Source organism: Polypterus senegalus, chromosome 17, assembly GCF_016835505.1.
Source record: "Polypterus senegalus isolate Bchr_013 chromosome 17, ASM1683550v1, whole genome shotgun sequence".
NCBI classification, from domain to species: Eukaryota; Metazoa; Chordata; class Cladistia; order Polypteriformes; family Polypteridae; genus Polypterus; species Polypterus senegalus.
In genome coordinates, this window is record NC_053170.1 from 91,508,764 (window position 1) to 91,559,866 (window position 51,103).

The 51,103-nt window shown below is 46.0% G+C and overlaps 1 protein-coding gene across 1 annotated transcript; it reads left to right on the forward strand.

The window, feature by feature from the left end:
• The first annotated feature begins 19,589 nt into the window (after positions 1-19,589).
• foxj1a (forkhead box J1a) lies at positions 19,590-33,976 on the forward strand. The gene is made up of 3 exons (XM_039740425.1): positions 19,590-19,891; positions 22,653-23,219; positions 31,902-33,976. Exons 2-3 carry the CDS (start codon positions 22,719-22,721, stop codon positions 32,715-32,717), a joined length of 1,317 nt encoding a protein of 438 aa, XP_039596359.1. The 5' UTR covers positions 19,590-19,891; positions 22,653-22,718; the 3' UTR covers positions 32,718-33,976.
• The last annotated feature ends 17,127 nt before the right edge of the window (positions 33,977-51,103 follow it).

Genomic DNA, 51,103 nt, shown 5'->3' on the forward strand with positions numbered 1-51,103 from the left:
TACGGAAGGACTTGATGAAGATGGTCACGTAGAGTTCTCCCTTTTAATCCATCCATCATTGTTGCAGCATCATGAAGCTTTGAGTAGGTGGAGGTGGCGCAGGCCACCACCACAAAGAAACCGGAAAAAGAAACAGAAGAGAGAGTAGGGGTCAGTACGGATTTTAGAGCCACCATGAATAGTTATTATGAAGAATTGAACATACAGAGTATCAAGATTAAGATAGAGTGAAGTTATGAGAAGGCCATGTTAAAGTAATGTGTTTTCAGCAGTGTTTTAAACTGCTCCACCGTATCAGCCTGGCGAATTCCTATTGGCAGGCTATTCCAGATTTTAGGTGCATAACAGCAGAAGGCCGCCTCACCACTTCTTTTAAGTTTTGTTCTTGGAATTCTAAGGAGACACTCATTTGAGGATCTAAGGTTACGATTTGGAATATAAGGTGTCAGACATTCCGATATATAAGATGGGGCGAGATTATTTAAGGCTTTATAAACCATAAGCAGAATTTTAAAGTCAATCCTGAATGACACAGGTAACCAGTGTAGTGACATCAAAACTGGAGAAATGTGCTCAGATTTTCTTATCCTAGTTAGGATTCTAGCAGCTGCATTCTGCACTCGTAAACGATTTATGTCTTTTTTGGGTGGTCCTGAGAGGAGTGCGTTACAGTAATCTAGTCGACTGAAAACAAACGCGTGAACTAAATTTCTCAGCATCCTTCAATGATATGAGGTCTAACTTTTGCTATGTTTCTTAGGTGAAAAAATGCTGTCCTAGTGGTCTGATGAATATGCGATTTGAAATTCAGGTTACAGTCAACAGTTACCCCTAAGCTTTTTACCTCCGAAACACAAGTGTTTCTTTGTTCTCTGCAAACCTTCCTAATAATATTTAGGAAAAAAAATATATAATGTATGGTGGGCTACCTAACAGAACACTAATAGATGAAGAAAGGCTGAACTTAGCCCCAGTGATTGCCTGCAGGAAGGAGTCCTTTTACAATCAGGACCATCGCTGGTGTTTCACTCATCTGTGACTTTCCATTCCTGGTTATTTTCATTACGGATCCCAATCAATAAAAGGTTCTTCCTGGAACCTTCATGTCGACGAGTCTTTTGGGAACCAAAAATGGTTTCCTGGTGGCCTCACCCTGGAGTGCTGGCTCTGAGGCGAATGATGTCCATGCGCCGGTATCCGGAAGGTTGCCGGTTCGTATCTCTGTTACTAAAAAAAAAAAAGGGAAACCTACTGCGATTAACCTGCAATTACTCCAGGGGTGCTGTGCAATGGCCGACCCTCCCCGCAATGACCCCCAAGGGGTATGCGAAAACTAACAAACTACCAATATACGAAATCGCATAAGGCGAAATAAAGATGCGGGTGCCGTCCTACTGAGGGTCAAAGTCAAATTCAGCCTTCCGAGTGTCTCCTGCAGTTCATGCCCACCATTGAGAAGAGCACACTTACATGATGGCCCCCTCCTGCCAGGTGGCGCTTAAACATTAAACTTTAGTGACCGATTGCTTGGCTTGAGTATTTTTGGATTGTTAATTATTACAACTGGGAAACACTGAGAGAGAAAGTCAGTGGGTGGGGGGAATCTCATGGAGACCCCCGCACTTGTCATTTCTTGAATGCATTCGGGTAGTCAATGGCCGTGCTGTGAATCAGCGTTGCACCGGAGTGCCGTTGTAAGTGTCCTCCTCCTCCTCCCCTCGAAGATTTCTCGTTTGGTTTCTCGTTTACGTCGCTGCCTTTCCAAACGCAAATGCCTAGTTCTACTCTGACGTCATTAACAAGACACAATCGTCACTGCAATTATTCGATTGTACCAGTAATGGCGCAGTGCACGATAACGTGCAGTGAATACACTTGACCTGCGCATTCCTAGTCTTCATCCTCTTTCTTTCTCTGTACGTTTAGCATTCGTTTGCTCAGAGGTTGATGCGCTTGCTCCTTCCTGATCAGCTCTTCTTTTCTCCACCCTAGTGGCCTGCTTTTCTTCTTCTTTCGTTGGCATCCTTTCACGTTAAAACTGATTAAGTCAATGTTTGTGTTGCAGTTACTTACAATAGTATGTTTTCCTTAAGATGGCACTTAAGTCTTCAATGTGCCTCAAGAATGATTTAAGATATGAAGTGGTAGTGGAAGTGATGGCGAAAGTGGTAGGGAGTGAGAACGGCGGCAGTACGCATGCACCGCACGGCCACCCTGCTGGCCACTGCCGGGAGTTGATTCTACAATAAAATAAAAATAAAAAGTGGAATAACCTTGAAGGTCAATCATCACCCCAAAAGCGGATAGTAGACGTCACGTAGTATATGTGTACCGGAGGCGTGACCACGGGGTGGGCACTTCCCCCCCAGAGACAAGCCGCACTGCCCCCCCAGAGACAAGCCGTGCCAACTCTGCGAAATTCTCTGTCTGTTCAGTGAAAACTCTGATGAAGAATAACATTTGATTTTCGAAACTGAGTTGCTTTCCGATTAGACAGACACCGTGCTGTTCACAGTTCACTTCGCCGCACATTTTGCAGCACGTTTTGAACCTGTTGACCGCATTCTTTAATTAAAACAGCGTGTACGTGCCATTCTTCTTTTATTTTCTGGTTGGTAACACCAAAGGCTATGCATAGGTGGCTTTTTAAAAAGCAGACATCTTCAACCTCTGTCCCTCCGCAAGCTGCTGGCTCCACGGTTGAGCCCAACACCGCTGCTACCAACATGGAGCACAGCGCACCCACGTGTCGGGAACCGAAACTCCAAAAGATGTCGATAAGCCTACACAATCCTCCAGCTCTGTGCCCGTGTCGGGTACTCCAAACCTCTGCCTTCAACAAAATATACAGTCCGGTCTGCCTGACTTAAATATGGACAGCCCATCCCAGCCCATTTTAATTAATTATCCCAAGCGCGCATTCAGAAAGACACTCAGATGTTTTAGTGCAAGCAGGCATCAGTCTTGACCATGGCTTGAATATTCTGTTGTCCGTGATGCCAGCTTTTGCTTTGCCTGCCGCAAATCTAGTGTTTCCAGTTCGGACTGCGAGGACATATTCACCAAACAGGCTACACTAATTGGAAAAAAGCTCTAGAAAAAGACGGTGGCGGCTTCCACAAACACGCGTCTAGTATCCCGCACGTCAGAGCCATGTCTGCATGGCAAGAGTATCGGCGCCGCGCCGGGCAGAGACGGGTGAAAGCATAATTCAACTTCTGGGTCCAACCCAAGATAGAAAAGAACAGATATTATGTGAAAAGAATTGGGGAGGCCGTTCAGTTCCTTGCAGTCAATGAACTGGCTCACAAAGGTGGGGAGGACGGACTTTTCCTTAAGTTCTTTGATTACACAATCAAAAAAGATGCCAAAACTTGCAGAAATTGTAAAATACATCCCAGACAACGCAAAATACACATCCAATGTAATTCAAAATGAAATAACTGAGACTCTTGCCAAAATGGTGGTAAAAGATATCAGGACCAAATATGAAAAAGCTGACTCTCCTGGACTTTGCATTAAAAGTGATGGTACCAGGGATCGCTGTGACACTGAGAATTTGTCTGTAGTGATTAGATTCGTCCAAGATCTCCATCCCTGAAGAACACCTGATTGGCTTAATTGAACTGAATCAGCCTGATGCTGAATATATTTGTAACCAAATTCTGTCCCATCTCTCTGGTTACAGCCCAGACAATTTAGTGTGTCAGTGTTTTGATGTCATGTCTGGGGCAAGGCGTGGTGTCCAGGCTTTGTCACAAGTACACTCCATATGTACACTACTACGACCACCATCTCCATGTAGCAGTGATACAGGCAATGGAATCAGAACCTCTGGCTAAGAAGTTCTTTGACTGGTCAAATTCATTGAGCACATTTGGTCACAGACATTATGTTTCACACACATACAATACACCGACACTGAAAAGACTTCTAGAAATACGATGGACCAGTCATTATGACGTCACAAAGTCCTTTGTCAACAATGAGGAAGCTATAAGGGGGCTTCTCTTAGAGGTAGCAGAGGCTGGCACTGCCCCTTTTGACATTTGCATAGAGGCATGTGGTCTTCTGACCCAATTAAAAAGCAGAATTTCTTCAATACAGGAGAATTCCTATTTCATGTGCTTGGTGTGCTGAAACCAGCCAATGCAATTCTACAGGCACAAGCAGTGGATTTGTGCACGGCTGGGGAGGTGGTGACAGCTTCACTGGCCACACTGAAGGAGATGAGAAGCCACTCATTCTGGGAGGAGCATTTCTCTCAGTGTGAAAGTAGGCCTACCAATTCGCTCAAAAGGAAACGAAAAGTTAACTCACAGCTTGATGATAGTATTGTCATGTCTACGCTTGGGCATTGTGACTCTGATGAACAAATTGCTCCTACTCAGACTTTTAAAAGGGCTATGTTCAGCATTCTTGATAGAGCTATCTGTCAGAGAAGTGTTGAATTATTGAGGGCCACATCGCTTCTCCTGCCAAAATCAGAATTATTTCTTGATCATTCTCTCCTGAAACCACTTCAGGCACTTGCAGGCACAGAGCAAAACAGCATGAGCTTGCAAAATGAAATGGCTGTGGCAAAAGCAACGTTGATCAATAAACTGCCAGCTGATGCTAATCTCTGTGAGGCATGCAAATGCATTCTGCAGTACAAAGAGGCCTTCCCTATGTTGCATTCGCTACGTGTCACAGCACTCATCATTGGTGTGTCTTCAGCTGCATGCGAAAGCTCTTCCTTTATTTTGAACCGCATTCTCACTCCACTCCGACGAACAATGCTGCATTCAAGGAAGAGAAATTTTTCTGGCACATGAGAAAAACATCACAGAACATCTAGACATGAATGAATTTATTTGCCAAGAGTAACCGCAGACTGGTCCTGTAGATAATATCCAGGTTAAACACCGGAAACTGATATCCTAAAGCCTCCCTAATGGCTACAAGGAGCCACGTTTCTGTTCTTGCTCTCATAAGTTGTATACATTTGACTTTATTGATATTTACCTTGTAGATGTAGTTCACAAAAATAATAATACAACTTCCATTGCCTCTGTTAATTTTATTGAACAATAGGTTATGATTTATGCCGCAATTTTTGCTTTTATACAGTGGTGTGAAAAACTATTTGCCCCCTTCCTGATTTCTTATTCTTTTGCATGTTTGTCACACAAAATGTTTCTGATCATCAAACACATTTAACCATTAGTCAAATATAACACAAGTAAACACAAAATGCAGTTTTTAAATGATGGTTTTTATTATTTAGGGAGAAAAAAATCCAAACCTACATGGCCCTGTGTGAAAAAGTAATTGCCCCCTGAACCTAATAACTGGTTGGGCCACCCTTAGCAGCAATAACTGCAATCAAGCGTTTGCGATAACTTGCAATGAGTCTTTTACGGCGCTCTGGAGGAATTTTGGCCCACTCATCTTTGCAGAATTGTTGTAATTCAGCTTTATTTGAGGGTTTTCTAGCATGAACCGCCTTTTTAAGGTCATGCCATAGCATCTCAATTGGATTCAGGTCAGGACTTTGACTAGGCCACTCCAAAGTCTTCATTTTGTTTTCTTCAGCCATTCAGAGGTGGATTTGCTGGTGTGTTTTGGGTCATTGTCCTGTTGCAGCACCAAGATCGCTTCAGCTTGAGTTGACGAACAGATGGCGGACATTCTCCTTCAGGATTTTTGGTAGAGAGTAGAATTCATGGTTCCATCTATCACAGCAAGCCTTCCAGGTCCTGAAGCAGCAAAACAACCCCAGACCATCACACTACCACCACCATATTTTACTGTTGGTATGATGTTCTTTTTCTGAAATGCTGTGTTCCTTTACGCCAGATGTAACGGGACATTTGCCTTCAAAAGTTCAACTTTTGTCTCATCAGTCCACAAGGTATTTTCCCAAAGTCTTGACAATCATTGAGATGTTTCTTAGCAAAATTGAGACGAGCCCTAATGTTCTTTTTGCTTAACAGTGGTTTGCGTCTTGGAAATCTGCCATGCAGGCCGTTTTGCCCAGTCTCTTTCTTATGGTGGAGTCGTGAACACTGACCTTAATTGAGGCAAGTGAGGCCTGCAGTTCTTTAGACGTTGTCCTGGGGTCTTTTGTGACCTCTCGGATGAGTCGTCTCTGCGCTCTTGGGGTAATTTTGGTCGGCCGGCCACTCCTGGGAAGGTTCACCACTGTTCCATGTTTTTGCCATTTGTGGATAATGGCTCTCACTGTGGTTCGCTGGAGTCCCAAAGCTTTAGAAATGGCTTTATAACCTTTACCAGACTGATAGATCTCAATTACTTCTGTTCTCATTTGTTCCTGAATTTCTTTGGATCTTGGCATGATGTCTAGCTTTTGAGGTGCTTTTGGTCTACTTCTCTGTGTCAGGCAGCTCCTATTTAAGTGATTTCTTGATTGAAACAGGTGTGGCAGTAATCAGGCCTGGGGGTGGCTACGGAAATTGAACTCAGGTGTGATACACCACAGTTAGGTTATTTTTAACAAGGGGCAATTACTTTTCACACAGGGCCATGTAGGTTTGGATTTTTTTTTCTCCCTAAATAATAAAAACCATCATTTAAAAACTGCATTTTGTGTTTACTTGTGTTATATTTGACTAATGGTTAAATGTGTTTGATGATCAGAAACATTTTGTGTGACAAACATGCAAAAGAATAAGAAATCAGGAAGGGGGCAAATAGTTTTTCACACCACTGTATGTTATATAAAGCTATGTTGTTATTATTATTTAACCCCCCTACAAAAATGGGGATGGATGGATATTTTTTGCCCCCCGCCCCAGACAAGCCAAATGCCCACCCACACACACATGATGTTCTGGTCACACCTCTGATGTGTACCAAATGTCAGGTCATTAGTTCAAACGGTTTGCCAGCTACTGGTGATTTAAAATCCTGAGCAGACAAACGGACAGCCACGGTAGCGCATTATATATAAAGAATATTCATTTAGCAGACGCCTCAAGCAAAATTAAAATACGCAGAAGAAAGTGAGCAGAGAACAAGATCAGGAAAAAAAACAGCAAGATGGAGTCGCCCTGCACACACATCAGCGTCCCAAACTCCACGAGTAGCACGGCAGCCGCCGCTCCGAAGTATTTAATGAAGGGGTGCGCTTTCAAAATAGGAGGAAATCGGGTGCAACTTGAGAAACCAAAGGGAGGTCAGTCCACACAGCGTGGGAGCAACAATGTGCAGTCAGGGCACGTCTGGCAAGAAGAGGGGTGGTCGGCAGACGGGCAGAGGCAGAACGGAGACTTCTGGGAAAGGAGATGTGGCGAGAGCGAAGACTGGAGATACCGGAGAACCGCAGATCAAGAGGGGTTTGCAGCAGCGGGAGGGAAATAAAGGGGCTGCCGAGGGCTGATAGCACGGGGGGGATTGGGCGTGGGTGGATGTTAGTGGGAGATGGAGGTGCAGTTGTTAAGCCGAGAGAGAACAAGGAGAGGAGAGCAGTGACTTGCGGTGAGGTTCATGGCTGGTGACTCCATCAGAGTCAGATTTACAAATATCTGAACCCCAAAGAGTAGCTTCTTCACTATTCATTTGGCAGCCTGCACACTGACTACTGGTGATGTTTCATATCTCCTCATCACACAGCTAAAGTTCATATTTGTCTAAGAAAGAACGCTACATTTACAGCGGACTGAGCGCCTTTGCTCCTCACCCTCCATGTGCTCTAAATTTGCCGTTGCAATTCCACAATTCACACTCATTGAATACAAACGGAAGTACAGGGTGGTGGACAAAAAACAGATTTCAATTTTGACCTTAATTGAAACACTGTATACTATACTTTTATTTCTAATGCTTTAATCAATTTTAATACAGACTGTTAAATGGAAGGATAACAAGAAAAGCAAAAGAATATTTTATTTAAGTTCAAAGTTTAGTTCTTAAAAATTGGATTGTTTTTTTTTTTTTTTCCAATTTTCTATAAAAGTGAAACCCGTAATTGGTCTTATCTTTATTTGTAAATGAAATCCATGCGCATATTCTTCACGAAAAATCACTTTCTTGTAAAAGTCCTCCATATTTTCCTTTAGCTTTAAAAATCTTAATCTTTCATTTTGGCAGTCATTTGGAATAAAAAATAAAAATAAACGGACAGGACCGCTGCAGTGCACTTGACTTTCTGATATCGGCGCAGAAGAGCAGCAGCGACGAGCACCTGTTGGGCTCACATGCGCCCCCTTCAGGGCGCCACGGTACTGTCGGCCTCACCTTGTGCCTTTTCACGGCGGTTTTATGTCCGATCAGCGAGACTAGATATGTCACACACATTCGTTAAAGAGATTAGCCAGACTGTGCAAAGTCAGCGTGCATAATAAACGTAACTGCAAACATTATATTGGCGACATACAGAGAGACAGCAACAGGCAGCGCCAACTGCAGGCATCAACCCCGTCAGCGTGTGAGGGAGAGCGCAGTCCGAGTTGAGGAGAGTCTCGTCGCTGCTGCACCTCGCGTTTCTCCCCTGTATTTGAACAGGAAATGCGCCAATTCAGGTATTATGACTATAAAAATGATCAAAATTATTGGAATCATACAGAAAACAAATTTATAGACACATTTATTTTATGTTATCATCCAACCCGCTATCTTAACACAGGGGTCTGCTGGAGCCATTCCTAGCTGACATAGGGTACCGGTCCTGGGCAGGGTGCCAGCCCACTGCAGGGCACACACTAGGATCGCCAATACACCTAACCTGCATGTCTTTGGACTGTGGGAGGAAACCTATGCAGACACGGGGAGAACATGCAAACTCCACGCAGGAAAGCAAACCCGGGTCTCCAAACTGCGAGGCAGCAGCACTACCCACTGCGCCACCGTGCCGCCCTATGTTATCATTATTACTATTATTATTATTACTGCCTCCCAGCCTGCACGACCCTGAAGGAGAGGAGATGCTACGTCCTGTGAAGGTGAACAAGGAAGAGACAACAGGATTGGGTAACTGAAGAAATAAAATGCAATGAATGAAGGTGATGGTGAAAGGAAGGAGGATCAGGAGAGCAGTGAGGCCAACCTGACTACCGAGGATCCAGTATGAGGTGGCGAGTGAGCGTTCATCCATGACGAGATGGTAGCGAGAGGGAAAGCGAGAGGAAGATCTGAGCGTCATCAACACATGGGGCTGGCAGGAGAAGCCATGAGATGAGATGACGATGCTGAAGGAGCGAATGACGAAGGAAAGACACACCAGCGGAGAAAACAAGGAGTTCGAGCAGGAGACGCAAAGCTAAAGCAGAAACCAAACGGCCTGCACGCGCACGCGCACTGCTTTCCTCGGTCAGTGGACGGACTCCTTTACGAAAATGTGCGCATGCAAAGAATCCAGCGATGTTCAAATGCGCCCCGCCGGGGGTCGTGGGGCAGGGCAGGCCTGGACGGTGGGCTCACACACACACACACACACACACACACACAATACCCGTCTCGAGTCGAACTCGGCCGTTGTCCTCACAGCTCGCCTTGTCACGTGTGCTGCCCCCGTTTCTTATCACCCCAGACGATGATGAGCCGAACGGGGGGTTTGCTTTTATTTGATCAACCATTGGGGTCACTTTGGATGGGGGTAAGGAATGATGAAAATGTTTTTTCCACGTAAATGAAGCTGATTTGAGGACCCGGGCACTTCTTACTCTGCCAACTGAGTCGGGGCACGGCTGTTACGATGGCCTCTGTCGCCGAGTGTCGCTGCTTCGCTGTCACTTCACTGGGCTCGTACTTTAGTGAGGGTGGTCTCGATTATTTCAGGTCTGTAAGAACTTTTCTTGATTCTGCGTAAAGCAAGGAGAGGAGACCCCCCATTGACTTGTACTTTGGATACCTGGGGTGAGTTTGTGCCCATCTTTAGTAGCCTTCTTGTGGGCAAATTCCTTTTCCTTGCGTCGCTTTCCACAAAGTCATCTCTGATTTCCCTCAAATTGGCCCCCCAAGCGGGTGTGCGATTGAGTCCTGCCAGCCTGACGTTATGGATGTGACCCTAAGGTGCCACTGTCGCAGAGTCTGGACTTTACAAAATAGCCCACCTCATCAAGGCTGGCACTAGCTGAGAGGGGCTCTAGTCTGCCACACAGCATTGCCCAGCTGCCCGAGTGACAGGACACAAGGCGGGGGTGGGGGGCAGTGTCAGGGCGAGCAGAGGGATGCCCACCCGGACCTACGCTCTCCACTTCACTTCATCCCGACCTCTCCAGGCTCCTCTCAAGCTCCGTGTCGCGCCTCAGTGAATTTCCGATTAGCCATTAAATCAGACTCTGGATTCCTGAAAGTGACGTCAGCCAGCGCTGCGGCCTGTCACCGTGTTAATCACGTCTCCATTGTGCTCTGGGACAGACAATGCGCATTGTGTGCTGGCTCAGGCCTTCTTTCCAGTGTCCTTGCCAACATTCGGCATTTTTGTGGAATCCTAAGCGCCCGTGTTTGCTCTTCTGGCGTCTTCCTGGCCAGCTGAGAGAATCTGCAGCTTTGACTTCCTAAGTTCTCGTTCCTCAGGAGGATGGAGATCAGCCTGAGCAGATGAACAGCCTTGACGGCCCGGGGGTGGAGAACACGCTGGCTGCACACGGCGGGCACCACTAACAAGCTACGTGATGGCCTTGTAGTCCATGATGGCACACGACTCGACGCACCGACAACGGCCTAACATAAGGCAACCGAAAACAACGTGGAGGACACGCCAACTGTGCCATCAACAAGCGGGTAAACATCACAGCACACAACACCACACACGGTCATGTAACACAGCACAGCGGACATAACAGAACGGGACAGAATATGCCAACTGGACATAATGGACACCCCTGCAAGCGTCTGAACCAAATAACAACCTTGTAATCGGTGACATCAACACCGCATGACACGGCATACCATCACGTGACCTGGCATAACGCAGTCGACGGGAAAATCAATGTGACGCCACCAGGTAGGGAGAACATGCCAACTGTACGTGATGGGCACCCTGGCATGTGGGTAAGTCACATAAGAACTTTCTAATCCGTAACACAGCATGACACATGAGACGACACAGCATGGCATGACTTAACAAACACAACGTGGCACAACATGACATGGCACTACTACTCCACCACCACCACCTGATCAAAGCACCGTGATGTCCCTCCATTGATGGATTAAAGGCCAGAAGTCCACATGAACGTCATCATCAAGTTCCTCCATGAGAACCCTGAGTACCACGAGGACTGATTGAGGTCACTGATGTTGGCTACAATGACTAGAGGGGGCTGGGTGGTCTCGTGGCCTGGACCCCCTGCAGATTTTAGTTTTTTCTCCAGCCGTCTGGAATTTTTTTTTTTTTGCTTTCCTGTCCACCCTGGCCATTGGACCTTACTCTTATTCTATGTTAATTAATGTTGACTTATTTTATTTTCTTATTGTGTCTTTTATTTTTCTATTCTTTATTATGGCCATCGGACTTTACTGCACTTTTATTCTGTTAATTAGTGTTCCCTAATTTGAATCCTTATTTATTTTGTCTTTTTTCTCTTTCTTCATCGTGTAAAGCACTTTGAACTCCACTGTTTGTATGAAAATGTGCGACAGAAATAAGTGTTGTTGTTGTTACATAATGACACCCAGTATGACGTGACACAGTATGACGTGACACAGTATGATGTGACACGATGACACACAACATGACATGACATTACACTACATAATGACACAGTATGACGTGACACAGTATGACATGACACAGTATGACGTGACACAGTATGACGTGACACAGTATGATGTGACACGATGACACACAACATGACATGACATTACACTACATAATGACACACAGTATGACGTGACACAGTATGACGTGACACGATGACAAACAACATGACATGACATTACACTACATAATGACACACTGTATGACATGACACAGTATGACGTGACACGATGACACACAACATGACATGACATTACACTACATAATGACACACTGTATGACGTGACACGATGACACACAACATGACATGACATTACACTACATAATGACGTGACACAGTATGACGTGACACAGTATGACGTGACACGATGACACACAACATGACATGACATTACACTACATAATGACACACAGTATGACGTGACACAGTATGACGTGACACGATGACACACAACATGACATGACATTACACTACATAATGACACACAGTGACATGATGACACGATGACACACAACATGACATGGCATTACACTACATAATGACACACTGTATGACGTGACACAGTATATGACGTGACAACATGACATGACATTACACTACATAATGACAACCAGTATGACGTGACACAGTATGACGTGACACGATGACACACAACATGACATGACATTACACTACATAATGACACACAGTATGACGTGACACAGTATGACGTGACACGATGACAAACAACATGACATGACATTACACTACATAATGACACACACGTACGATGACACACAACATGACATGACATTACACTACATAATGACACTGTATGATGACACACAACATGACATGACATGACATTACACTACATAATGACAACCAGTATGACGTGACACAGTATGACGTGACACGATGACACACAACATGACATGGCATTACACTACATAATGACACACTGTATGACGTGACACAGTATGACGTGACACAGTATGACGTGACACAGTATGACGTGACACGATGACACACAACATGACATGACATTACACTACATAATGACACACAGTATGACGTGACACGATGACACACAACATGACATGACATTACACTACATAATGACAACCAGTATGACGTGACACAGTATGACGTGACACGATGACACACAACATGACATGGCATTACACTACATAATGACACAGTATGACGTGACACAGTATGACGTGACACGATGACACACAACATGACATGCCATGGCTCGACATGACATTACACAACATGATATAACCTGATTAACTATTGAGGGTCGGAGGGCCCAAGCCTATCCTAGCAGCGCAGAGTACAAGGCAGGAAACGGACCAGGATGGCATGCCAGTCCACTGCAGGGCACACACTCATTATTAACCCTAACTGGCACGTCTTTGAGGGTGCAGGAGGAAACGGGAGGGCACACCTCGTAACTCCATACGGGCACACCGGGTGTGTGGGTGCCAAACACTAACCGCTGTGTTCACTCCTTCTAATTCTTCATTAATCGGCCAGTTTAAACTTTTTTGTGTGTAATTAAACAGGCCGACCATAAAGGGGGTGGTTTTAGCCCCCCTACCCATCTCATCACATCCTTTTGGCTTCCTTCCCTATTTTGGGACAAATTCAAATCACCAATCTGAATAGGCATCGCTGCCGCCTCTTGCCCACAGTGTGCCACCTTTGCTGCTCTATGCCAGGGGTCCTCAGTCGCGGTCCTGGAGGGCCGCAGTGGCTTCAGGTTTTTGCTCCAACCCACTTGCTTAGTAAGAAGCTCTTATGGCTCAAGTGACTCTTCTACTTCAACTTCATTTTCTCACTCGTTAAGATTTCGAACCCTTATTGTTTATTTTAGTCCTAAACGGCTGTAGTTTTGGTTTTTATTTGCTCCAAATTAGCAATGAGATGCCACTGACAAAAGAGAGCAGCATTTCTCCATTTAGCTTGTTTCCATTTACACCCGTGTGTATTTATCGTGCACTATTGGGTTTAATTAAATACTTGGAAGGAAAGTGAAGAGAAAAAAGTGAAGGACTGAGAATTACTCCTCCATTTTAGCCTTCAGATCATTTGGATGATATCCTTAGAAAGGGGAAGAAAATCGAGGATATGAGAATGAGCTGACATAGCAGAGTTAAAGCCTAGCAAGCCATGAAATTAAATTATTGGTAAGAATTGCTTTCTAATTAAGCAACCGGGTTAGGACAAAAACCTGCAGCCACTGCGGCCCTCCAGGACTGTGACTGAGGACCCCCGCTCTATGCCATCATTTCTGCAATCGCCTCCCTAGTGCGCCACTGCCGGGGTTCAGTACGGCGCCTCCCAGTGTAAGCGGCAGGCCAAGGCAGTTGGCTTGTAGATTTCAGCTGAGTGATACCACAAGAGAGCTGGCAGCACGCCCGACCCCAGGGAGGCCCACACAAAGCAACGCCAGTCAAACCCGCTTCATCTGTCTGTAGCCGGTGTTTAGGCCTTAGCTCCGTGCTGCCATTATGCACCCTTTTAAGAGAATCAAAGCAGGACGATTACATTTGTCCTTCTTATTATGAAGACAACAGCACTCTTGCAGTAAAGCACAGTTCGGCTGAAGGGACAATCAGTGGAGTAAAGTTGGGCCACCAAACCGAATTCTCGACTCCAAACACGACCTTACCATCGCACTGCACAGTGCAGACGCAGAAGAGCAGAGAGAGTAGTGGACGATGGGCATCGGGGGGTCAAACAACTGGAGCCCACACCGGCGGGCTGACACACAACCCACTCAACGTAGATGGCCGGCCACACAGACAAGGTGCTCTTTTGAGGAAGACGTCAAGGTGACACGTGGAGGACAATCAGACTGCACAGGCATAATGACCTTAACAACAGGGCGGCCCCTCCGTCCAGACAGTACCTGTGTGGTGGGCGATGGCGCTCCCTGTGTCCGTGGTGGGCTGCTGTGCATCCAAAAGTTGACTGGCAATGCCAAATGGGCCTGCTGTGGGATTGGTGGGCACCTCATTCTTGGAGGGCTTCTGTTTTGGGCCTGGGACACTGAACTGGAGGAAGCACGTACAAAACTGAATGAAAGGATTCGATTTATCTATGTAGGGATATTCTGGACAAAGTCAAATAAATAAACGCATTGAGAAACGTGACAACAAATAAATAAAAACACAACGGTATGTGACCATAGCTAATTAACATGTGTCAGGAAGTGTTTTTTTGGTGCCTTCTTTCTTTATGTATTAATTAATGAATTCATTCTTCCTTTACTCACTTCAGTGACACCACACGCATCTTGAAATGACAGCTGTCACGGTGGAGGGGGCGGGCTCAGGCGAGTGCTGCGATTTGATTGGTGGATCATCAGCAGAGTGCTCACAAATCTTTGGCCATCGAGTGCCACACTTCCCGGCCAAAAGCACCCGTCACTTGACAGTAGCCGCTTCCTGGCACTCGTGCCCACTGTGGTCACAATTCTGAGCGGGTACTTTGCTTGCCTTGGAAATCCTGTGGCTCACTAGGGGTGGGCAATGATGAGATGGTGAACGCCCCCACCTCTACCGACAGGTCACCAGTCCAAACCCCACACTCATTAGAGCCCACCCTCTCACTCAACGTGATGGGTGAATAGTTTTTGCATGATAATGTGGTGGCACTGCTGCCAATCAACAAGGACACCAGGGCTCACATCCTTTGCATGTTCTCTTTGTGTCTGGACATGCAGGTTAGGTGGATTGGCCCTTCGTCTGTGTGTGTGTGTGTTCACCCTGCGGTGGTCTGCCGCCCTGCCCAGGTGTTCTTCCTGCCTACACCCGATGCTTGCTGAGGATTTAAGAAAATGGATGGATTATACTGGGTGGCATGGCGGTGTAGTGTGTAGCGCCACTGCTCTTCAGACCCCAGTCTACTGCCACTGTCCTCCATGTGGAGTTCTAATATTCTCCAAGTCCAACAGAAGTTTCTTTTCTTCTTGTTATTGTTAGCAGGACCATCATCATCATCATCACAATATTAGCATCACTGTGAGAACCTCCATACATCACATATAAAATGTTCAGATTTGTGCAGGGTTTGAACCCAGAAAGGCAACCACTGTACCACTCTAACCATCATCATCGTCATCCTCATCTTTGGCCATCATGGTGCCCTACCCAAGGTCGGTTGCTACTCTTCATGTGATGCTGCCTGGCGAGACCCCAGCTGTTGTTGGCTGAAAATTGCATTAGGCAGGATTGAGAATGCTGAGGCATATTAGATCCTCCTCCTCATCATTATCATCTTCCTCTTATGCCGCATTGCTTGTTAAACAAAATTCTATAAGAATACATTAAATGACCCCCATTTTAATAGAAGTAACATATAATGTGACGCGAAAAGACAATTGCCCCTCGGGGATTAATAAAAGTGTGCCAAATAGAAAGTGTCTTAAACAGATAAAGACGTTGGCATGTCGGTGGGCAATCAAGCCGTGGGCCAAGATCAAGTAATGGCTTCAGTGTGAGGGAATGTCCATCCATTTTAATAACCGAGGGGCAGCTGGAGTCCACCCCAGTAAGCATCAGGTGCAAGGCAGGAACAAAATGTGGACAGGGTGCCAGGGCATCACAGGGTGAACACACACACATTAATTAAGAAATGCCAATTCGCCCATCCTACAGGCAGAATCCCTCCCAGACACAATGAGAACATGCAAACTCCCTGCATCATCATCATCATCCTCATCATCATCACAATACGAGTGGCCTTGTTCTGAGGCATCAGCACTACCACTCTGCCACCCAAGTGAAGGAAGATGTTAGGAATAACTGTGGCATCGCCAACGATTCCCAAAGCTGCACTATAACACTGAATGCTCGTTACAGTATTGTAAGTAATGCCCGGTGTTCCCTGTGTGGAGTTGGCATGTTCTCTCCTTGTGCTTTTCCACCACGTGGCCCGTGTGTGTCTCTGTGAGTGTTGGCGCCATTATCCTGCTGTTGCCCCCACCTTGTGCCAGATGTTTGCCTGGAGAGGCTCCAGCTGCCCCACAACCCTGCCCTGGATTAACTGCTTCAGGAAATGGATGGATGGCAACATTGCAGTGCCCTGGATTCACTGGTACAGCGCTCTACTCTTCTGCCCGCTCTTTATGCTGGTAGCTCAACTGAAATTACGATCATTTCCTGTCAGCGTAGCCCATCTCTGCTGTGGGACTCGTTCTCAGCGTTCAGCTTCCTCAGGGCTCTAATCAACTTGCCCAGCGTGGGTACAGGCATTAATGTGCCCTGTGAGTGACTGGAATCCCACCCCAAAGCTTTGTCGTCTCTGGATATGCCAGATTTTGAACTTGAGACTCGGCAGGCATTTGTTTTTTTGGGGCGGGGGGGATTCTCGTGGATACGTCTGCCCACACGTGCAGGATGAGAGTGCCAAGCTCACAGATGAGCACAGATGACACAATCCTCGACTCTCAAGAATGTACATGGCCACATAAATTGGGCACCTCGCAGTGAAGTCTGTCTGTGTCTGTTTTTTTATCCTGGTCTCTTGAACCGGTTTAACATGGCACTTTAGAAACTGGACTTCTGTGACCTCATCTACATCAGAAGTGATGTGCTGTCTGTCCAGACGGTGGGCACAGTACTGACCCCCAACACACCCCCTCATCTACGATATCTCCACAAGTCTCCTCCATTGCCTGGCTTTGCGTCTGTACGCCTTCTCATTGAACACCCGACACCGCCATGTTCAATGGGATTTATGACTGGTGAGTATGGTGGGAGTATAGCGTGAAAAAAATCACAGAAGGTCAAAGAATCGATTCTGAAAATAAGAGAAGTCAAGTGGAAAGTTGTTAACCCTGATGATGACAAACCCGGACAGCGCCGGCCCGTCCCCGAGGTCATCAGGAGACAGTTATGCTGTGTAGAGTGTCAAGGAGTACAACGACGTGGGCAGGAGTGTATGGACCAAGAGTGGCATGGTGACGCAAGACCCCAATTTGCCCATTGGCAGCCTGCACTGTTCTGGGAGCGGCTCAGGTTTGCCCAGGGCTGTCTTAAGGGCATCATAGGCCCCACTAGGTAAAGTAGTGCACTGAGCCCCCTGTTTAGATAGCAAAACAGAAACATTGCAGTGCCCCCTATGCTCCTGATGCCAGTGGCCATTGTGCCCATACGTCAGCGTTTCCCAACCTTTAAGTATTTTCATAACAGTTTTAATTGCATCCCCCCTAACGTTTTTTTTTTTAAAGGAGCCCACTAATACCAATTTGTTCTTTTTTAATTAATGATAAATCATAGATGCATATTTTATTATACCTACTTAAATTTTATCGACATTCATCTAACTCTATATTTATTTTTTTAGTATCAGAATGTAGTTTAAGTTCATTTGTTTTGGTTTCAATCGATGTATTTTTCATATTTTTGTTTCTTGTTTTCTTTTTTCACATCTTCGTGCCCCCCTTTTTGTTACTTCGCGCCCCCTAGGGGGGCCCACTCCACAGATTGAGAACCACTGCCATACGTTAAGATGGCCCTGGGTTTGCCCGGCCTTCATCATACTCAGAGTATGGGTGACCACATGATCAACCAGCGTGGTCCAGATTTCATCCATGATGGTGCCCTTTAGGTCTTCTTTCATGTCCTGGCACTCGCCTTCCTCTTATCCTAACACAGTTTACTTCACAAGACTTCAATCGAGTGTTGACGTACCCCAGTAATTCAAAGCTTCAAGGGGGTCTCCCAAAAACTCTTGAATCTCCTGACCCTTGATGGCTCTGCTTCAAGCAACTGCCCTTGACAGTCAGGCGTAGTGTTTGCCAAATTAAAAAAAAAAAAACGGTTTTGGGGATCATGTGTCCGATGGAGAGGACTGGATGTAGGGTTTGTGAAATGGCCAAGCTGAAGATGAGCTTCGTGTCCTGCAGGCCTGGTTAGAAGAGCGAGTGAAGAGCCTCCAGTTGCGCCATCTGTGTGTTCAACGATCAGAAAACGACTGAGAAGGAGGCTGACGCGACCAAGCACTTTGGACTTTTGCAGCCTTCGAATGGCAGACCGGTATTTTATAGCGCCTTTTATTGTATTTAGTTATTTTTGGGGCTCTGTTAAACTTTTTTTTTATTTTCGTTTTGCACAGCAAGAACATTAAGGTCACGTCCCAGGCGGCTCTGGCCTTCTAACACGCGGCCGGACTCCCTTCCATATCGCCACGGTTATAGCGCCTTCTAACCCAAGGGCACTTTCCGTGTTTCCTGTTTCATCGGTCTCATTGGATCGAGTTCACAACCGACACGGACATTTTAATTTTTTTTAGCAAACCTCCTCGTGTCAGAGAACGCGAAATCACGATAGTCTCAGTTATGGAGGAGCAGCAGCAGCAACATATCGCGGGAGTGGCGAAGTGGCAGAGCCGCCGGCTCCCAGTAAGGCGCTGCCGCCTCCTTTCCCGGTAAGGATTTCCCGTTTCGGAACTGGCCGAGATAAGCCGCTGTCCCGCGGCGCAACACCCTCGATGCTTGGAAACAAACGAGTTGGTGTCCGGGGGGCATTGATGGCCGCTTGTAAGACGGTTGCTCAAAGGTACCCTAATAAGTAACACAGGGTGGGACCCCGAGCTGGGCAGATCAGGTGACAGATGACTGGTCCGTGCTCAGCGTGTGCGCGTCTTTGGTGGCGGTGGGGGTGGCTTGCGTGTGATCGGTTTCACGTTCTCATGTCCCCTGTTATTCTTCACCCTGGGTGAGTTTCCTGCTAGTTTGCATGAAAACGAGAATGAGTGTCCAGTCTATCAACACCCACCGATCCCCCCCCCACCCGATCGGACGAGAGAAGCGCTGGAGTCTCTCCATAGTTACGTGCTGACCAATAGCAGAGCTGGAAGCTGTTTATACGGAGGAGTGCCGTTGCTATAGTGCTGGGGCAAGCCTCGCAGTGCAGGTATTAAACCCCCCAGAGAGAATTGTTTAAGGATTCCAAGGGCAATTGCGAGACACTTCGCTGCGAGATGTTCGAGAGCAGAGGCGGTTAAGTCTTATTTAAGCCCGTCCACCAGTATCCGTCAGGGGGAAAAAAAGCCAACAGTTCTCTGATATTCCAGAAAAAGTTGAATACGAATTGGAAACGGTTTTAAAAAAGAGTGGGGACATGTTCAATTGAAGTTAGAAAGTCCTCGACTCTGCCAGGATCATCTGCTGCACCTGCGCTGGAAAGGTAACTGGACGAGCTCCGGTCAACGCCGCCGTGTGTCTTTGCTTTCGCTCCATACGAGGATGTCGTTTGCGGTCTGATCAGCCCTCGAAGATCACTTTAAAAACACTTTATAAGAAAAGGGGCTTTAAACCAAGTCGGTCCACGAAGGAAACAGTCAATCAGACCTGCGCAGGTGGATCTGCCATTGAGTCCCGTCAGACGTGTTCTTGAAAAATAATCCGTTACAGGCCGGGGCCGGGGCCGCGTCCAACGTGGCGGGCCTTTTACCGTTTTTATTGATTAATTGTTGACTTATTTTTGCCTTTTAACTCGAAGAAATTGAAACTGGCGACTATCGGAATTTCAGAATGTCATTTGTTGTAAACGTTTCGCTGCTAAGACGCGCCAGCGGACAGACAGAAACTTAAAGAGTTGCTGTGGTGAGCAGTGGTGACGGAAATAAAATCAGGTCAAATAAATAAATACCTGCGCGCGCACACACACACACACACACACACACACACACACACACACACACACACACACACTGACACACGCACACGCGTGATCTCGGCTCATCTAGCAGCTCTTGCATTCTCACAGAGCGGTTAGTTCTGCAGTCACTAATTCACTTTGTGCCCATTAGCTGGCTGTGTGTAATTTCCGCGTTCTCCCTGTGCTCGTTTCGTGGTGTACTTGGACTTCTTCCCACATTCCCAAGTTGTTCAGGTAAGGTTGTGATCGACTCCGCAGCAGACCGCCTGACTTTATATCCTGGTTTGGTTCCTGCTTTGCGATCGAAAAAGCGACTTTAGCTAACGTTAACTCAGTGTCACATTTTTAAAACAGTCATCGATTTGCTAACTTCCTTGCTCAGAAGCCGAGTGACACCGCGGTTAGAGCTGCTGCTGCTTCAGGAATCGAATACTTTTTGTGGTTATCCGTGCGGTGCCTGCGCGTTCTCCCTTTTTGGCTGTCAGTTTTCCTCCCTCATCCCCAGAGACGCGCAGGTTCGGTTGATTTCTCATTTCTAATTAGCTCGGAGGTGAGGGTTTGAGATGGAGGGCAGAGAAGGAGCCCTGTGCAAGGGACCCATGGGTTGCTGCCGCCGAACCTCGACGGGATTATATAACAATTAACGGTATATTAAGAATCGTAGACCATATTGACAGAATCAACCTTTATTTTACATAACCATTTTCATAAATTCTTGACGTACATCTCGCTAGATTAATAATTCTAACCGGGGATCCTTGGCGACATGAAAACCTATCTGCCTATTACTGTGCCCTTTCACATGCATCTCCACAACTATTTTATATAATTAATGTCATCTATCTATCTATCTATCTATCTATCTATCTATCTATCTATCTATCTATCTATCTATCTATCTATCTATCTATACAGTGACTTTAATATCCATATCATATATAGTCTTTCATATCTCCCTATACACAGTAAAATCACTGGTGCTAAATGAACACTTTAAAATGTACGCGGGAGTCCACAGCACTGGCCAATTGACGGTGTGTACCGACACTCCGTCTGCCGAAATTGCTTACTCCATTTCAGAGAGCCTAACAGTATTTGCTTAACTGCTGGTCGAGACATCTAAAGAACAACAGCTCAAAAGTCAAAAGGCACCAGCATGGCTCAAAGGCAAATGCATCACATATATAATAAAACAATGATATGGAAAGTCCACTTATGAAAAGATACCAACACGGAATTTAAAATCACTTTTAATTACATGCAATGTCGCAAAAACAAATAACAAATAACAACAGCAGCAACAACTACTACTACTACTACTACTACTACTACTACTACTACTACTACTACTATTAGGCTTCATAATTTCTTGTACCTTAACGAACTGCAGTCCCGTCCAGGGCAGGTCATTTCCAGATTGCTCTATGGTAACCTGCGCCTGTGTAGCTGAATACAAATATAACTAAATACAAGCTGTGATATCCAAAGAATTTGACTTTTTTTTTTTATTATTATTATTATTATTATTATTACAATCATTTTGTAAACCCGCTTTATCCTGATTAACGAAACGAGCGACTATTCCAAAAAGCACAGGACAAGAGGCAGGAACAATCCCCGGACAGGACGCCAGTTATTATTACTATTAATATTTTTATAATCATTAATATAATGACATTTAAAATTGACTTCATCATTTCTTGTGCATTACAACGAGCTGTAGTCTCGCCCAGCTAGGGCAGGTTATTGGCACCCTGCATCCGTGGAGCTGAACGGATTGTGATTTTGATGCCACGCTGACGATTGTCTGACAAACCCGAAATGAGGGACTTTCCAGTTAGTCGCCTTTCAGATGTGCCCCGAGAAGGCCGCCGAACTTTGTTCATCAGGTGCACCGACAGAGTCGCAGCGAGCGCCTCTGCCTTGATTGTCCACCTCGCTGCGGTTTCATAAAATTGGCAGCAGGACGGAGGCTACGGGTCTTTAAAGTCGCCAGCGGTGCGTGACCTGATGTGTGACCAGATTGCTGGACTGGGCGGCGGGGGCTTTTTGTTTTATATTCTAAAGAGCCGACAGTCCCGGGGAGCGCTGGATTGATGGGGTCCACTTTTTCCATTTTCGCTAATTTGCAGGTCTCACGATCATTGGTGCTGCCGGCTCTTTCACTGAAACTTTTCGCCGATGGTGGGGTTTACTAGTGGGTCTGTTTTAATCACCCCGTATAGTTTCTTTCAAACTATATGTACACGTGAGCCCTTCACGTATTTATCCCTTTATTTTTATTTAGGTCTCTTGAACATCCGTTGAGGGAGGAGAGGTTGGAGCAGTGGGAGTTGACCTCGCTACCCTAGAGATGGCAGACGTTTGGCAATTAGACTACCCAGAAATGGAGCCGGTCGTAGATGAAAACAGCTCCAGCAGCTCAGCCAATCTGGATGACAGCCTGACGAGCCTCCAGTGGTTACAGGAATTCTCCATCATCAATGCAAACAGCAATCAGAATGCCATGTCTGCTTCTGCTCATTCGTACCACGACCTGTACGGGCACCAACAATTTATTGGCTCTGATGCCCCTGCTTCCCCTCTTGCTGCAGACCCGGCATCCATGGGCATGCCTCACACCCCTGGAAGACCTACCTCTGCGTCCATCTGCAGGGCTGAGCATCCTTTTTGCCAGCCCCTCGAAGAAATAGACTACCGGAACAATCCTCGGGTCAAACCACCCTACTCCTATGCCACCCTGATCTGCATGGCCATGCAAGCCAGCAAGAAGACTAAAATCACATTGTCGGCCATTTACAAGTGGATCACGGACAACTTCTGCTACTTCAGGCATGCGGACCCAACCTGGCAGGTGAGTTCGGGCAAAAAAGTTCGAGTGATTCCATGGCCACAGGGGGTGGAACAGCAATCCAAGTGGGCTCTTCTGCTATTAGAATAAATCCATGGACACTTCCTAGCACTTCTGCTTGTACTCTGTATGCCTTTTACCCATTCATGAAGATGGCTAGATATGAAAAGCACAATATGCCATAAACAGATTGATATGAAAGGGGCTATAGGACTTTTCATTTTACTCTGGCGATAGAGTTAGCTAGCTAGTTAGCTGATAGATCTGAAAGGCACTACATGATAGATAGGTATAGGTTGGAACTATGTGAAAGTCACTACATAGATTGAAGGTGCAAATGCATTGCAGTAGAGCTGCTATAAGAGATGCCAAAGGCACTATAGAACAGACAGATAGATATGAAAGGCACTATATGATAGATAATTCCTTTGGTATCTATCTATACCAATGTGAAAGACACTGTATAACACAGAAGATGCAAATGCACTAGGTATGAGGCACTATAGGGACACCAAAGGCACTATAGAACAGGCAGATAGATATGAAAGGCGCTATATGACAGATAGAAAGTGCAAATACACTACGGTAGAGGTACTATAGAGTTGCCAGAGGCACCATATAACGGATAGATAGATAGGAAAGGCGCTACATGATTTTTATTTTACTTTTTCAGATGTTTTTCAACTTGACTCTGTGCAATTGCACAGTCCAATCGCCAGTGTTAAATTAGTGTTTATATGGCCCCACTGTATTAAGAGTAGGCCCATATAAGCCCTTGAAATGTTAACTGAACACGGGAGATGTTGCTTCGCGTGCTGTTTAAAATAAAATAAACCGGAATGTGCAAAGAACTGAAAAATGGCTTGAGAAATGAAGTGAAGAGCGCTGTACACATAAGCTGAAGAGAATTGCGCTTTGCGCTTGCAGTCGGTGAAGAGCGCAACGGCAAATAAATGAAATACATCACAAGATTGTTTATTTATATAGGCCTTATACACCATAAAGCATGGCATTCTGGTCAGAGAGATCGTGCAGCTGAAAGGCCGAGCGTCAGGATCGCACAATAGAAACACGCGAACGTTTGCTTTATTTTATGTCGGCACATCAGAGTTGCTGCAGTTATGAGCTCCGACTCCTCTCTCTAAGCACACCGACTTGTCCGATTTGTCTTCTCTGTGACCCGCCACAGCCCCCTTGTCCTGCTCCAAACGGATCTTTGTGTCTTTCTCGTTGTCCTGCCTACGTCTCAAAACGCAGTGACAAAGGAACCCCTGCCTTTTTTAATCGGAATGCCAGAGGTTATCTTCACAAATAACATTAGACTAATTACTGGTATTAACAATGCTTTATTGTTCCTCGCGTTTGTCCCAAGAGTGCAATCAAGGCTGCCCAAAGTGCTATTTGTCACCATAGCTACTTCAAGTCGCCTAGGAGCCTCCGCGCGGCATTTGACGAGTAGCCACCAGTCCTTATTGGTCGCAGGTGTTTTGCGTTTACACGGATGCGCAGTAAATAAAAGAGCTGGTGGGCTTCATTCCCAAAGAGTTGTCGATAAAACTGTCCAAGGGATGGTGGGGGGTGACACAGATGTGGATTTTATTTACTTCGTTACTTATTCCGGGGGTTCGATTGCGATCGCAGTTTCGAGCCGTGACGACAAACAGTCAGGTTCCACGATCAGGCCACACACTGCGTGTAATATATTATGTCTCCTCCCCCCATTAATAGATCGTTTGGTTTACTGTTACTTTTGTGATTTTTTTGGGGGGAACTCTATCACAATATCCCCATGCATCCCATAGTATTTCAGGAGTCTCTTTCACCATTTTCGTCCACTGCAAGGCACGGGCGCCTAAGTTTCTACTCTCTAAAATGTTTAGAGCTCAATGGCGTATAAAGTGTCTTTCAAGGAAGTAAAAGAGCTCGCGAATTGCAGCAATCCGAAATAGAAACACCAACAGCAAAGCCTGTCGGAAATAAAGTTTGGGCAGATGGATGGATGGGTAGATAGATAGATAGATAGATAGATAAAAAGGCACTATATAATAGATAGATAGACGTGAAAGGCACTATATAATATATAGATGGAGAGGCAGTCATAATACGTACGTGATTTCCGAGGAGAAATTCACCAATCAACAGATATTGAAGAAAAGCAAAATGATGGACTGAAATATACTCAAGATGAGTATTTATTAGGCGCTCTGTGCAGAAGGAGCTCATAATAATCTGAAACCCGTTTAATCTGATTGGTGCTCCCGGGCCAAATCCGAACTAGGCGTCAGTCCATCTCAGCATATTTTCATTGGTATTATTATTTGGCTGATGTCTGTATTTGAGATCCAACTGGCTACATTTTCTTTTCTTGGTTTTCCAATCGGAGCACAGGCAGGTGAAGTGACTTGCTCGTGGTCACACAGTGTCAGCAGTGGGATTTGCACGCACAACCTCAGGGTTTGAAATCCAAAGTCTTAACCTTTTTGCCACATTATCTTCTTCTTATTGTTATCGTACAGTTTGTGTAAAGTTATCTAATGACATTTAAAATGGGGATGGAAGAGGAAATAAAAAATAAAAAAAACACCCAGGTACCCACAGGCCATGCCACTTATGACAATTCTTAGTCACAGCCTTCTTGATTAATCGTAGTGAGTGGGCAGCTGTCAGCAGTGGGCTGGCTCTTCTCTTGTGTCAAGGCCAGTCATGTGGTCTGACACCCCGACTTTGGGTTGGGCTCCGTGTGCATGACAGTTGACAACCGATGAGCACTCGGCCAGAAGTTCAATGCTTTGAGTGTAGGGATGAGGAATAACAGATGTAGGTGTTTTAGACCTCAAAGAGCAAAGAGAAGCTCATCTATTTGATGTCGTGTGTTTTTTATGTACCAAGACAGAATGAACCGATTAAAAAAAAAAAAGAAAAATTAGTGGGCAAAGATTGCAGCTGAACTCACCGTACTTAACCCTTCACACAGTATGCAACCAGCTGTCAGAAAAAGTGTCAAGCACAACTGTTCTAGAAGATTGGTACCAGTCATTAAATGTGACATGCCCAGTGAGCGCCAGTCATTGAAACTGACATGGTCTGGGGACGAGATCAGCAACTTTGGCCAAAAAATCTGAAAGATTCTACATAGTCAGTGACATTTATATAGAGGTTTACAGAAGCAGTAGAGGAGCCTACTATGTGCCAGTCGCTATTAGGTGGTGAAGGGGTGATTGAGATAGATAGCCAATTAGAGATTAGGGGGACAGAATGGGTGACGGCATGGTGGGCAATCAGGGTACACCCAACTCTTTTCAAAGGATGCCCAGGGATCTATTATGACCCCAGAGAGTCAGGATCTCAGTTGAATAACTCATCTGAAGGATGGCACCAATTTTTGCAGGACAGTGTCCCTGTATTGGGGGTCCAGTCACAGACCACCGTGTGAGCAGACCCTGGTGGCTTCACCTACACCTCTTCCAGCAGAAACCCAATCCTTTCTAGCTGGTCTCTCATCCAAGTACTGGCCGGGCTCAAGCATGCGTAACTTCAGCCGGATGTCCTGTTCTAAAGTGCAGGTGTTATGGCATCAGGTATGGATCCCTAGACGTTTAGCACTGTACTTTTATGTCAAGTCGAACGCTCTGTCCAGGGATTGTTCCTGCCTTGCCCCCTATCCTTGTAGGGATAGGCTTTGGCTTCTCTGTGACCTTGCTCAGGATAAAATGGGTTTAAAAAATGGATGGACGGCTATGAAAAAAAGAAAAAATAATAAACAGACACACATGTTGTGACCACAAGAATGGAGTTCATGCCACCATGAAATCTGCTAATGTGCTGTTACATCTTTACTTTTGCAAGCCGTAGCTACTTTTTAATGCCAAACCATCCACCAGTCTAATGCCCAAACCCACTTAATATAGAGCAAGGTTGCCTCTCCGAGTAAGCACAGGGTGTAGGGAAGGCACAATCCCTAGAGCGGACCACTGCAGCACCGCTACCGGCAATGAAAGAATTTAAGATCTTTTGTGAAACGATATCAGAAACTGAATATCCATTCCATTTTTATGCTTCAACGGGAAGCACACCGTCAAGTGTAAAACAGACCCAGAATATTTAGGAGAATGTAACACTTTCCGCACGGCACTGTTCATGCTCAGACTATATGATGCACTAGCGAGACGGCACCTGGAGTACTCTGTGCACTTGTGGTCGCCTCACTACAGGACAGACATAACAGCACCTGAGGCTGTGCAGAGGAGAGCAGCCAGGTGCATCCTGGGACTTGAGGACCTGTTGTACTGTTAGTTGGGAGCCTGCGCGGATAGCGCGTGGCCATAAAATATCCAGTGGGGTGCCGAGGTGTCACCCGCTGCACTCGGGTCCCAAGCCATGTGATTCATCGTGCGGTTGGTGCGGCGACAGAGAGTTAAACCTGTTTAGTCTTGAGTGGAAGAGACTGTGGGAGGGGGTCCTAATCTGGGTCTTCAGTCTTCTCCATGGCACTGATCAAGCCGATACACCAGAAGTCATGTAAATCCCAGACTCTGGGACACCAGTGGAGATTGAAGGGAAAAGCATTTAGGACTGAAGGCAGGACACAATGGAACAAACCTTCCCTTGCAATCCTGGCTTGACAACCTTGAAGAAATATCTGGATGAGATATGTGGACAGCTCAGCCATTATCTAAACAAACTGGCCTGATGGACTGCCCGTTCTCGTCCCGTTTGTCAAATGTCTCACGTCTCTACGACATCTCTTTGTCAGTTAGGGTCTCCGAAACATTCACTGCCCCTGGCGCATGCACTGCTTATTGATATCCCACCATGCTGACAGAGCAAGAGTGGAGCACCAGGACGGCTTCGGATGAGTGGGCCAGTGTGTGGGAGGAAGGACAAAAATCAGAAGACGCTTTGCACTCCTTGCCCCCCCTCCCAACCTTCAGAGCTACAGCTTAACCTTTACAGCGCCTTCCATTAATGATTACTCTTAATGATTCAGCACTAGATGTGTGGTGGGCTGGGGGCAGCCTCCTGCCTTCTGGTTCTCATGTTCTTTGATTTGGAGAGCCTGTGGGAAGGCTGATCTTCTGTAAATAGTTGGCAGCCCGCCACTGTTGCCAGGGGTCGGCTGCTGTGCCGTTCCGCTGAATCTTCACCAAACATCTTCAGTCCTTCCACCACTAACAAGAGTGGCGCTGGGCTTCCTTTTATTCTCAGCACTCTTTCAGGTTCACTTTTTGCTGCCCCAAGCAGGAAAAAAAATATTGAAACCCGCACCATATTCCTTTCTCTCGAGCTAAGTTTCCAGCTGCTAGTGTACACAGAGATTTGGCAGCCCTAATTGGTATTTAGATGCCCCCTCTGTTTATCCTACAGCTTACTAAAACAAAGCCCTGTGAGCCTGCACCCTGAATGTCTGTTTTCCAAGGATGTCGCATTAAAGGGATGATCTATAACAGCGCTTCAAACTGAATAGGGAAGAAAACATACAAAAAGCTTAAAAGAAAGAGGGAGGAGCACAGGGAAATGAGCAACCATTGTGATTTAAGCAATTCGGTTGCATTTCCATTGACTGAGTACATTCGGTCGGCTGCTACAATTAATGTGGCCAGTGTGTGGCATCTTTTAAGAGCTGCCCAGTTAAGCCAACCATCCGGTGCAACTAGGGCTCAACTACAGGCTCTGCCTGTGCCTTTATGTGTGGGTTTATGATTACTTTGGTTATGAAAAGCTGATTGGCATCCCTTTTTTTAAAAATCTGAAGCACTACTTACCCACACTTACTTTAGTGAAGCTAAGCATGTTTGGGCGCAGCCACTACTCGGATGGGAGACCATCTTGAAAAAGGATTCTGCTGCTTCTAGAAGATGTGTTTCGGAAGGTTTGCCCGAGGCGTTTAATCCGTGCTCTGTGTGTGGATCCCAGTGCCCTAGTGCTCTCGCGGAGACCCTGTGCTGTAAAAACTGGCACTGTCTTTGGGATGAGATGTAAAACTGAGGCCCTGACACTCTGTGCCCATTAAAGAGCCCTGGGCATCATTCATAATGAGCAGGGTGCACCCAGCTTGCCCTACATGACCTCATCCATTCTAGCCCCCTAATCATCCCCTGTCCCTTATTAGCTAACTGTCTCTCTCACCCCAAAACCGTCTTAACAGCTGGTGTGTGGTGACCTGGTACTGGTGCAAGAATGGCTGCCATCGCTTCATCCAGGTGGCTGCTACACCCTAATGGTGGCTGAAGTGCCTCCCTTACTGTGTAATCTATGTAAAGCACTATATAAATCTAATGATCTGCTTTGGCATTTTAAAACCCACTAAGTCCAATTCAGGGTGGCAGGGTTCCCGGGCAGGACACCAGTTCATCATAGGGCCCCCCACCACACTTACACTTGAGGCTAATTTGAAATTGCCAATGAACTTAACAGGCATGTCTGCAGGGATGGCAGCGGAGAAACCACGCAGACACGAGGAGAACATGGAGACTCCATGTCAAAATATGGGGGGAAAAGATGAGCCTACACTCTTAAATGTACTGGTTCTTTAATGGCACTTTACTGGGCTGTGTGGTCCCTTGTTGACCCATTCCATTCTAGGAAGGCTTCTTTGCATATGAATTCGGTTCTCTGAGCCCTGAATAGGTTTCTAAAACGCCACACAAATTCACAAATATATTACCTTCTGTTCACAATTGTTTATGGATCCAAAGGCTCTTTCTGGTACCTTCAAGTGAATGGTTCTTTTGGGAGCCGAATATGGCTCCCCTGTGGCATGGCTCTGAAGACCCACATGGGCACCTTTAATTTTTAAGGCTGTGCGAAGCATAAGGACGAGGTGAGGTGACAGTCCTTTGCTTATCATCACTATTATTATTACCACTTGAGTAACACATCTAACAGAAGGACGGCTGCCGCACAATGCAAAGCAGTCCAACTGTGGACGAGGCGACAGCCCGTTGCTGATTATCATTATCAATGTTTTATAATACAATTGGAGTAAAGCATCTAACAAAATGTATGGCGCTATACAGTGACTAAAAGTAAAGCAAAACAAAGCTTAGGAGGACTGAGTGCTCTGATCGGCTTCAGCTTCCCCATGGTGCTGCTCGGGATAAGCAGATTGGAAAATGGATGGATGGACTGAATGCCCAAGGAATTTGGACCATACTAGAGGGATTGGCAGCTCTGAACTGGCCTGTTTGGCACAGAGTCTGGGTTATTCCCCCTCTAAAGCCGGAGGGGATGCTAAACTGGACGGCTGCCGTTGCTGATCTCGTCGCCCCGAAGGCTAGAAATCAGTTGGGATGTCAGCCTGACTCCCTGACGAGTTTACAGCATGGTTTTACACTCCCAGAGTATCGCGAGCTCGCCGCATTCTGACAAACGGTACCACGCTAACAGTCACGGCGAGCTCAGTTTCAATTCGGTTTATTTTTGCATAGAGCCTTTTTAAGGAGTTTCTTTTTCAATTCCCTTGTGGCACGTATATCATGAGACATCAGTCAGCTGAGCTTCTCTTCTGTTTGTGAGATCTAAACGCACCCGGATTTCTTATTCCTCAAACCAGCACGCCACCCACCAGTCATCCCAGCACCATGATCAGCTATCAGTAATACAGAAAGTAAAGTGTATGGCAGCCGTGCTAACTACTCTGCCCCGCTGATGCCCCTCAAATTTAGCCTTTCTAAATTGAAGTACAGACTTTCAGGATGACTAAGATGTCACAGTGAGGTTTTTTAACAGTGGCTGGAGTGCCAGCCCTGCCAACAACCCCTGAACTTACTGTTATATGTAGGTTATATTGGAGAGATTAGGGTCCAGGAAGCAACTGTCCTCTGAATCAGAACAATGACAATGACATACAAGCCCCGATTTTATCAGACATTTGTAGGAGCAGAGCAAAGCGGTATGCATCCTTTCTTTATAGCACCTTTCACCATGACATTGGCAGGCATGCTGGGTCACTGTGACCTCATGCCAACCTGTCCAGCTCATTTACCAGTGTGGTCTCACTGCCTAAAGCTGCTGGAGGGCTAAGTGGATTCTCTTATCAAGGGGGCTTTAAGATGTAGTCGAGATACTCGCTTGACTTGCATGCTGTTGAATGGCTGGAGCCCTGCTGAGACTGGTTTGGCCACCTTCATTTTCTGCTTCCATTTGAAATCATGAGACCTGGTGGTGGTCCAGCCTGAGTCGAGTTGGTGGGCAGTCCATCATGGCTCATTTCTTACACTGGTGTGTTTGGCTGGCTCTGGCACCATTAGTACCCTGAGAGGGAGTTCACGGGGGTGACAAGGGTGCTGTTTGAACAGAGTGCAGGAGTTTCTGGAAGCCCACGACACATCACTCACTTGCTTGGAGGGCTTCTGCCGTCTAAACAAAGATGGCAGTCAACCCAAGGCTTATTTGCCTGGATGGGCAGTCAACAGCTTACTAATGGTGCCTCTCTAGTCTGGAAGTCTAAGTTGAGTGCCAACAGGTGCCCAACTGCTAAGCAGGGTTCTTCATGCCCCTGATCTGCAATCCAACATTTGCTTGGGCATGGCAGCAGTGCCATTTGAATAGGGAGCAGGAAAGTCACCTGGAATCACTTCTTTGGTAGTTCTGAGCTCTTGGTTTGACCCTGGGCATGTGTACCAAGCAGTGATTGCTGTGATTTTACACACCTCATAACTCCCATGTCTCTGTCTTGTGTTTCAGAACTCCATCCGGCACAACCTGTCACTGAACAAGTGCTTTATCAAGGTGCCCAGAGAGAAAGATGAGCCTGGCAAAGGTGGCTTCTGGAAGATTGATCCTCAGTATGCAGATCGCCTTCTGAATGGCGCCTTTAAAAAGAGAAAGATGCCTCCTGTTCAGATCAACCCAGCCTTCCAGGACCGCATTCGGCCCATGCCCACCTTGGCTGCCCCTCTTCCCAGCTCTGACCCAGCCGGCCAATTTCACATCAGTCTGGAGTCTCAGCAACTGCTCAAAGAGTTTGAGGAGGTCACTGCCGACCAGAACTGGGATCCTTGTGAATCCGGGAAGGCTGGGCACAAACGGAAGCAGCCGCTGCCCAAAAGAATGGTCTTCAAAGCTCCACGGCGTTCCAGCTCTCCGATGTTTATGGCTGAGGAGCAAAAAGAGCTGGGCTCTCTGAAGGGAGACTTCGACTGGGATGCCATCCTGCACAGCGCCCTGAGTGGCGAATTAGATGACAACCTGGACAACGTGCCTCCGCTCAGTCCCATCACACCAGATATGGACCTAACCATCCGCGGGAGACACATTGATCGGCCCCAGCAGTGGAGCCCCCTGCACAATGATGAGCATGTTTTGTCCGAAACACTCCAGGATAATGTAGACTTTGACGAGGAGACCTTCCTGGCCACCGCTTTCCTCCAGCACCCCTGGGAGTCAAATAAAAATGACATTCTCTCGTTCTCAGCCATCAACCTGGAGCAGCTCTTTGACCTCAATGACCCCTTCTCAAACGAACTTAGCGACTGTAGCAGGATAGACTCGCTTCTGTGAAGCCCTGGTCCCCAGCCTACAGACACTTGTGTGCATACTGAAGATGGGCATGCCGCCCTGACACCACGGGCCATATCGGGAACGGACAGCGCAGGAGCGGGCACCACATCGCCCATGTCTAGACATCTGCTGCTGGCACCATTTGCACAGGATCTGTGTGTGTTCACTCTCTGCAAGAAAGTCTTCCTATGACATTCATGGAGGGTTGGGAGGGGGGTATTGGGTGTGGGGGGACATACATGAGCTGTTATTCTGTGCTTGTGAGGTTTAGGTCAGTGTAAACAGAAAGGAACTGAACTTTGATCCTCATGTGGTGCCCCAGCTTTGTGACACGTCAATAAGAAAGAAAAAAAAAATGATAAAAATGTGTTTCTTCAAGGGACTCGAGACAAAGCCACCATTAAGTTTAACATGGAGAACATGGCGCCCCCTGATGGCAGCTTTAGGAAGTGAACTAATGTAATGATCAATCCATGTCTTATCCACTAAATGTGTGACTTGTGTGAGCAACTTGAGCTTTTTTTTTTTTTTATTATTTTTATCATAGGGGATATAAGGATTAGATAACTCTATTTAAATATATCCATCTGTATAGAGTCCTTTATATAACATAAATAAAGAGCATTTGGACAGTTGATGTCATGTCGTGTTTTGTGTTTTAACTATAAAACCCCAACATCACAGTCATCTGGTCACTTGCCTTTTCATTTGTGTCACTGTTCCCCAAACATACAATTTGCAGGCAGGTTAACATGCCTGTGAAGCCCCATGTCACCGTCACTACTTGACTAGCAGCCCAGAGCTGGACACTGTGAGTGTGCTGGTGACCACGCCCACATAGGTGGAGGGCGTGGCAAACAGTGATAACAAGCATCTTCAAATTGCCTGCATAGAAGAAACTTTTCTGTTTTTTCTGGCCATGGCCTTGCGTGGCTCATCAATATTCCTTCCATTCACAAACCCTGTCACTAGCAGAGTTACACATTAAACTAATAAGTAAAGTAAAATGAAAGCTGTAACAAAAGAATACAGAAAAGAGCAGTGCATTGGGTATTGTTGGAGCTTCACAACTTTTAGCACCTGCATGGGGTCAATACCAGGGATTATTATATGCTTAACTACTGTATATTAAAAACCATTTTAATGTTTTTATGTTTGTTCATCAACCAATCAAAATGGCTGAACCATTGCCATTGTTAGAAAAATATTTTAATTATTGTTTCTTGTGGGCTTTTACTTTATCAACATATCAATTTACCACTCTTTATAACCCTATAATTTAAATCTGTCAATAACTTTTTGATTCTGACTTTAGTTTTAATTCTTCTTAATCATTTGCTCTTTTTTGATTGTCATATTGCCTGCTGCCATTTTGTCACCCCATCATTAGGGTAGTGCCTGTCCTGTGTGGCTATGGGTGTATCTGCGGGGATCGTGACCTGTTGGGAACATTCACTCCCTCATTTTTTATGAATTCTTACACCTTTTTTTTGCCTTGTGCAATTTTTAAAAATTAAAATCGTTTTTGGCAGTTGAAATTTTCAACTTTGTTTTTTGTCTTTCAATGTGACTTGGTGTACGTTTGACTTGATCACCCAGTTACACCCAGTTACAATGCCCTTTCTCCTGGTTGCTCTTTTGTTATTCTGCTATAGCTTGCTACATACAACGTTTTGTAGCAGGATATCATCTAAAACCACAGGTATATTTCATGTTTTTCCTCTTAGGTTAATCTGGATAACAATTCCATTGTCTCATCGTGGGTTGCGTGTTGGAAGTTCCAAAAGTCAGTTTCTCCCCGTTTATTTCAAACTACGCAACTTTGGCTACTTCATCATAAATGAGTGTGTGCTTTACCAGAACATAACGACTGAGAGGCAACCATTCGATCCATTCCGATTATTTTACTTAGCTAGTATCCGGGTTTTCCCAATAATTCATTTACATTTTTAAGTCTTCAGAATGTTACAACTTTATGATTATTAATCCTTATGAATCCATTTTTCGTAATAATTCTCTGTTTTCGATGCACTTCTCCATAGCGTCAACCCGCTTTACTGAATTTAGAATCACACAGGTCCAGAGGGAAGACCGCTAGGCGCTAAGCACACATTCATCTGATTATTATTAGAACACTTTTAAAACTCGTCTAATCTTATGGAGGATCGCAAGGAGCACTGGATGTGGATGCAAGACAGGAAACAGCCTGTTAAATCCTTCGCAGGACACGCCCACATTCAGGAATAATCTACAACATTCTCCTGGTTTAATTTGAGCTCGTCAACCGGCTCACAGTTGGGGTGGTCCAATCTCTAAACGAACATCTCAAATGTAATGACTGTAAACTATAGCCCGTGTCAATAACTGTGCCCATTTATTAAAAGTGATGTTTGGAAAATCCCTTTACGTTAGAAAAGCTATCTTATTTTGCGATCTTGTGTATTATGATTGTAGTTGCAAACAGCTTCCTAAAGTTGTGAGTCACCAGCTCTAAATATTGAGCCATTCTATTCTATTATTATTATTATTATCCATACATCCATCCATTATCCAACCCGCTCTATCCTAATTACAAGGTCACGGGGGTCTTCTGGAGCCAATCCCAGACAACACAGGGCGCAAGACAGGAAACAAACCCCGGGCAGGGCGCCAGCCCACCGCAGATTATTATTATTATTGTTTGATGTCCCGTCCAGAGTGGATTCCTTTCTTGCCGAGCCGAGATGCTCCCCAGCCCAGCGCCTCAGAATGCTTTATACTCAACAGCACCTTAAAGAAACGGGCAATTATTAATACATCTCGCCATGGTCATACAGAAACGAACTGTTAAGAGTATTTGAAAGGAGAGTCCCGGCAAAGAGTCCATCTCCGAATATAAGCTCCCCCTCAGAACGACTGACCGCGGGACAAGGAGCGCACGTCAGCGCTCCACCTCGTAAGGTGCTTAAATAAGGACGACTTTTACACATCCTGTGGCTCCAGGTGGCTCGGAAGCTTGGAAAAAAAAGCCCCACAGCCTGGCGGAGGAGACGAAGCGGCCACCAGGGTCCTCATTAGCAGTAATGCGTTGTCGGCGATGGCGCTCTGTTTGCACGCTTTGAACAAACGACGCTATGATAACACGCGTGTGATGTTTGCTCGTCGTCCTCATTGGTTTAACGCTCAGCTTGCATTCGTTATCCGTGATAAACCCCTCACGGTTGGCTGTTGCATTATCAGATCTAATAAATTCAAGGCAAGACGCTGTTCTTATCACACCGAATGATAAAAGGGGGAGTGCAGACTTCTCTTTAAACAACCGGTGCCAGGCAGGATCCCCACCGACCTTCAGGGGGGCCAGTGTAGGCACATTCAGACACTCCGGGTCCTGACGTCTTGTCTTACAGAAGAAACCGGCGATCAAGTGGTGACCATAACCTGGGATGCCGTCCTCGGGTGAGAATTTGCATAAGTAGAGAGGGCAACCAAATGTTTTTTTTTGTTATTGTGTGGGAGGATGAACCTTCTATAAGTAGGCACTGATTCCCCAAAAGTCATAGTCACGTCCCTAATGCATTTTGCACCATGAACCTAAATGTCTGTGTGATGATGTGGTGTACCCAGACTTGGACACAGGAGAACACGCAGGCAACACAGGCAGTGACTTTGCTCACAATGGCATCTCCAGTGCTATGGAGAATGAAAATAAATGGACCACTTGTATGGAATTTGCAAGCCCTCTCCAGGTCTGCATGAATTTTGCTTGCATATACACTCCCTGAGTTAATTATTAGGAACACCCGTACACTTAGTTATCCATACAGTTATCTAATCAGCCCATCACAGGGCTGCAGTGCAATGCATAAAATCATGGCAATGAAGGTCAGGAGCTTCAGGTAACGTTCAACATCCAACACCTGAATGAGAAATAATGTGATCTCAGTGATTTCAACTGTGGCATGATAGTTGGTGACAGACGGGCTGGTTTGAGTATTTCTGTAACTTCTGACATCCTGGGATTTTCACAGACAACAGTGTCTAGAGCTTCCTCAGAATGGTGCAGAGAACAAACAAAATCCCATGAGTGGCAGTTCTGTGGACAGAAATACAGCATCTTGTAGATGAGAGCAGTCAGAGGAGAATGTGACCAGACTGGTTCGAGCTGACAGACTGGCTATGGTAACTCAGATCACCAGTCTGTAAAAACTGTGGAGAGCAGAAAAACATCTCAGAATGTGCACGACATGTTGAATGTAGAAATGGATGGGCTACAAGAGCAGAAGACCACATTGGGTTCCATTTCTGTCAGCCAAGAACAGAAAACTGAGGCTACGGTGGGCACTGGCTCACCAAAACTGGACAGCTGAAGACCGGAAACACACAGCCTGGTGCAATGAATCTCCATTTCTACTGAAGCACGCAGATGGTAGGGTCAGAATGAATGAGTCCATGCACCCAAACCAGCAGTGTTGTCAGCAGTCCAGGCTGGTGATGGTGGGGGTGTAATGGTGTGGGGAACTGCTTCCTTGGCACACAGTGGGCTCACTTGAATGCCTGAAATCACTTGAAGGCCTATATGAGTATTGTTGCTGATCATGTGCGCCCCCTCATGGCCACAATTCACTCATTTTCTAATGGCTGCTGGTCAGAAAGCAAAAGTCATCTCAAACTGGTTTCATGAACGTGACAGTGAGTTCAGTGTTTACCAGATATTAATGCAAAAGGACACCTTTGGGATGTGGTAGAACGGGAGATTCGCAGCATGAATGTGTAGCAGACAAATCCGCAGGAATTTCATGATGCAATAATGTCAACATGTCAAAGAATGTCAAAGGAATGTTTCCAACGTCTTGTGGAATCCATGCCAGGAATAATCAAAGCTGTTTTGAGAGCAAAAGGAGGTCCTACCCAGTATTAGTTAGTATAGTGGTTCTGGGAATTTGCTCAGTGAGTGTATAATCCAAAGATGGACATTGTAGGATAGTCGTCCCTCCATGTGAGTGTTGGCCCAGTGTCGGTTGCTGCCCTGTTCCCTGTGTTGCTTCACAAGACACTGTGGTGGAGTGAGACATGGATGTGTAGATGATTGACAGGAGTTCTTTGTGTGTCATATTCAAGACACCACATGGTGGCGCTGCTGCCAGAAATCAATTCAGTAGTTTAGGAGATAATGGCAGCGTTATTTATTTATTTATTTTTTTTAAGAGTGGTCTTTAGGTTTTTGTCAGCTCAATTCTGTTGCTTTCACAATTCATTGGTTATCAAGATCTTTGTCTCTCTTGTGGTTTTCACGGAGGCCACACAATTCATAAGCCCATGAGAAAGGGGAATTGACGTCTCGCTGGCGTTTAGTTTAATCGGATTAATCGTGCCTTCTTAAGCTGCCATTGTCACCCTCTCTGCTTCTCTGATCCTGCCTAGCTGTGTCAAGAAGAAGAAGATGAGCTGCTTTCTTGTCGGGACGCCTTACATCTCAGTGTTGTGCCTACTGGAGTCTGTTGGTCTCAAACCCAACCCAGCTCAAGACAAGGACTGCCACCACTGAAAGATTCAGAACCACTTACTGTATGTAGCGGCTTTTGCAGTAGGCAAATGCTATAGAGATCGCACTGAACTAATAAAACACTAAACTAAATTAAAGTGACGTGGCGAGATGATTTATGGGATACATGTCTGGTGTCACCCGAGAGCACAATATTCCTTGAAATACGCAGATAATAAAAAAAATTGGCAGCTGCTAGCATGGCACCCTGCATTATAGATTGGGAGTGGCATCAAAACCTTTCTGCCTTCATGGGCGTCCCACACGGCGCATGCTGCCCGGCTCGATGTTTGGTGCTGTGAGACACAGTAATCGGGAATAATGATAAATAGCTATGTGATACTTGTGACTTGTCAGCCTGGCTGTTTAGCATACAGTACATGCAGCTAATGTTAGGACAGGGGTTTTGGTTGATTAAAGTAGGCCTGGCAGAGGCCATGAGTGATTAGAGCAGGCAGACTGCGCCCAGAGAGGGATAAAGGCGCTATTTGGGTCTTAGAAGAGCGCAGTCCATAAATATCATGGTTCAGATGGTACTGATCCATACCTGGCAAGTTTCATAAAAAAGCTCACTGAATATGCAAACGGTGTGGGTATTTATATTGGTGAGGGACCATCTAGAAGTCTGAAGCCGCCTGCTCAACCACACTTACAATCATCTGCATTCCCCACTGAAGGACTGGGTGATGACTGTCCTGCTCTAATGGCTTCACTTCGGCCTGGATGTGCAAGTAGAAATGATTATCCCACATTGTAATATTGGGAGTGAAAGCTGCATTTTACAGTAAGTTAAATACATACATACACATATATTTATCTCTTTTTGTACCATATTTCTCTCTTCCAATTGCTGCTGAAGGGGTATACTGTATATACAGGTTCAGGTACGTCCCCCAAGTTCTATAAAGAACACAATCCCAGGGAGCAAGTGCCCCGTGCCGGAAACATACTCACTGGATGACTAAATGCCCATTGGATTTGTTTTATTCAAAGGGGCCCATACACACCTCTCAGATGACACAAGTCCCCCTTTTTTCCCCTAAACTCATCCCATTTACCTATTTAGCTGAAACTTTTATCCAAGGTGACTTATGACATTTGAGATTATACAGTTGGTCATATTTCTTTTATGTTTTTTCCCCCAATTGAAACACAGCAGGTGAAGTGGCTTGCTCATGGTCAGACAAGGGTCAGTTGCAGTGTGTTATCAGCTCAAGATGATCCCTCGCTGGTCTGGTCTTAGTACGCATTTACAGTAAGAGGAGTAACCTTGGGGTTTAGCGCTGTTGCAGTGACTAGCAGTGGACCAAGACTAAGGCTAAGCTCAATTGCGGGGGGACCACCCAGTGTATTGGGGGATGACTTGTGCATGCACACTGTCCTAAATTTCTGGCTTCCCAACCAGGTAAAGGAGTCTCATTCATTGCTGCCGGGATGCCAGCCCCAGTTCACCATCTGCCATAGTGACCCTCCACGCTCATCTCCTGGCTGGGAGGGGGAATGTCCCACCTCCCTTCCTGACCATTACAGAATTTGAATCTGACATTTTCAATCAATACCTGACCATTTTTACAAGTTAATATCTATATATATAATTCACTAAGGCAAGACACCCATGGAAAGTACGCCGGAAGGGGCGTGGATACACTAAGCCGCCGACAACTAAGACACCTATGGCGCACGCAGGAGGAGCCACGGCCACCAACTCCGAGACCATTGGATACGACAACAACTCGCAGAGCCACGCCCACCAACCCACCACCACGCCCACTGTGTCGGACGCGACGACACAGAAAGAACGGCGTCATTTATATTCATCTGTCGTAGAGGCCTCATGTACCTCCGAGCCACCTTGACTGTTCATAGAGGCATGTTTCTCGCGGAGGTGAGCCGCCATATGCAGTGTGTAAAACGGTTTGCAAGGGGTATCCCATGGGATCCTTAAAACAATCCTTTACAACTGAGGTTAAAACACAATGAAGTAAGCAGTCTTTAAAAACCGAGGTTTCGGTTACGACGCCCGACCGCGTGCACCATAGCAAACTGTTTTACACGCTACATACAGCAATTAGCATCCGCGACAAACGTGCGTCTTCTTCACTCACGGACAATTATATGTTGCTCTCTCCAGAGTTCCATCTTTTCATTCACTTTCTGTTGTATCCTCAAACCCTCCCTTTTTAGACAACTGTGTCTTTCCAGAAGTGTTCAACCATCAATAAATAATTATGCAGCGTTTGTTATGCCGCGGGTTCACTATTGTGATGTATTTTGCTCTCTCCAGAGTTCCATCTTTTCATTCGCTTACTGTTGTATTCTCACACCAACCCGTTTTAGACAACCGTGTCTTTCCAGAAGTGTTTAGCATTCAATGAATAATTATGCATGAGATTGAGCGTGTGTCTACCCGGTGCGGAGAGGCGTGGGTAAGCCGATGAACCCCATTCGGACTGCAAACCGTGGAATTGCCACTAAGTGCGCCTCATACACTCCCACTGGTTACATCCCTACCCTTTGTGTACCCTTTCCCACCTCGCTACTGCCGTGGTCGGGTGTCTTGGTGGATTATACTGTATATAGAAAAGCAGCCAAAACCGCACAGAGCAATGAAAAGCCTACGTGAGTCACAGGTGCATCTTGACTGTGTAAAGACGACAACGACTCAAGTGACGAGTTGGAGGTGGGCACATGAGCGGGCAGTGCATACTGAACGGGAAATCAGCAGACGAGCATGACGGAGGGAGCTGAGTGGACGTCCTTCTCCTCTCCTGCCGTTCCACACTCCGTGCCTGAGCGCAGTGCACTCGCATCCCTCTGTCTGGCAGGAGAAGGCGTGATGAGGATCTGCCAGTTTTCAGTCACGGATGATTGTGTGTTGGTTCGTTCCGTGCATTGTTACAATGTTGCTTTTCTTGCTAATTTATTACATTACCGATTTTTCAAATGTTAATTTTCTCCCTGTGCTTAAAAATCATTTAAAAAACTGGCCTGATTATGCGGCGCGGGTTGGCTAGTAAGCATATATTTAAATGAAGTTGTAAACTAATAAAGGCATAAGGAAAAGGACTGAAGGTAACTAAAGGGTTAACTAAACGCAGCTTAAAGCTTGGGCACACGAGGCTCTTGCCTCATCTAGAGGAGCCAATAAGACAGTTGCTAAGGTTAAAATGAAGTAAATGTGTAATGAACACCCCTTCAAAAAGCGAGAACAAACTAGTGAGGAAGCCCAAACACCCCTAATGTGAAGTGGCGATAAGATCAATGGGGACACCCATAGGACACCCCTGTTAATGAAGCGGCGTTTCAAATAATGGAAGAATCAACATGCATATGAAGTTACTGGTGGATGTGGTAGCCTGGCTAAGATAATAGACTTCTGCACATTCAGAGTTGGATGACGCGATGGATTAGATGAGGGAGGTCATGGTAATAGAAGAGTATTAACGGGAATGAACTTTTTTCTTGATTGCTCACTCCATGGACTGAGACATTTGTGCATATCAATGTACAAATAAAGAACCATTCCGCATTTTCATCTGGCCTCCGAGAATAACTTCTTTGATAACAGAGGAAAAGTTTTTTTCCACAACACCATCCATTATAATGGACCCCCGACCAGGTAAGGCAACAGAGTCCATCCCGGTGGGGATGCCGGTCCACCCTGACATCAAGGCAAGTAAGTAAACAAGGCCCTGGGTTTGCTGTCAAGTTCCTGTATGTCCCAGTGAACCTCTCAGAAATTAGGTTTAGGGATAGGGAATCTCAGACAGTCGCCATACCAGACAGAGACGCAGATGGTCGCTGCCCTCTCTTTGCTGCCTCTGTAGAAAGAGGAGCAGTCAGGAGTGTTAGGTTAGGGTACAGGGTTAGGGGAGGTTAGCTCTTCTCATACGCTGCAGGAAGTGCAGTCGCTTCTCTCCTCTCTTGAATAGGAAGGAAGCCTACTGGGCCCAGGAGAGGTTATTTGTTACTTCCAGTTCCATGAACCTTGTCCTCCTGACTGACTCCAGTGTGGAGCCGTTGATCGAGAGGGGAGGTTGGGTGGCATGGTTCTTGGAAACAACAATCAAATACCCTCCCTCTGAGCATGGCGGTGTCTTGAGTCCTCTACTCTTTACCCTAATAACCCATGATGGTTGAGCCAGGTACAGTCGACTGCATTCTCCTTCATTTTATCCACTTTCAGGGTCAGGTTATTTTTCTTGCACTAGCCCATGAGTTGTTTGACCTCCATTGCATCATCACTACTCATAAAGCCTACCACGGTCGTCTCATCTGATGATGTGCTTCATGCTGTACCTAGCACAATCGTCATGGTTCATCGGGGTGAAGAGTAGAGACCTCAAGACACAGCCTTGGATGACACCAGTGCTCAAAGTGATGGTGTTCAATGTATTGTTTCAAACTCGGTATGTCTGCTTGTCAGAAGGTCAAGTGTCCAGTTGCAGAGGGGGGTTTCCAGGCCCAGTGTTCCACAAGGTGTTGAGGGATTGATTGTGGAGCTGGAGTCTCAACCATCTCGGTGTGCCAGGCTCAGGTGGAGTGCACTGGCTGTGGTGTCATCGATAGAGCGATCTGGGGGTCTGGATGTTATGTGGGCCCCTGACCGGTTTCTCATAGCACTTTATCACTGTGCTGGGCAAGCTAACTGGGACAAACTACATGGGCTCGAAGACCTCACTGGTCTCCTCGAATTTTTAGTATTTTTTTACGAGGTCATTTTAGTTCACCTCAAGAAAACACACCATTTTGGCTGATTGGTACTGCCATTCTTGTGTTCAGTTCCCGCTGCCCATTTTTCACTTGCTTTTGGGATCACTTGATGTGAGATGAAAGGAGGACACATCTACAGTAGTGTCAGTCAAATACGGCCTGGCAGTCTGGAAAGCTGCCATTTTCGGCCCATTATTTCTTTTCTATTTTTGCCTAATCACTTCTGATCAAATCTACTGATTCATCAGGAGCAAATAAACGACAGTATTATAGCACCTAAGGGAAGACTCCATAAAAAGGGTGTAGAAGGAGACCATCAGCTGAAGTCTTTTGTTTACTTCTAGCCAAGTTCAAGGAGCTGATGCCAGGAATAAAATGTGACATGTGGATACTAGGGGCTTGGGGCAAATTATTTGGTGACTTGATGAGTTGTTACTGCCTCCTGGCAGCCTTGGCCATCACTGCCTCTTGCCAGCCCCAAAGCTCAACACACTCACCAACTGCTAGGGCAAAATTTATACATTAGAAAAAATTCCATGACCATTTTATAGCGCCTTGTCACAAATGGAAAATTTGCCTGAAAAGCTGTGGAGGTAAACAAGCAGTTGGCAACTTACAGTATGTGCAGTCCGAGGTGAAGCCAGGAGTGAAAAATGACACTTGACCACTAGATGGCGTTAGACATGATCAGCTGTTACTGGTGGCCCTATCCATCACTGCCCAGCTCATCACACATGCCAGCCACTGTGCCAAGACGTACTTGAGGAGGAAAATAAATGACTTTTTATAGCACCTTTGCTTAAAAGGTAGAGGGGGACCAGCAGATCACACTCTTTGTGTTGTCCACTTGTAGCTAAAGGAAATGGTGAGAGGGGTGAAAATGTGATGACTAGATGGTGTGTGGCAAATCATGTACTTGACTTGATGAGTTGTCATAGCCTCCTTGGTCATCACTGCCCCACTGCCTAATTCACATGCCAACTGCTGTGCCAAGATGTACATCAGGAGTAAACAAATGTCATTTTATAGTGGGTCCACTGCCTGCGTCACATGCCAACTGCTACCAACTGCCCCACTCCTTATTTCACATGCCAACTGCTGTGCCAAGATGTATATCAGGACTAAATAAATGGCATTTTATAGTGCCTTTTCACAAATGGAAGATTTGTTTAAAAGTTGTTAGAGTTAGACAAACGGATGCCATTTTTTGTGTTGTCCAGTCCTAGTTGATACAAGAGTAAAATATGATGTTTGGCCTCTAGAGGTCGTAATTGACTTGATGAGTTGTTATTGCCTCTTTGACCATCTCTGCCGGACTGCTACCTGCTTTGCCCCAAGCCCATCACATATGCCAACTGCTGTGCCACTCACTACTACCAGTCTATCCCCAGTCTATACAAATTTCCTTAGTCAGACTTTGAAAAGGCTCAATAAGAAGAACTTGGAGCCTCCCTGTCCCGTGTTCTTCCTGACTCTTCCAGTTTTTCCATTTTGATGGGCGGCCCAAATGGCAGCCGCGCCAGAGAGTCGCACCAGCTGCAGACTCAGTGTGCACTAATAAAGGGCCGCTGCACTTTTCTGCTGTTGCTCGACAACCTGCTTTGGTATTTGGGGGTGCCAACAAGGACGGCTGCTGGTGGTCTGGATTGTCCCACCCCGTCTTCCAGTCTGAGAAAAGAATCCTTCTGTTTTATAGCCTGGTGGATGAAAAGGTTGTTACCGCAGCAACCGTCTTCCTTGTTCTCAGGCTGAGCGCGGCGGAGAGGGAGCACCATGGCCCCGTCGAAGACGGGCAGAGGAGGGAGTCACTTGAGGTTAATTAGAGTGAGCGGGCGCTGAGCGGCAGGCACTGAACTTTCTGTAACCCTGATGGCATGGAACTCTGGGTAGTTAAAACTGGGGGGCCAGTTTATGGCTCTCATTGCTCCCCTGCAACACTAGCGGTGCCACATTTGGTGGGGCATGTACCCATCTACCAAATGCTGCCATTCTGTCAGAGAAGCAATCACTTTTCAGAACACGCTCCAGACATTCTGGCTGCCAGGCTTGCCCGTCTATACTTGAAAACAGAGAGAGAAGGCATCACTGAGCAATCAAGTGGAGCAAAGCGGGCAGTCGGAGACTCAGTTCAACAATGCCAGGCTGTGACAAGGGAGAATGGGCTAGTGCAGTTACATTGGCACAAACATGCACTTAAAAACAATACCAGAGTCATACAGTGGGCACAAGAAAGTGCACTGCATACACAACAAGCTGTGACTGGCACCCGACTCAGACATGCCCAGCACACCCTTACACATGTCCAGCTCAAAACTGGGACAGCAATGCCATGTTTACCCTGTAGCGCTGGCACCATACACATTTATCACATGCTTCCTCATACACAAGCATATTTTTACTAAAATGCGCATATTGGCACACTGGCGCTCACACATGCACCAGATTCCTAGTAGTATTTGGCAATGGCGCCTTGCTAACCCCTAAGCACACCTGCATCTCATTCTTGCTCGCTCGTGTATCTCAGGTCACCTGGCAGGAATGAAGTAGCTGGTGGCTGGGGCATCACCAGGATGGCACAGGGCAGGGTAGGTCTTACAGGTGGGCCTTTGGGTAAAAGACAGAAAGCCACACTGGCACTAGGTGGTCTTCCACATGCCAGTGTGGCTTCTTGGAGGTGATCTGTTCAGTAGTAGTGGCCTGTAAGAACATTAGGCAGGAGAGAGACAGCCCAAGAGGAAGCATGTACACAAGAGGTCAGGAAATCCAACCCAGGCAGGCAAATGCCAACAATCATGGTTTAAGATCATTGGCTAGGAATCAAAATCAATACTTCAAAGTAAAAAAAAAGTAATAGAAGAAATCACAATTAATTATCAAGTCCAAATGCTTCAACAAAGAGACTCAAGCAGTTGGCACAGTGGTATGTGTATCATTTTCACACCAATCTGCTGCATTTTTGCTTGTGATTTCACTCACACATATCACACACACACACACTCTTTATCGATGTAGGGTGTCTCTTTGGATTCTGCTCTCACACTCACTCACACTATACTTACACTCCCAGACACACACTGGGCCCGTGGCACTCACACCATACTTTCATTCCTATATACACATTGGCACACTGGCACCCACATCATAGTTACACTCCTATATATACACTGGCACTCAGATCATACTTATGCTCCCTTGAACACACTGACACACATGTTTTTAAGTTGTTAGTACTGTGGTGTGTGGCCCTGGCACGAGCACCAGTCTCACACGGATTTTGATTTGATTTGATATACTGTGTTAATCCCCATGGGGAAACTGTCCTTTCGAATAACCTTTGGGGGTCAGAGTGTAGGGCCAGCCATTATACAGCACTCCAGGAGCAATTTCAGGTAAGGGCGTTGCTCAAGAGATCTGTCCGTTCTCACTTTTGTGCCCACGCTCACTCACACACCTCATATGCACATTCTTATCATTGCGGGATGTAATTTTTGATTCTGCACTCACTAGCTCACTCACTCACAGCTGCCAACAGGTTTGCCCGCCTGGCAGTGGCACTGAGGTGCCAGCTTCAGGACTTGTACCCCATCATTAGCCTTTCCGCTCGTCACGTCACACGGACACAGGCTTAAACAGTGGATGCGTACGCCGCTGCTTGCGGTCAGTGAGGTGGCCTCGGGTCATGGCGGCTCAGCATTTGAAGTGCCAAAAAGCAGCAAACAAACACAAACACTAAGCGTGGCCCTGGCAGCGGGTGGGGCGCATTCCTGATTCGGCAGGTCCGGGCCTGCCCGTCAATGGAAGGCGTGATGTCAGCGGAGCCCGGGGCGGACGGCTCTCTAAAGCTGTGCCGGTGGCCGGCCAGGGTCACTCCAGCAGTCAGCCAGCCGGCATCTGCCTTTCACGTCAAGCGGGGCGCTTTAATCACCGAGCGCTTTTTCGGCTCCTGTCACATCACAGACGTCAAGAGGCCAACAACAAATATAAACAGCCGCAGTTTCTATAGCGCCTCATCTAGCGCGCCGAGCCGGCTGTAAACATCCCAGCAGAGCTCCGCCGGTGCGGCTGCGGGGCTCACAAATAGCAACGGCCACGTGCTCAGCTGTTGTGTGTATACAGCGCCTTTCGCGGCCAGGACAGCTTCAAAACCTGGGGAAGGGGTAGGGAGTGGCGGGTAGTGCGGGGGGTCTGCTGGTCAGGCGCCCCATCTCCATGTTAATCTTTAGCTGCTGATAGGGCAACAGGAAGAAAGCCAAAAAAAAAAAAAGCGGCAGGAAAGAATGCGGAGGAGCAAAGGGCAGCAGCGGCAGCAACAGCCAGAATAGCCACGATACGAACACTGGCCTGAGATGTGCGCCACCTCCCCATTGTCTCTGCCTTGCGATGCCTGCGCTCAAGGGCACCATTTGGGCAAAGGAGGCAAATAACTAGGAAGGGGCACCAACACCACCAACACACTGCCCTGGCAGACCCCTGTCCTCAGTCAGTCCTGATGGACACAGAAAGCACATCTCACAATAGGAGTTTCCTGTAATATAGCGCCTTCCATGAAAGGGCATTTCTTATACACTGACAAGATTCACTCATGGAGTTATACTGTATATTTAGCTGCTTGATCACAAAAGACATATTGCTTCTTTAACAAAATGTTCCTGAGTGAAGTGCCATTTATAGATGAGTTTTCCCCATATGCAGTGCCTTTTGTGGAGTATATTGCCTATTTTAGACGAGTGACCTTCTGCTTTCCCTTCAGAGTAGAGTTTACACAGTAGACATTTGCTGTAGAGCACCTTGTATTATGCAGGTGCCTCGTCTTCTATATGGCGCCTTTCAAAGAAGACTCATTCTGTATACTGTATACAGGAGCCATTACACTGTTATTGCATCATTCACAATAGGAGTGTGACAATGAACAGGATAAGCCGTTAAGAAGATGGAGTTCCCCATATACAGAGACTTTCTTATATTTTTTCGCCTTTTACACTCAGAGTTTCCTGCATGTAGTGCCTTTAGGGTTAGCCTCTCACAAGAGTCTTGGCCATATAATATAATTAATAGAAGGCTTTTACCTAGTGTGTGCTTGTCGTGTGGGTGTGTGAGTGTGGCCCTGTGGTGGGCAGGCCCTGCCTGGGGTTTGTTTCCTGCCTTGTGCCCTGTGTTGGCTGGGATTGGCTCCAGCAGACCCCCCGTGACCCTGTAGTTAGGTTATAGCGGGTTGGATAATGGATGGATGGATGGATGGATTTCCAGTAATTTTCAATTTTCACACAAGTAATTTAATTTCCTATATTCTGAGTATATTGAGTGTTCTGTATATGGTGCCTTTCAAAGAAGGCATTTCCTTTCTTTATGTTCCTCACACAATATTTATTTTATTGTTATTTATTCACCTTATACAATTTCTTGTATTAAGAATTTGTTATTTTTCGCATACTCCTTGGGGGTCAGAGCACAGGGTCGGCCATTGTACAGGCCCCTGGAGTTATTGAAGGTTAAGGGCTTCGCTCAAAGGCCCAGCAGAGTGGGACCCTCTTGGCAGTAATAGGATTCAAACTGGCAACCTTCCAGATACCAACGCAGATCCATAGGCTCAGAGCCACCACTCTGCCCGCAATATTTCCTGTATGTTGTGCCCTTCATTTAAGATGTCTCTTGTCGATTTTGGCATTCATAGGAGGAATATCTGATATAGTGCCTTTCTCAATATGTTTCACTTTTCTTAAGTGTTTCCCGTATACAGTGTTTGTGTATTATGCTGTTCACTTGAGTTGTCAGTATGTAGTTCCTTTCAAAGAGGGCATTTCCTTTCATTACTCTTTTTCCACAAGTTATTTCCTATGCCCTTTATATAAAACTGTACCTGTTGTAGTGGCAGTTTTCCTGTATAGTGCCTTTCTCAATAGGCATTTGCTGCACATTGCACTTTAAGAAATGTTTCCTATATAGAGTGCAAAAAAACTGGCAGGATGTTTCTGTCTATAGTTTCATATAAAGATGATACTTTTATATATTATGATTTTCACTTCAGGTTTCTGCATATAGTGTCTTTATGGTTTGCAATGGAATCTTCTGCATATAGTCTCATTCAAAAAAGGGATTCCATTCTATTATGCTTTTTACACAAACTATTTTGTTTGTCCTCTTCAATTATTGCACACTGTGTCCTTCACAGGAGTTTCCTATATAGTGCCTTGACTGTGTCTGCCACTGTTATAAGTGCTCCCCTGTGCAGTGCCATTCATAGGAATTCTCCCTGTACAGTTCCTTTCGAAGATGGCATTTGTATATATTCTGGGTTCCCTTGTATTTTCTATGTATAGTGCCTTGCATTGGGTTTTTCACAGGGGATTTATGTATATAGTGCCTTTCACTGAAGGTGTTTCTTTTCATTACACCTTTCACACAAACTATTGTGTCCTTCATTTCCTGAATAGCGCCTTTCTCATTCACTTTCACACGTGTTTCCCATCCACAGGTCCTTTAGAAGGCTTCACTTGTATTTTCCCTATAGTATGCTTTTCACTGGAAATTTCTGTATATAGTGCCTTTCACTGAAGGTGATTCTTTTCATTACATTTTCTGGATATTGTGCTCTTCATGTATTGCCTATTGTGTCCTTCATAGGAGTGTCTTGTATAGCGCCTTTCTCATTGACAGTGTACTTCACGTTCACATGTGTCTCATTCATAAGTACGTTCTGTATATAGTGCCTTTAGAAGATGACACTTTTGTATATTATGCTTTTCAGTGGTCCATTCTGCATGTAGCACACCTTTTAAAGATGCCATTTCCCTTCAATATGCTTTTCACAGTCTGCAGTTTATGCCTGTGGTTCCTGTCACTGAATCTTTGGTCTTTTTGGCCACTTTCTATTTTTCAGAAGTTCCTCTTTTGAGCTGTCCCAACCCTTGCCCCCCCACAGTCTGTTATTCTTGTTTATTTGTACTACAGGGTCTGCAGTTTCGCTTCACAGCTGAGGTGTTGCTTCCATTTTCGTTGACATATTCCAGTGGATTTGTTGAAAGGGACTCTCGGTTTGGGCCCAATGAGCTGTGAATGGGTGACAGCGTCATTTGTGTAAATGTTGGAGAGGAAAGCCAGTGTATGGGACTTGGGATGCCCCCCATTCCATGTTTGCTTTGACGCCTGATCCATGACTTGCACTCCTGCTGTGAGTTTCAGGAAGTGGCCACCGTCACAGCACAGCTGACGCTCAGGGATTTGCAAGGCTAAGCCCCCCATTAAGGAGACTTAGCACAAGATTAGCAAGTCAATCTGCCAAAACGCTCTCAGGGAGAAAGCGCCAAATGTGACACCCGGACTGGACCCTGACGCTGGCACACTGGTGCTGTCTTCATATTGACAGACGCAGGTGAACAAAGCGGCCTTTCACTTACTATAAAGCGCCTTGCCTAAGCATGCTGAGAGGATTAACCCTAAAGCACCAGCTGGCATACTGGAGGGGAGCTCTGCTATGTGCCCAGTGCAGATTCCTGAGCTTCTAGCAAAGGCCCAGTGGCTACAAGGCACTATATACCACTGTTTGCCTGGCTTTCGTTTTTACATATACAGGGGATTGAGAAGGTGTTCACTTTTTGCACACTTTATTGTAGTGTAGATTTAATTTGTAAAAGATAAATGTGCCATTATTGCCCTTCAGCCTACACTCAATAACCCATAATGAGAAAGTGAAAACAGGTTTTCGGAAAGGTCTGCAAGTTTATTAAAATCCAAAACTGAAATCTCTCAACATATTTCTATACGTGGTCACAGCTTTGGCTGTGGCACTCCAGTTCAAGAGCGGCGTTTGGGGGTGGCAAGTGGGGCGACTGTCCCAGGCCCCGTGCCTAAGGGGGCCCCGCTTTTGAGGTCCGCGTGTCCCATTCGAGTAGATTTGTCAAGTTATATTCTCCAGTATGTATATATATATATATATATATATATATGCACAGGTATATAATATATAATTTATAGAGGCTTCTAAGAGGAACTCTTTTAAAATACCTCTTCAAGGTCAAATTCCGTACATGTACATCTTTGGAAACATTCCATAGTCCACCTTCTTCGCCCAAAAAGGGTCGCCAGTATAATCCCTTCTTAAAATAGGGTTGCCCATTAGTCGCTGGGTTGGCTTCTGTTTTGACTTGGGAACAAC

What these genes read in the sequence shown, in the direction of transcription:
- foxj1a (XM_039740425.1), top strand. Translation starts at nt 22,719, where the DNA reads ATGGCAGACGTTTGGCAATTAGACTACCCAGAAATGGAGCCGGTCGTA. An exon ending in ATGCGGACCCAACCTGGCAG is followed by an intron (nt 23,220 to 31,901) that starts GTGAGTTCGGGC and finishes CTTGTGTTTCAG; the next exon opens with AACTCCATCCGGCACAACCT.